Genomic DNA, 72,089 nt, shown 5'->3' with positions numbered 1-72,089 from the left:
CTTAACTATAACCACTGAACTGTAACACACCTAGGGTTGATATAACACTGTTTAACTCATTCAGGAGGAGTGGAATAATCTTTTAACTCAATGCCAGTGTGAAGAAACAGATTCGTAATAAACGTAACAATAAAATTTATTTCAGCAGTATTTTTGACTTGTTATTTCAATAACAACAAATACACATTCAGCATTCAACAGACAAAAACAATGCACCGGGTGGTCACTATAACTTAAGACTAATTATAACCTATGAACATTTGAGAAACACACTGGAAAATCACCTAAGTAAGGGTCTCTTTATCAATGGACAATAGAAATGACTTGTAAATCCCGTTCGGTAAAGAATGGCGGTTTAGCGCCAAAAATTTAATTTCGCTAAAAAGATTAATATTTAAATATAGATAAAAGTATTTAAATTATTGTTTGTACCTTTCTTATTTAACTTTGATTATTCGATATTCTATTTGGGTATTTTAAAATGTAGTTGATGGTTCAAAGGATTGATTCCGACTGCCATGTTATTCTGCAGGCTTCTATTTATGTATTGTTGCACTAACGATGACGTAAGAGTAAACGTCAAATCATCCAATCAAAAGCAACGTTTCTTACGTCTTTTGGCTAGTAACGTTTAGAAAGACAAACATATTTCGTTATTCATAAATAAAGAAACGTTATTAAGTAGTCCTTACTTTGTCCTTCTTGTCCGATTTATATTTAAAAGCGAATAAAACTAAAAGGACATTTCTATATAATGCTATTTTTAAACGGACAGTAAATTCCTTTCTCAATACGGCGTAGGAACTTAGGTGTAATTTCTAAAACCTTACGCATTAGATATAATGCTTAAATGAGATCAATGAAAACCCTATCCTATCATAAATATAGACAATGTTAATGAAAAGGGAGGCACAAACATAATAAATACGCAATTTATCTGCATTGCTAAGATGTTAACTTAAACAAAAAATGATATGAGATCACAAAGTGAAAGTACAGAACGGTGTCATGGCGGATGTAAACAAGTTGAATCTCACGACAAGATTTGTCAAGATAAATCACTATTTGACATGATAATCAAAGTATTTCATAAGTAACCATTACAAAGATATACATATAAAACTGGCCCTTATCACTTGTAAAGTATAAATGGTTTAAATCATGAGTATGAAAGTCAATGCATTTATCAGTGTTTGTGCACACCCGAGAAGTTGACCACCCAGCAATATTCAAATAAATATATGTTTAAATACAATTAATAACACATTAAATAATAACAAATATCAGTCCAGAATTGTCACAATTTCCCCCACCCAAGTCTAAAATACTCCTGTATTTTCTGGAGGTAACAGTATACCAGTACTTTTATTCTTTATTCTTTACTCAGATTCTGTGTTCTTCAGTCTTAACGGAATATGTTTACACTGCTTAATTATGTCATCCACACTTCTGTCTCTTTGTGGAAAACATCTTTCCATCATCTGGAGAAACTTATCATCATCCATTTCCCCATGAGCAATCTGTTTTAACACTTCATGATTGTAGTATCTGGATTTTGTGATATGTTGGTCTTTCCTGTGAGGGGGATGCATTTTGGTACCTGGTAGAATGAGAAAATTATATTTCTCTAATAAAAATGATCTGTGTGGTATGGTGTTTGGATTTTTCTTCAGTTCTAGTTGCATAGCAGTATGTTCTGTTACTAACAGTTTCTGATCTGGAGTTAATGCTTTATGGTTTTCTGGTGGCCAAGTTATGTGTTCATTTAATTTAACAAAATTTCCACTCCAGTCTCTCCTGGAAGGAGGAAATACTGGCATACAGCCCATAGTTAAGAGCAATTTTGCTCTAGATTTCATACTCGTAGAGAACTCATCTTCATCGCTGATATCTTCCACCATGGAACTAAGGGACGTAGAATTTAAAGCTGAGATGGCGACAATTGATGGAAATGAAGAAGAAGATGATGATGGAATGGAAACTGAAGTAGAAGCTGAAGTTGAAGTTGAAGAAGACGCTATATTCAAAACAGAAGCTGAAGTCAAAGCAGGAACTGATGTAAGCACTGGAATTGGTGTCAAAGAAGAAGTTGGTTGCAATGTAGGAACTGATGTCAAAGAAGAAGTTGGAGTTGTTGATATGGTCATAGGATGTCTTAATCTGAAGATTTTCTGGAAATAACAACTTAATATACTTGTTCCTTTGGAAAATAGTTGAACCTTCATTAGTTCTTCTGATGGGTGTAGAGCTTCTTCCTTGAAGTCTTGAACCATACTCGACTTGTCATTTCTTAATGTGCCCATCTTTCTGCAGAGACTTTCTCGAACCTTCGGATCTTTTAAGGTGTTATGGGTGAGTTTAACTCGGTAAAAGTCTGTTCCATACTGGATATCTATGTGTATATTTCCTAATGCTAGATTGATATTGATGACTTCTACCTGCAATGGTCTCTCTGGAGAATAAGATGGAATAAATTCGGATTCTATCTCTGTTTTCTTTGATTTGTTTTCTTCTTTATGTTTTCTCCATCCTTCATACCATTCGTCTTTCCTTTTACAGTCTTGTTAATTGTGAGCAGTTGTAGTATTTCCAGGCGGGCTTCTTTTGCCTCTGTGTTTTCTCTTCTGGAGGGATTTATGATTTTTCTGTAATCATCTGGCTTATTGGCTAGCCAAAACCCATTGTTCTCCGAAAAGAAATACTGGGACAATTTTCTTAGTCTGTCTGGATGGTTTCGCTCCACATGCTTCTTTAGGTCTACAACTCTTCGACACGTAGTCTCTTCCTCGTAACAAAAGGGGCATGTCACCCTCAAAACATCATGGAAGGATGTAAAATGATTCTTTAGTTCTCTTCTTGATGTGAATTTCTCTGGACAAAGCCAACACAGTTCTAACTTATATTTCTCTGTCATTCTGTTAAAAAGATAAAGATAAAAACTCATAAGCATGATGTTAATGTCACACATTCCATTTATTTCTATTAATTTCCATTTGTAGTTATCAAACCTAGCTGCTGCATAATAACTGTTTGTCGTATAATGTAAGCTGTCTTATAATAGAATCTTCTGTTATTCCAGAAAACGTTGTTATCATGTGTAATTATGTGCATTTTATTTCAGGTTCTCAGTATTAATTCATCATTTTTTTTTCTACTGAATTGTTTAGTTTTACACAAAATGTTAGTGAACAATTTTACAAAGCAATACACAAATTTTCAGGTAAATCACAAGTCATCTCTATTTCACTCATGGCAATTTCTGATAAGACAGAGGACACATTTCAAAACCATAGAGAAACACCAGAGCCATTTTTGAATTTCTTCCACTTATTTAAAAAAACACACAGTATCACATCCACAATATACAATGACTATGTCACATCAAATAATAACTTCTGTTGACTCTGCAACTTTATTAACTACCTTGGAAATATCACAATAAAGTACCAATTTCCACCAAATTTTCTAGTAACTCCCTCTTTTCAACCAACTCTGGGGTGATCAATCCCATTAGGCAAATCTGGGCTAAGTCTCTAGAATTATCACATAATAAGGAATGCATTCACAACACTTTACCAATAATTCTTCATATACGCTATAGCTCAACACATAAATAATTTTATTCATAAAATAAAAATAACAAGTGATACACATTTAAACACATAAGCACAATAAATTTCGAATGACGTCTGTCCTCTTCTTTGTTTTTAATTTTTACTACTTGCTAGAATTTGAGACACATTCTTGTGTCACTTTAAACCATTTTGGAATATTGTTTCCTTTATATTCTATGAGTCTGTCTACGTGGAACACTTTTCCTGGTTTCTTTGGGTATTTCTTTACAACATAGTTCACATCATCAATTTTCTTTGTCACTATGTATGGTCCTTTCCATTTGCTGGTTAGTTTATGACATATTCCAACTTTTCTGGTTGGTTCATAAACCCATACTGCTTGACCATCATGTAAGAATCGTTTCTTTGCTCTGAGGTCATAATGTCTCTTTTGGTATGAATTACTTTTCTTTAAACTTTTCCTGGCTTCTTCGTGTGCGATTTGAAATCTTTTCTGCAAAATTTCAACATACTCATTTATGTCCTGTAGGTCAGTTTCTCTGCATGGTGTTGGAATAACTGCTTGTAAAGGCAATGTTACTTCTCGGCCAAATACCATTTTGTTTGGTGTTTTTCCAGTACTAGAGTGTATTGATGAACGGTATGCCATTAAAATTTGTGGAACAAAAGCGTCCCACAGTTTTTGCTTCTTTTCACAGAAAATTGTTAACATGGTACCAATCGTACGGTTTATTCTTTCCACATTTCCGTTTGATGAAGGTCTTAAACCGCTTGTTCGGACTTTATCAATACCCAACATTTTACAAGTGTCTTGAAAGATATTACTTTCAAAATTTTGACCCTGATCTGTCAATATCTGAATTGGAGTTCCATATCTACAAATGAATTCATTCACCAATGTTGTAGTTACTGTCACCGCTTCTTGGTTTGGCATTGGGTATGCCTCAACCCACTTAGTAAAGCAATCATGGACTACTAACAAATATTTATTATGTCTATCTGTAAGCGGAAGAGGACCCAGAATATCTATAGCTATTTTCTCCATAGGTTCACCGACAATGTAGGTTCCCATGGGAGCTGGGTTTTCTTTCGAATGTTTACGAGATGTGCATAGATCACAATCAGTACAATATTTTTGTACAGATTCTTTCATATTGGGCCAGTAAAAAGTTTGCCGTACTTTATCCAAAGTTTTCTCGACACCTAAATGTCCACCTGTGGGAGTATCATGCAAATATCTCAATACTTCCATATGCTTGGTAGCAGGTAAAAGGAGTTGCAACACATTCACTTCATTTTGTTCATCCGTCCAGTTTCTGTAAAGCATTCCAATGTGAATTACTAATCGGTCCCACTGTCTCCATAAAGTTTTCACTAATGATGAAAGGTGAGATATCTCATTCCACCGTGGTCGACTTGAATCTGCTTCTTTTGCTGCTAAAATGTAGCCTATGACTGGATCTTCTAATTGTAGCTGTCTTATCTCTGTAGTATCCCACCCATCTAAAATACAATCACTAATCTTAACTTGATCATTTCTTTTAGCAGACTGACTTCTTGTTATAACTCTAATTGGTTGAGCTTCATCTTCTTCAATTGGAGTTTGAACAATATTGATTTCATCATGTTTTTCATCTTGAAACTTAATTTCATATTTGGGTTCTTCACATTCATCATCAGAACAATCATCTATAGCTTCCTGTCTCATGCATACTTTACAAGGTTTTCTTGAAAGCGCATCTGCGTTTCGATGTTTCGTTCCTGCACGATGTGTGACTGTCAAGTTATATAAACAGAGTTCTTGTAGCCAACGCGCCATTTGTCCTGTTGGTTGTTTTAAATTAGACATCCAACTAACAGCAGCATTATCAGTCCTTAATAATACTTGTTGTCCATATAAATAGACATGAAAATGACGGAGAGCTGTAACCACCGCTAACAATTCTTTCCGAGTTACACAATATAATTGTTCATGTTTATTTAGTGATTTACTCATATAAGCTATTACCTTTTCAGCACCATCCTGTTCTTGAGACAGGACACCGCCTAGAGCTTTATTACTAGCATCTGTGTCTAATATGAAGGGTTTATTGGGCATTGGATATGACAGAATTGGAGAGGATGTTAAAGCTTCTTTCAGAGTTTTGAAAGCTTCATCACAAGGTTCATCCCAGATGAATTTGACACCTTTTTCACATACTTTATGTAGGGGGCGTGCTATCTGAGCAAATCCCTTTACATATTTGCGATAGTAAGAACAGAGCCCTAAGAAACTTCTCATTTGCTTGGGATTTGTTGGGGTAGGCCAATCTTTAACGGCTGATATTTTAGCAGGATCAGTTGATGTCCCTTCACTAGATACTATGTGACCTAGAAACTTAACACTCTTTTGAAAGAAGGAGCATTTGGCTGGTTTTAATTCAAGGTTTGCCTTTATTAATCTGTCAAAAACATGCTCAAGCCTTTCTATACACATGTTAATAGTTTTACCAGGTACAACTATGTCGTCCATATATAACAGACATTCAACCCACTGAATTCCTCGTAAAATATCCTCCAGTACTCTTTCCAAGGTACTTAGGGAATTAACACGACCAAACGGCATTACTAAAAATTGATATAGGCCAACCCCCGTGGTAAAAGCTGTCTTATGTTTGTCTTCAGGGGCCATTGGAATCTGCCAAAATCCGGCAGAAAGGTCCATGGTATTAAACCATCTATTTCCATTTAAGGAGTCTAAACATTCATCCACTCTTGGTAGCGGATAGTCGTCCTTGACTGTGCACTGGTTAATTTTTCTATAATCAACACAGAATCGCACAGAATTGTCACTCTTCTTTGTCACAAGGACTATGGGTGAGCTCCAACAGCTTTGAGAAGGTTCAATTATTCCTCTTTCTAGCATTTTATGAACTTCTTGTCTCTCAATTTCTCGCTTCCCCAATGGTAGTCACCTTGGCATCTGCTTGATTGGTTGTGCATTTCCTGTGTCTATTCTGTGTTGCACATTTTCTGTCCGGCCTATATCTTCAGAAGTTTTAGAAAACACATTTTGAAATTTTACAAATAAGGCTGCCACTTTTTCTGATTCATCAGTTGTAAGATGCTTTGAACTCCGTTCCCACATATCTTTTAAATATTCTGGAAGTTGAGAAGGTGAACTCTCATGATCATTAACAGCTACTCTAGCACATCTTGCATCTGTACCAGAAAAACGTTTTGAACATGACTCACATGTTCCTAGTTGAGTATTTGGGTACAAATCTATATCTTCATTGTTATAATTTGCAACCAACACAGAAAGCTTGTCTGATTGTGGTTGAACTATCCCAGATAATACACATATGTTCTTTTCAATGACTGTTTCATATAGACTCTCAATATAAACAGGTTCATCATGCACTTTAGCGGAGGGGAACTGAATATCAACCCATTTATAACAATTTGCTGGTAGACTAATACCCTCACTAGCAAAAACTCTACAAATCATATTACTTTTCCCCCCTATCCAACATTGAATTACATCTTCATCTGTATGTAAGGTCATTTTCTTATAATCAATTTTATTTACAAATTTCAATAAGAAATCTTGTCCTAAAATTGCATCTAGGGCAATATCACAAATAAGCACATTATTTTCATAACTAGTTTTGCCAACTCTTATGCTTATTTTTGTTACACCGTAAGTATTTATGTTCTTGCCATTAACATCATTTAATACTATATTATTTTCTTGTAATGAAGGACACATAGTTTTATCTATTTTCCCAAACAAGTTCTGAGACAACAAAGTTACTGTAGATCCATTGTCTACTAAGAAAGTAGATGTTTGTCCATAAACGGAACCTTGCATATAAAATCCATTATCTGTTATATTTCCTGGCCCCCCTATTTGACCTATTCTGCTATTAACAATTTGAGTCTGAATTTCTTTTCCAACATCTTTAAAATTATTTAACATGTCCCGAGGCCCTTCTGTAACCGTCAACTCCCGACCTATTGAATCAACGGATGGTCGTTTCCCTGAACTGTTTCCATAGTTGTATTTGGTCTGAAATTTCTGAAATTCTGTGAATTTGGGGGTTTATTTCCCCTAAATTTTGGACCAGAGTACATGGAACACTGTCTATAAAAATGATCAGGCGAGTCACAAATGAAGCAGGTCCTTTGATTCTGTTTATTGCCCCCGTTTTGGTAATTTTTCTGGCCAAATCTAAAGTTAGATCGGCTGTCCTTATTTTGAGTCTGATTTTCTAACTTATCAATTCTACTTAGAAGCATTTGAATGGTTCTGTCATTATTTGGCTGTTGGGAAATTAATCTGACATTTGGGTCATCATTATTTTGCCATTCCATATCTACTTTATTTTCAATACAATTTTCATAAGAAACTGAGCGGACACTAGTTTTCTTTTTATCACTTGACTCCCCTAACAGAGCCTCATATCTTTCAATTATATCTACAGCGTCAGCGACCGTTTTACATTCTCGATCTACGCATCGACATTTCATTTCTAAAGGAATCGACTTGTATAACTGATTGAGCGCCAAAACTTCTTGTGCTATTGAATCTAAATTACAATAAGCTTTTTGTACCATCTGACGGAGGTCATCACCGAGAGCAGCAACTGTTTCACCGGAATTTCGCTTTCTCATTTCAAAACGCGATAACCATCTGTTTTGTTGACGGGCACTTCCGAATCTTTCTTCTAAGCGTCGGACAAGGATACTATATGTTCGGCGTTCGTGTGTAGGAAGGCTCATATAAAAAGTTCGCGCAGGGCCCTTTAAACTTGCAGCAAGGGTCAATACCCTATCTTCCATACTCCATCTGCCTAGTTCTGCACAATCTTGAAAATGCGAAAAATACTCTTCCTAATCGTCTGATCCACTATAAGCATCTGGGCGAATTGTAGCAGTATGACCAGCAATTGGCAACTGTTCACGGCAAAATCGTGGTGCACTTCCCCATTTTCGTTCATGACCGGTATTATTTTCAAAATACGAAACACGTGGATCACCTTCAAAATTCCGTTCCATCTCGACTGTATTTCTCTGTCTAGCTATGTCGTCTTGCACGTTGTTATGAAATTCACTTTCAATATCACCTTGGCCCTGTTTTGCTGTATTTAATGCAGAGTCTTCAATATTTTTCTCGACCGTTTCATGCTTGTCCATATTAAACTCAATTTCCGAATCAGATTCGTCAGACATATTACCAGTTTACTCAAAGCGTTAAAAAAATAAAGATTTTTACTAAAACTTGAAAATCACAGGAGAGGTATTCGATCACTGGATGACAATTATTTTTGTCATCCCACTTCTGACACCAAACTGTAACAAACCTAGGGTTGATATAACACTGTTTAACTCATTCAGGAGGAGTGGAATAATCTTTCAACACAATGCCAGTGTGAAGAAACAGATTCGTAATAAACGTAACAATAAAATTTATTTCAGCAGTATTTTTGACTTGTTATTTCAATAACAACAAATACACATTCAGCATTCAACAGACAAAAACAATGCACCGGGTGGTCACTATAACTTAAGACTAATTATAACCTATGAACATTTGAGAAACACACTGGAAAATCACCTAAGTAAGGGTCTCTTTATCAATGGACAATAGAAATGACTTATAAATCCCGTTCGGTAAAGAATGGCGGTTTAGCGCCAAAAATTTAATTTCGCTAAAAAGATTAATATCTAAATATAGATAAAAGTATTTAAATTATTGTTTGTACCTTTCTTATTTAACTTTGATTATTCGATATTCTATTTGGGTATTTTAAAATGTAGTTGATGGTTCAAAGGATTGATTCCGACTGCCATGTTATTCTGCAGGCTTCTATTTATGTATTTTTGCACTAACGATGACGTAAGAGTAAACGTCAAATCATCCAATCAAAAGCAACGTTTCTTACGTCTTTTGGCTAGTAACATTTAGAAAGACAAACATATTTCGTTATTCATAAATAAAGAAACGTTATTAAGTAGTCCTTACTTTGTCCTTCTTGTCCGATTTATATTTAAAAGCGAATAAAACTAAAAGGACATTTCTATATAATGCTATTTTTAAACGGACAGTAAATTCCTTTCTCAATACGGCGTAGGAACTTAGGTGTAATTTCTAAAACCTTACGCATTAGATATAATGCTTAAATGAGATCAATGAAAACCCTATCCTATCATAAATATAGACAATGTTAATGAAAAGGGAGGCACAAACATAATAAATACGCAATTTATCTGCATTGCTAAGATGTTAACTTAAACAAAAAATGATATGAGATCGCAAAGTGAAAGTACAGAACGGTGTCATGGCGGATGTAAACAAGTTGAATCTCACGACAAGATTTGTCAAGATAAATCACTATTTGACATGATAATCAAAGTATTTCATAGGTAACCATTACAAAGATATACATATAAAACTGGCCCTTATCACTTGTAAAGTATAAATGGTTTAAATCATGAGTATGAAAGTCAATGCATTTATCAGTGTTTGTGCACACCCGAGAAGTTGACCACCCGGCAATATTCAAATAAATATATGTTTAAATACAATTAATAACACATTAAATAATAACAAATATCAGTCCAGAATTGTCACAGAACCATGAAATTGAGGTCAAGGTCAGATGACACCTGCCAGTTGGACATGTACACCTTACAGTCCTTCCATACACCGAATATGCTAGACCTATTGCTTCTAGTATCTGAGATATGGACTTGACCACCAAAACTTAACCTTTTTCACTGATCTATGAAACCAGGTCGAGGTCAAGTGAAAACTGTCTGACGGGCATGACGACCTTGCAAGGTACGCACATACCAAATATAGTTATCCTATTACTCATAATAAGAGAGAAATTAACATTACAAAAAATCTGAACTTTTTTTCAAGTAGTCACTGAACCATGAAAATGAGGTCAAGGACAATGGACATGTGACAGATGGAAACTTAGTAACATAAGGCATCTATATACAAAGTATGAAGCATCCAGGTCTTCCGCCTTCTATAATATAAAGCTTTTAAGAAGTTAGCTAACGCCACCACCACAGCCGCCGGATCACTATCCCTTTATCGAGCTTTCTGCGACAAAAGTTGCAGGCTCAACAAAAACTAGAGTAAGTTAATTAAGTGATGAAACTAAGCTAGGCCATCACAATTTAGTCTTTAATTAAAACTGTCCTTTGATTAAAAGTTTTTTTTTTTAAATGGAACTTAACTTGCATTGTATTCCAAATTTCTAAGGATAAGCATGATAAGTATTGAGCATGACATTTGCTAAAAAATAATATCAAAAGCAATCTGCATGAAAGATTAACTGACTCTGACACTCACATTTCACGTTTCCAATATTAACAATTTTGAAGAAGATGAAAAAGACCCTACTTGTAAAAGTATACCCAGCAATCTCTGTTTTACTTTTCCTTTCCAGTTTTGATATAATCTAATCTTACCCTATCTTCTTTCTCTTTTTGAATTCTTCTTTTCTTGTGAGCTTCCTCCAAATTGACATGAACTTCAGCAGTTACTTTCCTGTAAAATCAATGGCATTATATGATTAATTTTCTGAAAACGTTCCATTACATTAAGATAAGTTATCATTTCTTACGATGGTTTGTTGGAAACAGAGGATCAGATGAAATGACTAATGAACAAAAGCACAAGCTTACCCATCACTATATACACATCAATTCTTGTTCCTTTTATATTTTATATTTCAAGCTAGCTGGGGTCTTCATCTTGGATTTAGAGGTAGTAGATAACAATTGGTCAGATCTTTAAAAAATGCTTAAATTTGAGAGTAGTATGTAATTCATGTGTAAGACTTTTCATCTTTATATAGATAATTATGTGTTTAATCAGATTTAAGATTGTTTTTTTCTGTAAAATAATTTTGCTGGGTTCATTTTTTTCAACTATGCCTCATACAGGGGGGATAACTCAGATAAAGTAATTTACAAAATAGAAAGTGTTGTGACTTTACCTTTTGTATTATGTAGCAAGAAAAAAAGTTTTCATTTTCTTAACTGAAAGCCTGTTATGAGAACTATCTTCTCACATTTTATTTTTAAATTCTATGGTGTAGTTTTCTTTTTGTCACACAAAATTAGATTTTTCATGCATAATTTAGACAAAATCAGACAATTTTGCACAACTTGTAGTGTGAAAAAAAAGTCTGGTGACCCATACTTTTTATTATCTTTTGGAAAAAAGCCTGATAAAAAATACATTTTGACAAATTATCAATAAAATTCTATGGACTCCCTATCCACCTTAAACATACCTTTGATAGGTCTTTCTGACTGTTGGTTCAGTTGGTTCTATATCTTCTAGATCTTCTACATATTCAAATACATCCTGCAAAAGTAAATGAAAAACTTAAAAAAAACAAAGCCTAAAAAATATGTTTTTTGAGAAAGCAACATTTTTTTAAAGCAAGTGTTATTGAAGAGGTAATCTAAGCTGCTTTTTTTTTCTTTTAAAAAGATCAAAGAACTTAAAAAAAAAATATCAATACACAGCCATATAGAAGAGGTCATTAAACGTAACAGCTTTAACAAGTACGGATTCACAAAAAGATTTTAAAAGGCCCATAATTGAGTAGGCTAAATTATTTCCAACAACCAGCAATCCCATATGTGATGTGGATTAGTATTTCTCTCCTGTCTACCTAAATTTAATAGATATCTTAAAATAAAATAAATGGGGAATGTGTCCATGGGACTCAGATGATGTCCCCGCTTGCATATCATATAAAGTTATAAAAGGACATAACTGAAGAACAGTAAAAGTGACGCTACCCAAATTTGATCTGAGTATTTTGATTACAAGTATTGTGTATAAGTTTCATAATAGTAAAAGTGACACCACCAAAATTCAAACTTGTTCTGTATTTTGTGGTAATAAGTAGTGTGTTTAAGTTTCATAACATTTGGTGTATGCAAACTAATATAGAGAATGGAAACCAACTTCGGGACATACCAACGTAAGTATGGACAGACAAGGATAAAAATACTACAAAAAATAAGTTTCAAACTACTGACTGAAAATTGTCCTCAGATTTGCCTTTTCTTTTCAGATCCCTGTGGTTTCATGCTCTTGTTCATATTCTTGAATATTATTTTTTAATTTAAAAATGTATTATATTAAAGTACCTGATGTCTTTTCTGCCTTTGAAGTCTTGCATTTTCTTTTTTCAATTGGTCATTTTCAGCTCTCAGTCTTCTGTTTTCTGTCTGTAAAATTTTAAAAAGTTAACTGATTGTTTATGTTAATATCTTTTTGAGTGTTTGAGTTTACAGATAAAATTTTGCAATTTTCTACCTTTCCAGAATCAATTAGCCAATTTTCACAAAAAATATAAATCTCAAGAAACCAATAAATGTATACTTTTAGATTATTATGCATAACAACTTAGCAATATTTCTTTGATGTTTAACCATATATTTTGGATTTTGAATTATTTACAATATTTTTTACTCATTGATAAGACAGCTTATTTCAAATGGAGTCTTTCCTTTAAATCTTCATCCTTCTGTTGATTTTCCTAAAACAGAAAGATTCATTGTAGCTATGTCTTAATTTCAAATCATGCTGTGTTAGAATAAACAGCTGCGCCATGAGCGCATGATACGCCCTTCGCGTTTTCAAAGAATAAAGTTCAATCACTTCTCAATGTCAACTCAGAAATTCATGAAAATTGAAAGGGAGCTTATGTCAATAGAGATAAACAAATCACCAAAGTTTTATTCAAATTGATAAGCGTTTTTTAATGTCTGACATGTTGACGACGGACAGACGGATGGACAACAGTATACAATAATAAGTCCCACAAACGGGCTCGCATATTTTCTTATGATAATCATGATATTTATCTTTGAAGTCTTTTTTTAATCAATCAAAATACATGCCACCTGTGCATAAACAAATATTTTTCTATATCATTGTAATTAATCTAATATACATATACAATATTATACATTAAAAGTTTAGTGTTCTTCATATTGACGACTTTTTGCAGGTCACTTTTAAATCATTCTCTTCTAGAAGCACACAAGTTTTAAGCTCTACATTTATTAATATAAATAGTACTGTAATTCTTTGTTGAGGACTATAATGATTTTTGTATGTTTTTATGTTTTGGTATTATTGGCTTTCTTACTCATTGCAGTATACAACACACAATACTTTATATTGAAAAAATTATTCCTACAGTCTGATGTATGTTGAATCCACCTAATGCTTATCAAAACAAATAACATACATGACATACCACTTCTTTCAATATATTAAGTAGTAATACAATATCTGATTTCTTTTTAATTTGTAAAAATCCTAAGTTTGTTAAAGCTTTAACCCTGAAATTAATTTAAAAAGAATAAAATGCCTATTCTATTAAGGTATAATTTGAAAGCTATAATTCCTAAATGAATCTTTTGACAACAAGAAAGGGGGTAAAAGTAAGACAAGAGTGCACACGCTGAAATGTCTCGCCTTCTTTACTAATCATCGATATTATGTTGATAGTCCTAAATATAAAGCTTTATTACAACTGTCACATAAACTTAACATTAACCAAGTAAACTAAACATTGACCAATGAACCATGAAAATGAGGTCAAGGTCAGATGAACCATGATAGGCAGGCATGTACAGCTAACAATTCTTCCATACAACAAATAGAGTTGACCTATTGCTTATAGTTTAAGAAAAACAGACCAAAACACAAAAACTTAACACTGAGCAATGAACCTTGAAAATGAGGTCAAGGTCAAATAAAACCTGTGTGACTGCCAAATAGATCATAAAATATTTCCATACACCAAATATAGTTGAACTATTGCATATAGTATAAGAAAAACAGACCAAAACACAAAAACTTAACTATAACCACTGAACCATGAAAATGAGGTCAAGGTCAGATGACACCTGCCAGTTGGACATGTACACCTTACAGTCCTTCCATACACCGAATATACTAGACCTATTGCTTATAGTATCTGAGATATGGACTTGACCACCAAAACTTAACCTTGTTCACTGATCCATGAAATGAGGTCGAGGTCAAGTGAAAACTGTCTGACGGGCATGAGGACCTTGCAAGGTACGCACATACCAAATATAGTTATCCTATTACTTATAATAAGAGAGAATCTAACATTACAAAAAATCTTAACTTTTTTTTCAAGTAGTCACTGAACCATGAAAATGAGGTCAAGGATATTGGACATGTGACTGACGGAAACTTCGTAACATGAGGCATCCATATACAAAGTATGAAGCATCCAGACCTTCCACCTTCTAAAATATAAAGCTTTTAAGAAGTTAGCTAACGCCGCCGCCGCCGCCGCCGGATCACTATCCCTATGTCGAGCTTTCTGCGACAAAAGTCGCAGGCTCGACAAAAACAAATTACCTTAAATTCCTTTGAAGCAAATCTAAATTGCTCCATAGTAATTACACCTGTCGAAAGTCTTCCAAGGAGACGATGGACTCTTGGTTCATCTCTGCAACCAACAAAGAACCTGAATAGACCAGCTGGTATCTCTTTGTACTGTTTGGTGGAAAGTATCAAGCCATCTCTGAAATTCTGAAAGATGTTGATGAGCTCCTCATAGCAACAACCTGGTAAACAGGCACAGTATATTTGTTCTCTGTATCTTCCACCAAATGTTGCCTGTAAAGAAATAAAAGATGATTATAAGCCACTGGTTATAATACCTCACAACCTCTGTTAATTGAATGAATCTTTATAGACATGCTATGGCAAAATTAACAACATATATTACATAATATAAAACATGAATAGACAGCAGAGAACAATAGTATAATACAATGACATATAAAGTTATGAGACTATATTAGATCGTATATTCCATGCAGCTTTAACAAATAACATAATCAAGTTTATTTTGTGAAAGAATCATTCTGGTCACCGTTTATATTTATGGTCTTAAAGTGGACGGTGAAGAAAACGACAAACAAATGCTTAAAAAGGGTTGTGATAAGAATTCTCAGTAATTTTTCATAGGCCAGAGTTTCAAGCAAGTCCTACAAACTCATTATTTAAATATTTAAGTTAAATGCCCAATTCTAGAATATGCAACGCCTCAGGGGCATTTACTACCGGTAGGTTGAATACAGTATGCTTATTTCAATTTTGTTTTGACTTGGTCTAAAAAATCTATGAATTGACAACCTATTACTTTTATGAATTGAAAATGAGAATGAGTAAGAATAGTTTTGTAAAACACATCAGTTTGAAACTTCACTACAAGCCTTTTTCTTAGAACTTACAAAAGCCCTATTTGAACTTAAGTGGTGAAAATTAGAGAAATAAATTATATGCCTATGTCATTTGTTTATCTCACTATAAAATTGAAACTAAATTTGGTCAAGTGGTCAAGTGGTCTAGCGCGTCGGGCACAGTGCAAACCGATTTGTAGCCATGAGTTCTAATCCTGGCGAGGGATGAACAAAAAAATTAACAAAAGCAAATTTACAGTTCTAACATTGTTGGGCTGATGTTTAGACGAAAATGTCTAAAAATAGCAACAATCAAAATCCAATCTATTTGCGCATGGATCAGTTGGTGAAAATATATATGTATGTGAATGTACCAAATCAGGAGTTTGTTATTACCGGTAATTGGTTGTTTAGGTTACTGTTTTTTCATATTTGTTTAAGATTAAGAGGTTGTATATGTATATTATGCTCATAGTCCATTGTAGGTTTCCTACTTGTGAATGGTCATTGTGGACCTCTTCTGCATTAAAAGTATTACAATAACCTATAGTTTCTTACATAAAATACATTTGGCTTGTTAGGTATGGAGTAGTCTTATTGGCAATCATGCCACATCATCTTTTTTCATATTGTCTCATTTATTTTAAGCTTTTTTTCCATATTTTCACATTTTTGTAAAGCTTTCCCTACATGTATGAAATGATCAATCATAAAATCATTTATATTTATACATACCCTGTCAATACATCCAAATAAAGTCACACATGCTTGGCGCCACACTCTGTTTGATGAATCTAAGAATTCACCCAACTTGTCAGGGTCATTATTATCAGGATGGAGGTTGCGCATCATCTACAAAGAGTAAAAATTATATTTATCCTGCCTATCAGTAATCAGAATAAAGATATTTTAATACAATGATCATTATGCCGCTTACATTTTAATTGATGTGACTTAGCTATTTCACTTTATTTTTTTATTTCAAGTCAAATTACTGTTTTATTTCATTTGTTCTTCTGATAAGATAAATGGTTATTGACCATTGCTTAGCACATAACTTTAAGCTTTAAACAACTCCACAACAGATCACCAATGAAGGTGATACAAGGCTGAAAACATATATAGTAAATACCTGCACTTCTTCTTGAAAACATCTTTGTTTTGATGCAACACTCAAAGATAATTGGTCGGCTGTAGTATCTGAAAGAAAAAATGTTACAGAAATTTGTCAAAACTATTCACATATATGTTTACATAGCTTTGGATCCATCTAATCATTTTATAATAGACAACTGTTATATAATTACTGTTCTACCAGTGGCGGTTACAGAGAGGGCGTAGAGGGTGTATGTCCCCTTTACTTGCACTTTTTTTTTATTAAGATGGTAAAATGATTAATCAGACCACATTTAGTTGACTTTGCCATTTCCCGTGTAGACAATTCGTTACTTATAAAGATATTATTCGCTCTTATAAGTGTTAAATATTATTGATTATGTCAAAGTCAACGATATTCGCTACCAGAACGTCAAAAAACGTCTCTCAGTCATTTTAAAATTCAAATTACAGTAACCACATTGCTAAGGCTGAGGATGACAAGCATGACGCATTCAAAGCGACAAAGGATGGTGCAAGGACTCATTGCCTCCTATTTCACAATTCCATCCAACAGATGGCAATACTCTATTACACTCACATGACAAAAAAAGTTCCACAGCTATAATATTTACCTACAACAACATGTTTAACCCCACACGCCCCAGCCCATTAATAACAGAGAAAAAAATGCTGGCCCTGATTTTTTCCTTCAAAACATTCTGGCCGTACCGGGGTTGAAGACAATAATCTTCCTAACTTTTTTGCTATTAGAAAAACAAAATTTCCAACAAAATAATTAGCATTAAATGTATAAAAAAAAGGCATAATTTTTTAAATGCTTAGATGCCATATTACTTTTGTATGTCCATAAAATCATTGAACTTGACTATGACAGAACCAGGCAGTGATGATTTTTCTCAATAAAATCAGAGGAAGATGCTTCTGGTGAACCATATGGCTTTGACGAAAGATTTGTACAAAAGTCATCACTAGAAAATTCTCAATAAATGTTTTTGTAGATTCATTTTTTATTGATATCTGAATTAAGTAAAACATCAATTATATTAGTATGTATGATCAGATACATCTGGGGTGCAAATCACAAATTCGTAATGCATTCTTTAGATGCTAGTTGTAACCTCTATTTCCGTGACTGACTTTGCGAGGTAGAATTTTTCCATTTCCAATTTTTACTGACAAATCCCACATCAAATATATATTTCCACATTGCTTTGGATCCATCTAATCATTTTATAATAGACAATTAATGGGGAGAATATGGCATCAAAAATGTCCAACCCTTACACTTTAAGGTGGAACCAAACACTACAGGGAGATAACTCTGTAAAATCAGCTTAACGATTTAATCACATTGTATTGTTAAGGAAATATCAAGCTTCTTAATGATCAAAATTAGTGTTTGTCAAACTTGACCATATCATTTGGTCTTAAATTTTATATACTTTTCTCATCAGTTATTATACCACATCATATTACATTAAATGTATATACATACAGTGTAGGAAGCATGACATCATTCAACCAATATGGTAACTGTTAACTAATAATTATTTGTATGATGTGGCAATGACCATAAAATATTAAATTATTGACTAATACATACATTTTACTTGTAGCACTAAATAGAATGTACTACATAAAATTTTGGCATTTGACTTAAGACAAGTCAGTGAGTATCCCTTTGCGCTTTGTTTTACTGAGTTTTCATGTATTTTTCAATGATTTTTTCTTGCACATTAATGTCAGAGGCAGATTTAGGGCCCCCCCCCCCCCCTCTCCTTTTCTAGGAAAAACTTGGTTGATTATATAGGGAATCACTGAAGCATGAGCGGAGCAGGCCCCCTCTTAGGCAGTCAGTGGGCCCCCACTTATGAAAATTTCTGGATCCGCCACTGAATGTTCTACCTGTGATCTCTATATTTAAAACAAAAATAATTGGTTCAATAATTTAACAACTAAACATAAAGAGCAGTACCTGAATTTAAACTTTCACTCAAGGAACACAGCTGGGGAAGCAGTTTTTCCAATCTGTCACAAAATTTCCGTCTTGATGATACATCTTGTAGATGCTTGAATCTTATGTCTTTGACTTGGAACTTGGATATGTGTACCTTAAACTAAAATAAAATCAAAATTAGAATAAAATTCTTCTCTAAAAAGTTTTAGTATAATTTTACATAAAACAAAAATGATGAAAAAACAACAGCATTAACATTGATGTTTTTTTTATATCTATACTATTAAACATGTTAAATGAGAAGACCTCATTTTTTGTGTCGCTTCTCTACCTTCCATAATAAATTAATCATCATGCCTTTGTGCCTTTGAGTCCTATAGGTACCATGCATAGTGGCATTTGTCATCCTCGCTTATGATTATTCTGTTTGGGTTATTATTAACAAAAATAAGGGCATCCTAATATTGTTTGGACATCAGACGGACATTTAAGTCAAAGACAATACTTCCAATTAGGACTTTTTACATATAATTTTCATAGGACAATTATTTTTGTAATTTGAAGAATGTAAAATTTTTTACTCCAAAGACATGGTTAATAAATTAACATAGTTACTAAACTGTGAACAGGGTTTAAGCTAGGATTTTGAGGGCTTTAGTCACTTTTGCGCGAGATGAAAATTAACATTAGTTTGGGCAACAGCAAGGGACCAATTAAGGATGTATGTATATTACTAGCTATACATCTTTGTCAGTCTTTGAAAGACAGTCCGAGTCTAACAGTCTAATACTATTTTGAAACAACTTGCCGTTTCTGAAGTTTTTCTTAGAAAAACAATAGCTACAGAACTGTAGCTCTTAGTATAGGTCCTAATGATATTTTTTGACTATTTGGGGACCATCGCAAATAGTCTAAAAATACCATAAGGACCCAAGAGCTATGGTTTGGAGCTTATTAAAACACTAGTCCAAATAATTATGACGTCTGGCAAGGCTATTTTAATTCGCCTTCCGACGACCAGAAAAAATTTAAAATAGCCTTGCCAGACGTCATAATTATTTGGACTAATTGAGACACCTGCATTGATTTAACATGTAGCACTGTGGCACTTTAGCAATACACAATGTTTATCTTTAGCATACTATTTTGAATTTTTTCTTTGTTGTATTTTTTATTGTAGTTTCATAGTCATATATGTTCATCGACTTTGCCCCTTGACTGTACCTCTTATCTATCTATGTCTATGGAAATAAAAGATATTATATTCTACTCTACATAACAGTCTAACTTTTATAGCAAATGAAAGTCATAGCCAAATAAAGTGCATCACTCCCTGTGCATCAATCATAGAAAACGACTTAGGGTACTGTTCGTGTTGCTTAGTCTTTCGTTTTCTATGTTGTAACTTGCGTTGTGACTTGTTTCTACTTCTACTTCTACCGGTTAGTGACCACCGTTGACTTGTGTATTGTTTGTCTTTTTCTTTTTCGGCCGTGGCGTTGTCAGTTAATTTTAGATATATGAGTTTGAATGTCCCCTGGTATCTTTCGCCCCTCTTTTATGTCAGTATGATAGTATTGCTTAGTCAATTCTTATTACCAATTTTAAAATTGTAATATTAGATTGCTCTGACAACTTTACGGAAATGGTCAAATCCAACGAGAACAAAAACTATGACAGTAAACATGGAAAATCCGGTTTATTTTTAATAGATGACACAAAAATGTATTTAGTATGTACTAGGTATAACACTAGAAGAATCTATTAAACAAATTGAATGGATTGAACAATAATCAAATTCACAGGCATGTGTAGAGAAAAAAAAACTTTTATTGTGTATAATTTTTATATTGCCGAAAATAGGGGTTTTTCATATTTTTATTGTCCTCGATATAACCAGTGTCCTCTATAATCGACCATTCGAGGAATGCTTGACTTAACAACAGGTCTTATACTAAATTGTCTTGTAATGTGTTAAGTCGGTCTATTTTAGGCAGTGGCTATTTTGCCCGCAAAAAAAAAACATATATTCTATTTTGCCTTTATAAATAGCGTATCTTACGATATTGGTTTTATTCATTGTACAAAAAGCCGTACCGTCGGGCGGGCGGGTGACCTACACATGTAGTATCTTATATTTTAATGAAACTGGATGATCTATTTACAGTACTATTATTCATCTTGGTGATTTGTACAAAAGTATGCATTATTTCAATTTGAAATTGATTGTTTTTTGCTGGGTTTTTTTTTATGAAGACATCCCATTTTCCTGCCAATTCATTGGAAGCCATATGTTTTAATTGAAGTTTAAGGGATAGATGATCCGGCTTTGTTTATTTATTAATAAAGCTTAACATGTAATTCGTTTCCTATTGTTGTTTAATGAGCAATGACCATCAACCCTTCCTGTGAAGCCATTTAACTCATTCTAACAAAACAAAGCTAGCCTACTGTCATATTTCTTTGTTTTTGCAAAATGATTATGCAAATTAGAGATCGATATCTTATTAACTAATTTATTTTCCAATTTTTAATAGATAGCATTCTTTTTATGCTACAATTATTAAATCATTAAAAATAATTAAACATTAATTGCAACATAATATAATGTTTGAAATTCACTTTTTGTTTTTTTTTTGTGAATCTGTTCAAAAATAGTTCTATTATCCTTTAGTTTATTTCATATTACAAATGATCAATATTTTATTTTGGGTATAAGTCAAATCGGCCTCTGGTGACATTTGGTGAAATAGACACCAATTTAAAATCAATTCTGCATCTAATAATATTTGAAATAATATATATAAATAATTCTAAAAATGTAAAAATTAATCACCACTGTACGTCCCAGTTTAGGGGAGGGTTGGGATCCCGCTAACATGTTTAACCCCGCCACATTCTGTTTGTATGTGCCTGTCCCAAGTCAGGAGCCTGTAATTCAGTGGTTGTCGTTTGTTGACGTGTTACATATTTGTTTTTCGTTGATTTTTTGTACATAAATTAGGTCGTTAGTTTTCACGTTTGAATTGTTTTACATTTGTCATTTCGGGGCCTTTTATAGCTGACTATGCGGTATGGGCTTTGCCGCTCATTGTTGAAGACTGTACGGTGACCTATAGTTATTAATTTCTGTGTCATTTGGTCTCTTGTGGAGAGTTGTCGTATTGGCAATTATACCACATCTAATTTTTTATATTTCTATTTTTAATTATTTAAAAAAAAATGGTTGGATTTTATCATTCATACATCATAAAAATCATCAAGCAGTAAGAATACGTAAGTTTTTTTTTTGAAAGTTTTCTCAACATTCTATAACTGATGTTTTGATTATTTTTCTTTTCATTAATTACTCAATAACTTTTATCAATTAAATAATCAACAAGTTTGTTGTTTTACGCTATACAGTTAGCTATTATAGATGTTTTTTTCGTCAAAAACTTTAGAAAAAAAAACAACGAAGCCATTACAAAAGCTACTGTGTAATGATGAGAAAAATAGAAACAATAGAAGGGAAAACTATCACTAATCAAACTCGAATGAAAAAATAAGCAATTAAGGTCATTAAAGTTCAAACAACAGTAACCAAAAATCATGCAAATAAAACATGCATTACAAATAACCAAAACCTATATACATAAAGTTGAACGAAACAGAATATATACAGAAACCACCATTTTTTTTAAATATTCATGGACATCCCTTCTTTACTTTAATCTTTTTGCTTAATAAAATACTGAAAAAAGATATATACATGTCTCTTCAGTGATGTTAGGAATCGAAACGGTATTTGGAAGGCCATTATAATTTACCTCAATTAAGAATAGACTCTTGAATTTTGAAGAGTCGAAATAGGATGAACGGATCATATAAACCCCAAGGGAAATATAATACAAGCCCAAACGAAAAAATATAAACAAGTCTAAATTGAAAACAACGTTCAAACCTATGATTGCGTAGGATAAAAACCGCAATTTTTATACGTGTGCATGGAAAACAAATTTCTTGGTAGTGGGGTCTAAATACAACACAAACAACATTTTCCAAAAGACCAAAAAAGTGAAAAAGTATATTTTAACAAAACGCATTTGACTAACAGGTCGAACAATTAACTTATGTTCTTAAACCCTGCTGACTGCCATTGGCGATTGCAAAATAAACGTATCACCAGATGTAAAAATGGATCTTAATTATTAATTAAATACCAAACAGAAAACAATAAACTTGCGGAAAAGATGGTATACCGCAAATATGAGGTGCAAACATTTGTACACCATATCCGGATTTCGACAATTAATGTCTCTTCAGTGATGTTAGGAATCGAAACGGTAAATCCATTTATATATATATAAATAATGATTGTAAACTGTGACTTTCTGTCCTAGCAGTGTCTACACTTGTCATAAAATTATTAAAAAAAATACTCACTGTTTCATCTTCAGTTATGATGTTTACATGGTTGTCATCTTTACTCTTCTCAACGGATTGCACTGGAATGTACACGCCCGGTAAATCGGAACCACTGAAATGCAGAACGCCATCAACAACCGATAACCATCAAGATGACGGAGGAATATCCATTCTGACTGTTTTCGAAATATTAATTGTAACGTTTGCAGCTTTTTAAAAATTTAATGATTGACTCAATACGTTAATTAATAAAGGTAAAACTTTTGAAAAATAGGCCCCTCCCATCTAAGATTTGATTGGTTTAAATTGGATTATTCCTTTATCCTTATTGGCTCACTCAATTTGTTCCCTTATCAAATTAAACGATTGGACTGATTTTATGCCAATCACAAAATCATTATTTTAAAAAATTGTAGTATCCCCCCCCCCCCCCCCCCCCCCGAATATTCTTAATTTTTCTCTAAATTTTTCCACCCCGCCTTTTAATAATAATAATTCTGTTTAATTCAACTCATATTAATCGTTTTTCTGCATATAAACTATAAAATGCAATCTGCCAGTAATGAGTTTGTGACGCCTTGATTCAGGAATATAAACCATTGTCAAGAATCAGTCCGGTCAATATTGCGCATGCGTGAATTCAGATACCCTTCATGGATAAAATCGTTATATAGAAGTTATATGGAAAAAAATCTTTACAAGACGATATTCAAGTTTCTTCTCGGTGGGTTTCTTAGCTGCTGCGATCCCCAGAATCCTTAATGTGTCTTCTTTTTAATGATATAGATTATTTTAAAATAAAGTTTGAACTTCTTGCAACAAATTTGGATTTTTTACAGTGATGTCAAATGGCTTACTTTTGTCGTTATTATTACAGGAAAATGTCATTATTCGGAAGAGTGGTCAGCTTTGAAAAAATAAATAAAATACTTTTACTTATGATATACCTTAGCTGCTGCGACCAAGAAAAAGATGAAAAGTTAAAGCTTAACGTGGTGTAGTTTATTTTCAAATTGGTTATTTTCTTCTTGCTCCAAATTTGATTTAAAAGTAGGCGATTTTTTTTTTTCTATCAATTTCTATTTGACAACAGGACACATCGTGTGTGTAAACAGATAACAAATTGTTATACAATCGTGTTTATACAGTCATGCTGAGATATAATATATTCCCAGAGTCATGTAATATAGTGTAAACGACATTTTGTATAAACTTGATTTAGGGTTGAAGGAATAGCAAAACACCATATAATTATAATTAACGTTTTTTTATAATTAAAGACAAGGATTTGTATAACTCACTATCCAAATTCTTGTTGAAGATGATTAGATTTTAAGTTATTTTTTGTTTCTGTTTTCACGTGGTTATAACCGAAAATTAATAAATATATCATTAGAATGCAATCAAAATCTAAACCGCATTATTTTAAATAAATGCTTGTTCATCTGGATGTTTTATCAATACACAATCATATTTTTTTTCAATGGCATTAAATGGTTTCTATTCACATTTATTTTTTTTAAAAAAAGAAGAAGATGTTGTATGATTGTCAATCAGACAACTGGCTCGTTTTCTTGACAATCCCTAGATAATCATTGTTTGAGGCAATTTTAACACGATTTGAATACACAATCATATAGGAGATCAATTCCATTTCGTCGCACTTTAAAGAGTGCATAAAAAAAACACATTTGGAATATTTCACGAATTCGACCACTTGATACGGCAAGATGAAATCTAATAATATATTTTACATCAAACCGAGTTTCTGTTATTTAATTTCTTGAAATAAAATACACGAATAATAATATGTGCGCACAATAAATTGGAAAGTTTGCACCTTTCAAGACCCGTTATATAGTTTTGAAATTCATTCATTACTTTAATTGTATATTCGCCGTCAAAAAGAAACTTGTTGATGACAAAAATAATCAAAACGAAAAGTGTATAAAATAAAAAAAAAAAACAACTAAAAACTGCTTTTTATTAAATTCCCTTTGTCAATTTTTTATCACTAGCTTTTCATCTCAATCAAAATTCATTGAATCGAAACAATATTAAATAAAAAATCAATAATTTCTTCACAAAACGGTAAAGATTGTTAGCTTTGAATAGGTACTTGTACATGTATGACAATTAACATGTCAGCTTCAGGGTATATACCTGTGGATATATGGTGGAAACGATGCTGGAAGCTTGTGTGTTTTCTGTTTCTTGTTTAACCTCTATTGTTTGCGTCGTAGATGTTTATATAATGTGATATATTAGGTAAATATCCACGAGATGACCTACCCTCCACCCTCAAAATTCACAAGATAATAGAGGGTTCTGTAAGCTTTAACTGAATAAATTGGCTATCATAATGTATGAAAAGCTTTAAACCCCCCGTTCCTTCATAAATAATGGTTTAACCAGAGCCATATATATATGCTCTGGTTTAACTTTGAAGTAAATACAATAATTTACAAAATAAGACCATGTGGTAAAATTGGCAATGAGACAACTTGTCACCATAGACCAAAGGACGTGGTTGAAAGCAACTATAAGTTACTATACGGCCTCTATCAATGAGCTAAACCCATATCGTATAGTAAGCTTTGTAGGATAGAATTGAGAATGGAAACGGGAAATGTGTTAAAAGAGACAACAACCCGACCAAAGAGCAGAAAACAGCCTAAAGCCACCAATGGGTCCTCAACGCAGCGCGAGAATATCCCGCACCCGCAGGCGGGCTTCGGCTGTCCCCTACACAATAATGTATACTAGTTCGGCGAAAAGAACGCCACACCAAACTCCGAAACATATAAATAAACCAAAATTAAAAAAAAACACGCACAAAGGCTAGAGGTTCCTGACTTGGGACAGGCGCAAAAATGCGGCGGGGTTAACATGTTTTGACAGATCTCATGTTAATTGTCGAAACAATTAAAACGGGGAAAAAAAACCCAACAAACTAGTTTATGCAAAACAATAACAACAAGAAAATAAATATTTCCGACAGCAAGAAACGACAACCACATAATCACAAGTAATTTGTTCCTGACTTAAAACAGAACTATAAACCGTGGCATGCGGCTGGGCTAAACATGCTTGTGAGTGCTCAAATCTATCTCAATCCCACTGAACATGGGGCAGTGGTATAAAAGCACAACACAAGACCAAACTGTTGAAATTAGTATTAAAATGTTTCCTTGTCAGATGGGCACGAAACTTAAAAAAAAAAATATCTACAGAAGACAAAAGATCTAAAGTACCGATCTGAAGATAAATTATCTACCAGTACACATCCAACATACATATAAAAATAAAGAGATGTGGTATGATTGCCAATAAGACAACTATCCACCAAAGTTCAAATGAAGAGGACGTAATCAATTTTAGGCAACCGTACGGCCTTCAACAATGAGAAAAATGCATACCGTATAGTCGGCTATAAAAGGCCCCAACATGAAAAATATGAAACTATTCAATTGAGAAAACTAACGACCCAATTTATAACAAAACAATTTATGAAAAACAAATATGACAGACATTAACCAACAACAGTTCATTTAACTCGAGGAATTGTGCTGTTATCCTCACTCAATGTATACTGTTAAATTCAATAATTATGAACTGTCAATGGATGTTTAAAATTAAATAAAATGACAGACATTTCGAATTCTCGAGGTACCCGTTCTATATATATATATAAAAAAAACCCGTAAGACAACGGCTTTTCGGCCAATTATATGTGAAATAGTTGAACTAAAATTTCAATTACATTTCAGTCAGTTTGATGCTCAATTCATTTTGAATAAGAATATCTATTTTTATTTATATGCATTTTTCATTTACCAATTTGGGTAAAACATCTCATGCCGTTTCAATGTTTTAACTGGGACTAATACACTAATTCAGTAGTCCCAGGTTTCAACAAAGATCGAATAGGAACTCCGGCCTTCGATTAATTTTACAAACTACACCAAAATACAGAAAACATGATTCAAAATTATTTTATCGATAACATCTGGTATTGGTTTTCACTGAAGTTATCTTTACAGACCAGCGGGTGTTTAACCCCTTAATTGTGCGTCTTATCGCAAATGTCAAATTGGCAAGTGACCCCATATGGAGCGAGAACGGGTTATCGTCCTTGTCGATACAAATAATTGTTTTCAAATTGGGTTATCTCCCTTAAACCGGACAGATTCTTGGCAATGGTTGTTTTCAATTTAGACTTGTATATTGACAGTTAGATATACTTGAATAAAAGAAATAAGTTTACTATATAAATTGACAATTCACTTTCACAACCATTTCATTTCAATCCTTGATCTCAATTCTTATGACTTTTTAATGTTACTTGTGCATGACTTTTGAGGGCCTGAATGCGCATAGAACATATTTCATTTAATGCATACTCACTCTCAATGAAAGTTTGAACGTCTTTCTTTCTTTTTTTTTATAGTTATGATTATGGTTACTGTATCTTAGTTTTGTTATAATTCATTTATGTTCAGAGCGGTGTAAATATAAAAGATTACTTGATCATTATGTTTGCATCTTTGAAGTATTTTAGATCATTTATTTTTTTTCAGGTCAGACCCATATGCATGCTTCTTTTCCCCGCCATACAAATCCTTTTATAAGTTATATACTTATTATTTTATCATATATTCTCTAAATAAGCGTAGTCCGTTTTTGGTTAGAGCTTAAAATCATATATATCTTAAATTTCTTGTGAGGTAATTCAAAGCTTGAAACGAGACATGCAATTGTACCAAGAAAAATGATCTTTTTCAGCTCGAAACGCCGAGTATAGAAATGCACAAAGTACCTGCCCTTTCATTATCTTAGGTATTGGAAGCTACAAAGAAAGGGTAGACAAACATCGCATCGTGGATATAGTACTATTCAAATCCCCGAGTATAATATATTTTTTTAAGATTTAAGAAATTGTAGAAAATCGTTTGCAAGTGCTCAGGAAAATACTGTAGAAATTAAAACATGCCGATTGATTTCTAAAAACGTACATTGTCATTGAATTAATACTATAGACTAGTCGGGGGACTAGTACACTATTTTGTAGAAAATTTGCCAGTCTACTTGAGAATGATGAATAAAATAAAAACGATTAGGTAATTGTTCAAATAAAATTAATGTACGGAATGCGCCTATTCCGCATTTAATTTGTTATAAGTGTGTATGAAGACTGGTACTCTGCTTAGGCAGAGTCCTCAGTACGAGTGCTTAACGAGCGGGTTTCGGAATTTGTTTTAGCTCGTGCTAGAAATCCTGTAGGGAAAGGTTTTTTAAACTTCTAGATTGGCGGTGAAAGTGATGCGCTGTTTGATCATGTTGAATAATCATGTAACAATGTAAGTAAAAATGATAAAATTCCATATTATACTACAGTAATACTAATAGTTTCTTAATTTTAATAGTCAAAAGAAGTCGACCTTGAAACAGAAAGGGTAATTTGTTAATGCTTCTGAATTGTCTCCCTTTTTAGTAAGTGATCTGGGGAAATCCTAGTCCAAATAATTATGACGTCTTCCTAGGCTAATTTATTTTTTTCGTTTTGATGCCTTCGCTGTAGCCTTTTTTACATTTTTTTTAAATGTAAACTTTTAGTTCTTTATGGGAAAGTCATGAAAGTACTGTAGAATACTGTTCCATAAATACGTGAAATATGGGCTGTTTCTGACAATAATTGCACATGCATTATGAAATGGTTAACAGAAAAAAAAGTCACAAAATCCCTAGGAAAAAAGTCACAATATATGTTTGAGTAAAATTATTTATCAGAAATATGTTGGAATGCACATGAAAAAGTCACTATTTACATGTATGCAATAAATAAATGAACTTCAGTTTTTGAATGCATAGAAAAAAGTCATAATTTAACTCATTGCATGTGACATAATATATAAACTAATGAAAGTGTAAAAGAATATGTTCTTTTTATTTTCAAAACAGACTGTTAACAAACAGGGTAAGCTTAATTGTTTCCTTAAACCTTTTATTTAAAAAAAGAGACCAGTTGTATTTCATTGGTATGGCTTCCTACCAATACAGTAAGTGAAAGGTCTACAAAAAGGGAAATGTGCCACAAGAAGCCGCTAATCAATATCAACAGTCCTTATCAATAATTGTTTTAAATACTAAACTATTATTAGTGGCAATGAGTTGTTTGTTTAACACTAAATTGAAGGATTCTTATCTTCTAAAATCAAAATAACATGTGGTCGAGCCATATACTGAATTTCTAACTTTGACACAAATTAAATAAAATCTTTGCTGTTTAACTCGCATCTCCTTCATAAGAGATATAAAACAAAAATAATTACAACAAAACATGTATCAGTACTAGTACATCAGCATGTACACGTTTCATTTAAATGCTTTGTGATTTTTATCTAAATTTCCTAAGCTACAGACTATAAAACTGAATTAAAATATGTTAATTCCATACAAAATATATATTAAGAATTTTTTTCCAAAAATATATTTATTTATATAATATATAAGCGGCCATATGACCGGGTGCGTCTAAACACTGCTAAGGAGTCCTTAGTGCACTAAGGACTTATAATATGCCACTAAGGACTAGATGGGGTGCTGTTACATGTAATTTCTTTTCATGTTATGGTAGATATTGATATTTAATGCATAAATTTCAAATTTTATAGACAAATATTCACAAATAAATGAGTTATTTAACATTGTTTGGACACGTGCCTGTTTTTCTTTGATATGCCGAAATTCAATGAACCGTTAAACACGTGTCAAATTACATAACCATGATAACTGATTACACGGGAATCCTGCTATCTGTTGTTTTAATCGACAAGATTGATAAAGTTGGATACTAATAAATGAATTGTTGAAATTTTATTCATGTTTTTTTTTTCAGAATGAAGAAGTATTTTCTCAAGTGTATTTTGTAATTATTTCTTGTAAATAATAAATTTGTCACCAAAGCAATATATCTAATGCCGGGTTTTAATTTGATGTTCATATTAATTAATGACTGAAATATATATTTTAATTAATTCACATTCCCATTTATATTATATATATTATACAGTTTTTATACGCCCGTCAAATTTTTGACGGGACGTATTATGTTATACAAATGTCCGGCGTCCGTCCGTCCGTCTGTCTGTCCGTCTGTCCGTCTGTCTGTCCGTCTGTCTGTCCGGCGTAAACATGTCGCACCGTAACTCTAGAATGACTTATCCAAATTTCATGAAACTTAACATAGTTGTTTCTTATGATGGTCAAACGATCTGTATACTTTTTGGTGAAAATAAGATTAAAACTTTTTGAGTTACGGGACTTAGTAACTAAAACAGGTGTGTGTTTTTTTTCACATGTCAAAAACAATTTATGATTATTGCTTAAAACTTTACACACTTCTTAGTTATATTAATCTTAAGATCTGTATACTTTTTATTGATGATTCAAAATTTTATTTTTGAGTTATTGAGTATTTTGTTAAAAAGGGGGAGGGGTTTTTCACATGTCGCGCCGTATCTCAAAAACAGTTAATGATTATTGCTTAAAACTTTACACACTTCTTAGTTATATTAACCTTAAGATCTGTATACTTTTTGGTGATGATTCAAAATTTTATTTTTGAGTTATTGAGTATTTTGTAAAAAAAGGGGGAGGGATTTTTCACATGTCGCGCCATATCTCAAAAATGATTTATGATTATTGCTTAAAATTTTACACACTTCTTAGTTATATTAATCTAAAGATCTGTATACTTTTTGGTTTTGATTCAAAATTTTATTTTTGAGATATTGATTTTTTTTTTTTAAAAGGGGTGTTTTCACATGTCGCGCCGTATCTCAAAAACGATTTATGATTATTGCTTAAAATTTTACACACTTCTTAGTTATATTAATCTAAAGATCTGTATACTTTTTGGTTTTGATTCAAAATTTTATTTTATAGATATTGAGTTTTTTGTAAAAAAAAAAGGGGGGGTTTTCGCATGTCACGCCGTATGTCAGAAACTATTTATGCTTATTGCATAAAAATTCACACACAAGGCGATGGGCGTATCATGCGCTCATGGCGCAGCTGTTTATTATTTACATTCATAGCAACATCAGACATACAAATATTCAAAATCGAGACTGTGTTCGGGCAACCATAAGCTTGGTCTTTTTGTTTGACATGGTTTCTTGGCAAGTCTCTGAGGCAATGGTATGGTAAAGTCACACAGGGCACTTGTCACTGTTTTTGCTTTTACAGAAGTCAAATTAGACTTGTCACTGTCTTTCATAAGTTTTGAAAAAGGCAATCTTTTTGATCAGATGTTTTTGTAAGCCAGCATTGATATAATAATTGGTGGCGCTTGAAATATCCAAACAGCAGATAATTTCCTTGGCTGTACGAAGCTCGTCTCAAGTCGACAAACTCCAGCTTGACTAGTTCGTGGAGCGTTTTAACTAGTTCTGGTAAAGCTACATGTAAACAGACGTATTTAAAACATGAACAGTTTGGACATAGTTTATATCTCTTGCGTTTGCTATGATTCATTTTCAAAATTTATTATTATATAATACTTCCATGGTATGAAGCAGTAATAAAAAGTTGAAAAGCAAACACCAGATTTTATAGTTTTTTTTCAGAATTTACTCATATTTTTTTAGCGAAACCATTTGTAATTACACGCATCTTTGTCGGAATTAAGATAAAAACAAAACACTTATAAATATATCTATTCCTTTTGTCTTAGTATCTCTTACATAAACATTTAACAAGCTGACCACACTCCAACTTATTAGTTGGCGCACATCAAAGTCGTGCACCTATGGCAAATAACTTTGTCGGGAAAGAAATAAAACAAAAGCAAAATTACGTGTCCTTTTAATCATTGTAAATAAGAACAACATATTTAATTATAAAATATCAAGTATTAATGCTTTTCGATACAATTGTTAATTACTTAGAATAAAAAGATTATGATTGTTTAATCAGTTGTTATGTTATATGGCACGTGTCAATCGGTTCACTGATTTTCGGCATATCAAAGAAAAACAGGCACGTGTCTGAACAAAGCTTAATTACTCGTTTATTTGTTATTATTTTTCTGTTAAATTTTAAATATATGTATTAAATATCAATATCTACCATAATATGAAAGAAATTACATGTAACAGCACCCCTTCTAGTCCTTAGTGGCATAATATACGTCCTTAGTGCACTAAGGACTCCTTAGCAGTGTTTAGACGTACCGCATATGACCATTTTCTTAAAAAAATATATATTGGGAATTTTTCTCCTATAAATACATGTATGTGTAGACCATAATAACTATTTCATACAAAATATATATTGTGTCTTATTTTCCTGTGACTTTTTTCCCTACATTCTATGTAATAGCCTCATAAATTCAGGCAATATTACTGAAATCTTCACAATTTGAGCAATTTTGCTAATTTTAAAACAGTTTTTGGCTAAAATGGAAGTGACCGCATTCGTGTTCATTCTTAATATTTAAATATATGTTGTATTTTGTGATTATATACCCATAGTGCAAGGGCTGTATAGCCAGTCAAGGTCATTAAAAACTTCCATCGTCGTGATTATATATACATAACATAAATAAAGGTTTGGACTGTACAGTTAAAAAACCCTTGCAACAACTCTTTGAGGGGTCCATAGGTGGTCTGTTGCAAGGCAAAATTTGTGTCCCTATCCAATATACCCTTATTTCCTAGTGGCAGTCCAAATTTCCCCGACCATCATCCCCAATGGCCTAGATCTATTATTACAAGACCTACCTATTGTATTTATTGTTAACTTGTTCTCGTCCTGAACATGCATGAAATATTTGCCACTGGACATTAGGCAACCAACAATCAATCAATCATGATTGGCAAACTAAGAACTGTTATATCTTTCAGTTTAATAGTATAAATAAGCCATTTAAAATCATACCATATCTTCTTCTATTTACATAATTGAGCTTATACAGGTTAATTTATTCAGTTTAATAGGTAGAAATCTTCTAGTTTTATAAGGTAAGGAAATGACATCCCCAAAAAGGAGTGCTATTTTTTTCTTTGTTTCTTTAAATGATACAAATGATAAGTGAAATATCATTTCTAAATAAAAAAAAATATGAATTGCTACATCTCTTTAAAGGATATATAATGTATCAATTTTTCAACAAAAAAAACTTGGAAAAATATAAGATATTAAAAATGCCTTTCAATTTTATAATTGTGTTTAGGAATTTAAAAATATCAAACAGAATTTCAACAGATTATAATATGATCTATTACAGGTAAGAGTTATGAAAAATTGTCTGAAGGTATTTCCTTCAGGTAATACACGGTCAGTTATGGCATTAGGAAGTGTGGGAAAATTTTTAGGGAGCTGCCTCTTTCTTATTTTTTATGACCTGATTTACCTGGTCCACTAATTAAGTAAACATCAATGAGCATTTTATGACCCTGTCAACCCCCTCCCAATTAAAAATATCAGCATCAAAGAAAAATATTGTCTTACTGTAATTAAGGCTTAAATTTATTTAAGGTAGAAATAACATTATTGACCGATAAGCAAACAGAAAATATTACTGTTACATCAGTAGAAAAAATAAATGCAGATTGATGCATTCTTTTTATTGTATCCTAAATATTTTTTATTTTTGTGCTGTCCTTACTTTATGCATTTACTGAAAACATGGTATTACCACAGACATTTTTGGTACTTTATGTTATTATAGATCATTGTTTTGATTATGTAAAATACAATATTAAATGGGACCATAATTTTGATTGATGCAATACTGTTAATTTCCTATTATAATTGTTATTTGATGACCAGTTACCTGGCACCATGACTTTGTTGGTAGCAGGAACATTTATTATATGTCTCTGATGTCAGCTACTCTCAAATTTAGAAAAATTAAGAATTTTTATATTTTCTGATATATCCTTATTCATTTTTTAAACATTTAATGAAATAACATATTCATGTATAATATAATGTTTCAAATTTATATTTTTCCGGTTTAACTGAACAAAAAATATAGATTTAAAAAGAAAATGGTTTTGTTTTCCTTTATTTATCTTTTCTTATTGCAAATGATAAATATTTCATTTGAAGGACTCCACCGCTATTAATTTATAAAAAAAAAGGTTAAGTGGGACTTTTTGTCCTATGGCATTCAGTTCTACATTCCCTTAAAATCCCAAAATTGTGCTTTTATTTAATAAATTGTGCTTAGTAACACATTTCAAAAATGACAAAGGCAATGATTTCTTTCATTGAACATGAATTGCAAAAGTGGTTTAATAAGTTAACAATTAAATAAGATATATGTCACTAAACCTATAGGTTAACAGATTTAAACAGATATGTATAACTTCTCAGCATTGAAGATTTACAAATAAAAAAGATTGCATATACTTATATAGTTATGTATATTTATAAATCATAAGTTAGTTCCTTTCTATTGTGTCTCTATAGCTCTTTATAGCTTCTGTTTGGTGTGAGCCAAGGCTACGTGTTGAAGACTTATAATCATGTATTATAATGGTTTTCTTTTTGCAAATTTTGGCTTGGATAGAGAGTTGTCTCATTAGCACTCATACCTCATCTTCTTATATCTATTTTGAGCATAGATTATCAAATTTTATTATTGTCAACATTTTTGTCGAGCCTCCGACTTTTGTCGAAAAAGCGAGACATAGCGGACTACATTCCGTTGTCGTTGGTGTCCACAAATATTCACTCTGTGGTTAAAGTTTTTGAAATTTTTTATAACTTTCTTTAACTATCCTGGATTTCTACCAAACTTGGACAGAAGCTTGTTTATGATCATAAGTTGGTAGTCATTTGGTATTCATAAGTCATGTAAGTAAATTTGAAAAAAAAAAATTCCTGTTTTTTCGTATTTTACTTATAAATGGACTTAGTTTTTCTGCCAGTAAACATAACATTCACTCTGTCATGTCTGTGGTTAAATTTTTAAAAATTTTAATAACTTTCTTAAAATATCCTGCATTTGTACTTAACTTGCACAGAAGCTTGTTTATGATCAAAAGCTAGTATCTAGAAGGAAATTTTGTTAAAATTTTGGACCTGTTTTTCTGTATTTTACTTATAAATGGACTTAGTTTTTCTTCCAGTTAACATTACATTCACTCTGCATGCTCTGTGGTTAAAGTTTGTTTTTGCGTATATTACTTATAAATGCGCGGTCTTTGTTTTTCTTCCAGTTAACATTACATACAGTCTGCAGTTAAAGTTTTTATTTACATTTATTAGATTCATAAACTATCCTAAATTTGTACCAAACTTGGACAGAAGCTTCTTACAATCAAAAGATAGTATCGAGAGGAATATTTTTATTATTTTTTCAGTTTCCCCAGAGTGCATCAACTTGTTCGTATTAGTTTTTCGTCTGTTATATTGTTTATAAATCTTGCCGTTATCTTTCTATTTTGAATGGTTTTACACCAGTTATTTCATGGTCCTGTACAGCTTCTATATAGCTTGCTATGCGACGCAAGCTAAGGCTGCACATTGAAAGTCATGATGTTATTAGGTGTATACATCAACGACATTTGGTCTTTGGTGGATAGTTGTTTCGCTGACACCACATCTTCTTTGTTGTCCTCTGTTTATTGTTTTGTATTTAAATAGTCTGTTATTTTTCTAGTTTGATTTGTTTTACTCTAGTCGTTTTGATACTTTTGGTCGTTATTATAAAAAACTGTCTGTGGGGGGTTAGTCATCATGGTCATATGGTAACATATTGTTAATTACATTAATGACATTAAGCCTTGGATTGAGATTTGTCACAGTGGCAAATTTTATTTTGATACTACACCTCTGGTTGTTATGGTTACAAGAGCGCAATTATTCGTACTGCATTTTCCATAGGGTACCAGTGGTAGCAGTTCCTATTACTAGAAATGCCAGTGTTGCATTACAACCAAAAAAATATATATGGTCATGCGGCAAAAATTGACTTAAAATGCAGTTGAAAAAGTCTATTTTTTTCGCTTAATGAAAAAGGCATATTTTTAATGGCCCCGACGTGCAGAAATGGAAGATATTTTCTATACTTTGCAAAATGTGAATTTGTGAATTTTTTAAACCTAATTGGATAAGCTTTCGATTAAAAGTAATTCCAATTCTGTATCATCCAATCAGAAGCCGTACAGGATTCTATTCTGAGTACCATCTTGCCGGTAAAATGTAAACAAATAATTGCGCTCTTGTAACCTATACGGTAATGCAAATTTTTTTCTATTTTTAAGCGCCATATGGTACTGTTCAAAAAGACATGAAGATAATGTTTATTTACTGCCCTAATTTTTCAAAGGTCATCCAGCACTGATCATATTGCCGACAAAACCATTCTGATATGGAAAAGCTACATAGAATTTTGAAGAATGGCTTTAAACATGTTTAATGAAATCATTTCTTGAAAAAATACGTTTTTGAAACAGACTATAGTTTTTCCAAATTTCAAATATATGATAATATTACTACTTTGGCAAGCAAAACTTTTCTTGAACTACAATATTCAATGCCAAGATTAATTTTTCTACTTTGCAATTTAACTAAATTGTTGGTGTTTGCTTAGGGGCCCTTTTTTGCCAATTTTCACCAAATTTGCTTTTTGCTAGAATAGCAACTGAGTCACGATCATTATGTTTAAAAACCAAAATGTATCTCCAAATTCAAGATGTATACATGTTTTTCCCAATAAAAACAGTATATATCACAAAAACGTTCTATTTTCTTTATACTGTGTCGACATTCGAGCCCACCCTAGTTTCAAATATGGAAATCTATACAAATAGGAAACAGACTATATAGCTTGAATGCACGATGATGAAAAGTCCATTTGACCCCATTAATCACCGTTTCGCATTTTTTCCAAGCAAAATGACTATTTTTAACATTTTTCAAAGCCTTATTAAAAAAAAAAGTCATTTTCCTATAGGTTACCAGTGTTGCATTACAACCAAAAAAATTGAAAAAGATCGTCTATGATAAAACAATGAACTTGCGGCAAGATGTTAGACCCCTCTACAAAGAAATTTGTTTTACATGCACACGTATAAAAATTGCGGTTTTTATCCAACGCAATCATAGGATAGAACGTTGTTTTCAATTTAGACTTGTATATATATATATATATTAAATATTCAGCTATTGTTTAGAGTTCCAAGTTTCTATTTCAAAATTGGCAATGGGACCAACAAAGGTTGATACATTTTGTTTCATTCTTTTTCAATTTTCTTTGTTTCAGAATCTACTGTGAAATTGAATAAAGAATCATACAGCTCATATGAAAATGTTTACAGTTCAGAAGAAGAAACTTACAGCTCTGAGGAACCAGTATACAGTTCAGATGGTAAACATTTTAAGTTTTCAGAATTTTTATAAACACAGAATAATCTAGTACAAAACATGAAAAAATTAAGGGTTCATTTATTTAGCAAAACTCCTGCCATTGCAGTTTAAAAAAAACCTAATTGAATTGAAAAAGCTTGTATTCTGAGTTTACCTGTAAAACCCTATGGAAAATAACATTTTGTATTGCGCCACTGCTGCTTGGCCAAGGGGCATTAAGTTTTACCCTTGTAAATCTGTCTGACTGTCTATATATCCTAAAATTGTTTTCCATTTTCTAACTTTAGTTTGCCTCAACAAAATCTTATGAAACTTGCATACAATGCTTATAACCAGACAGATCAAATTCGATTTTATGTGGCGTCAGTTTTACCTTTCATGAGTTATGCCCCTTTATAATGTTATATACAAGCAGGGGCATCTGTGTTGCAAGGAAACGTTCTCCATTTATTATCTTCGCTAAAGCTGAGTGATGTAAGGTGTCTACAATATGCAGAAATTTTCATATAAATGTGATAATGTGTCAGTGTTTTTTGTCTTGTAAGCAGGTCCTATGAGGCCTCAAAGGAGCCCAATTGGGTCAAATTTTCAATGATAAATGGCCACAGGCAAGTTCTGAGTTTACATAGAAACCATATCAAATATGTAATAATAGTTTGCTTGTCTTATACATGTTATATGTGATAAATATGCAATAAAAGTATAGTCAGCAAATTCAGGCTAGTAGGTTTTATCAGATTTTAAAGAGGCTTAGCTTATACCTTTTTCTTACCTAATGCATGACTTAAAGGTAACAACTATTGTAAAAGTATCACTCTCAATCTCCCAATATCAATCAGAGTGATAATTTTCACCCGTTTAATGATTTACTGTTTGTTTTTTAGATGCATATAGTCATAACAATGGTTCAGATGGAGAAATCCCAAAGAAAAGATTGAGAATTGAACATCGTGCAGGTAAGCATTTTAAACTATTGGTTATTATAACATCTATCCAAAATGAAATATTAAATAAGAAATTACTAAAATCACCTCATATGTACATGATATATGTCCTTTACAAGTTTGTACATGTTATAACTTATTTGTTTGGATTGTACAACATATAACATATATATATATATATGTTATATTATCACTGAACTAGTATACTTATTTGTTTAGGGGCCAGCTGAAGGACGCCTCCGGGTGCGGGAGTTTCTCGCTGCATTGAAGACCCATTGGTGGCCTTCGGCTGTTGTCTGCTCTATGGTCGGGTTGTTGTCTCTTTGACACATTCCCCATTTCCATTCTCAATTTTATACAATATTTCTGTACATGCTATAACATGTACAAAATTGCAATTTGTACATGACATATATATATATAGGAATACTTTATTGATTGATTTAAATTTATGACAAATTAATGAAAAAAGTATATGTACATAAGTTTTATAAAAAAACATTTGCCTCATTTTTGTCGAGCTAGCGACTTTTGTCGCAGACAGCTCGACATAGGGATAGTGATCATGTGGCGGCGGCGTTAGCTAACTTCTTAAAAGCTTTATATTTTAGAAGCTAGAAGACCTGGATGCTTCATACTTTGTATATAGATGCCTTATGTTACGAAGTTTCCGTCTGTCATACGTCCATTGTCCTTGACCTCATTTTCATGGTTCAGTGACTACTTGAAAAAAAAGTCAACTTTTTTTGTAATGTTAATTTCTTTCTTATTATGAGTAATAGAATAACTATATTTAGTATGTGCGTACCTTGCAAGGTCCACATGCCCGTCAGACAATTTTTTGATTTGACCTCGACCTCATTTCATGGATCGGTGAACAAGGTTAAGTTTTCGTGGTCAAGTCCATATATCAGATACTATAAGCAGTAGGTCTACTATATTTGGTATATGGAATGATTGTAAGGTGTACATGTCCAACTGGTAGGTGTCATCTGACCTTGACCTCATTTTCATGGTTCAGTGGTCAAAGTTAAGTTTTTGAGTTTTGGTCTTTTTTTCTAATACTATATGCAATAGGTCAACTATATTTGGTGTATGGAAATATTTTATGATGTACATTTTCATTTGACCTTAACCTCATTTTCACAATTCATTTCTCAGTGTTAAGTTTTTGTGTTTTGGTCTGTTTTTCTTCAACTATAAGCAATAGATCAACTATATTTGTTGTATGGAAGGATTGTAAGGTGTATATGTCTGTCTGGCAAGTATCATCTGACCTTGACCTCATTTTCATGGTTCATTGGTCAATGTTAAGTTTTCATGGTTAAGTTTGTTTCTTAGATACTATAAGCAATAGGTCAACTATATTTAATGCATAAATTGATTGTAAGGTGTACATGTCTGTCTGGCAAGGTTCATCTGACCTTGACCTCATTTTCATGGTTCATTGGTCAATGTTAAGTTTTCTTGTTTAAGACTGTTTCTTAGAAACTATAAGCAATAGGTCAACTATGTTTGGTTTATTGAATGATTGTAAGGTGTACATGTATTTCTCGTTTGGTTTATCTAACCTTTTCTTGGATCATGTTAAGTTTATGTGTTACTTGTAGTAAAGCTTTATATTTAGGACTATCAACATAAAATCAATGGTTAGTAAAGAAGGTGAGACATTTCAGCGTGTGCACTCTTGTTTTTTATGGGCATTATGCTTTCTGGTCTGTTTGTCTGTTTGTCTGTCCGTCTGTCCCTCTTCAGCATGTTCAGGTTAAAGCTTTTGGTCAAGGTAGTTTTTGATGAAGTTGAAGTCCTATCAACTTGAAACTTAGTACACATGTTCCTTATGATATGATCTTTCTAATTGTAATGCCAAATAAGAGTTTTGACCACAATTTCACTGTCCACTGAACATAGAAAGTGATAGTGCGATTGGGGCATCCGTGTACTATGGACACATTCTTGTTAATTTGAAGTTTCATATGACTTTAACTTATTTTGAAGCATGATCACAAAAACAGATACTCAGTTAAAACACTGTCAAGAGTAATTCAGTATAGGCACAAGTTTTGTAGAAATTATATTTAGACTTTTAAACTTTTAAACAATACATTTTTTAAGCTTTTTTTGTTCTATATAAAAATAAGAACATGAAGAAGATGTAGTATTAGTACCAATGAAACAACTCTCCATCCCAGGGCCCGACAATAAGGCTTGTACGATTGTCCGGTATCAAATGAAAAAAGAACGGACAATTAAAAGCCATATCAAGCTTGTCTTGAAGGAGAAGTTAAATAATTTTGTAGAAAATGAATTAAATCCAATTTTTACGACCAAAGTCATAAACAAAAAACAATAAAAGAAGATAAAAACAAATATTAATTTGACATGTTTACTTGCAATCGATAATTTAAAACTGGTACTTTGTCAGATAATTTTTAATAGATAAAATGCATACTGTTCTCGGAATCCAGTCTTACCACTTTTAGATAAGGTAACTTAAAAATATAGATTATAAAAAAATAACTGAAGAAGGCTTAACTCATCAGATAGACACAACAACAATAAAAAACATTAGACAGTTTACAATGAGCAAACAAGTCAGATCCATGACACAATAAACTTCTTAGATTAAAACGCAAGTGCCCATAATATATTAGCTATAAGTTGTATTTGAGGTTGTAACTTTTTATTTTTATTTTAGATAGAGTTGAAAAGCCAAAGCGCAGAACAAGTGTTTTAAAAGAAACTGAGACTAATCTGCAAACTATAATTAACCTTCCCAAATTATGCTGTTCATCAGAATGCCTTGAAGAAACAAATGTAAAAGTTATACAGAAATGCAGAATAGACTTTTATTCAAAGACACAAACAGAGCAAACTTCCTTTATAGCTGCAAGTTTAATGTAAGTACTCAGATATACATTTATGTAACCCATTGTATTTCAAATTAGGGTTTTCACCACAATTTCCTGGTTCACTAAACATGGAAAATAAGAGTGCTAGTCAGGGGCATCTGTGTACTGTATATATAAAAAAGAAGATGTGGTATGATTGCCAATGAGACAACTCTTCACAAGAGACCAAATGAAAAAGAAATTAACAACTATAGGTCACTGTATGGCCTTTAACAATAAGCAAAGCCCATATTGCATAGTCGGCTATAAAAGGCCCCGAAATCACAAATGTAAAACAATTTAAACATGAAAACTAACAGCCTAATTTATGTATAAGAAAAGGAACGGAAAAACAAATATGTAACGCATCAACAAACGACAATCACTGATTTACAGGCTATGACTTTGGACAGGCACATTCATACAGAATGTGGCGGGGTTAAACATGTTAGCTGGATCCCAACCCTTCCCCTAACCTGGGACAGTGGTGTAACAGTACAACATAAGAACGAACTTTAAAAATTGGTTGAAAAAGGCTTAACTCATCGGATGGATACAAATAGAAATACATCTAACAAAAACCTAGAGTGGACGTGGCCGGGTACTGGTATATCCAAACAACAAAAAGACACTAAGTACTGATCTGAGAGTACTCGCAGTTACTGACAGCTAGTTCAAAGCCACTAACCAATAAAAAAAAAAAAATCATGCATCTAAGGCTAAATTATCAATCAGTACACATCCAACATCCAATGGATTTAGTGTAAAGACATCATAAACAGTCTGAGAAAAACATGACCTTGTATATGTATATAACAATGATATTTAGTTTGCTTTTAATTTACTGATAACAAAATCAACATTAATACCGTATTGCGGGTTATTTTCACAGGTGTAAAATTTCACGATTTTCATTGAATAAGGTATACCAAATATTTTGGTGGGTTTTATTTTGGCGGATTCAAAACTTATATCAATACCTTTGCATGTGCACTTTTAAATTGGCGGAATTTATTTTGGCGATTTTGTTCTATTCGCGAAAATAAGCGAAAATTTACACCCTGCGAAAATTACCCGCTATACGGTACCAATAAAACAATATTCAATGAATTAATTAGTGTTGAATTGGTAACCTTTAAGAATAAGTTTATTTAAAGGATCGATACGTTTAACAGGATCTTTTCTAAATTTCCTGGCACAGTAAACAACATTTCCGTAAAAATGAGGATGTGTTGTGTACACTTTCTTGTTTAAATATATGACATGCAATCAAACAGACCTAAACATAGGGTTATATACACGATGATGACGATTGTACATATTCTTATATCTATTTTTCATTTATTTTGATGTTTAAATTGGGCTATATGACCATGGGAATTCTTCAAAGTGACAACCCTGATGGTTAAATAGATGGCGTCTATAGTTTAAAAAAAACATGAAATTGTACATTTTAAAGAAACGTTATGCATTGTTAATAATGTCATTAGGACTTTTTGTAATTTAGATAGACATTTTAGAATGTTATAAATAAACATGAATTTGATTTGAACCAGTAAACAATAAATTGACAGCTAGTGCCCCTATAGGATTTGCTCAGCAGCTTGTTACATGTAAGCATTTTTGGGTCTGTCTGTGACACCTTATCATTGTTTGATACTTAGAATTAATCATGCATAGCATGCATAGTGTATACTTATCATGACATCACATACATTATTTAAGCCACAGTAATTATTATGTAATTCAAAGTAGAGCAAAATGTGATTGCCCTTTTGACACAAGATCTGGTTTCATATCTTGACGAAATCTGTATTGGATTATGTAAAGTATCAAAAGAATTTAATGCAGTTTTATTTTAATGTTGATTTTGATTTCAATGATAATAGATTTCTGAATTGTTGAAATGATTTTCTTACTTTAAAATTAAAAAGGGTTAACAATATTTTCTTCTTTTATAACTTGATAAATAAATTTATAACACGACGTACCCTTTCTTCTTTTTAGGCATAGAGATGCACATAAAGAGACAATTCAGAGACCAACATTTATCCTACATGGCAGTACAATCTGTGATTCAGCTTGGAGGCTTATTCATGGAGTCAAATATAGAAGGTACATGTTAATCAGTTAGACAGGTCAATTTGTAAATCGTATTTAAAAAAATATCAAAACTTTGTTTAATAGAAAGGACCATGGTTCTCAAGTTTAGGTTATAACAAACCAACATAGGTTTTGAATTCTCTGCCCTGAAATTTTCAGACAACCTGTTCTTGGGTTGCTGCCCCTAAATTAGTAATTTTTAGGAAATTTTGCAGTTTTTGGTTATTATCTTGAATTTGATCATAGTATCTAATAATCTATAGTATCTAATACGATTAATTATGATATTAACCTTATTATCATGATTCCAAAAACAACAGTAATTACAGGTGAGCGACACAGGCTCTTGAGAGCCTCTTGTTTTCTTCTTGCTTAAAGATTTGATATTTGGTATATTGTTTTATCAGGACGAGTTATAGATCAAATTTGAATTTTGTTCCCATCTGATGATTTTTTGCAGAGTTATGGTCCATTAAAAAATTCACTTAAATAATCAGTTTTCCACACTTTTTTTTGGCCTCTTGAAGATATTAACTTGATATTTGTTATATAGCTTACACCATGACATGTTATAGATCAAGCTAGCAGTTTGTTCCAGTATAATTAATTTTTAACCAGTAGGGGACTATGTATTGCCATGCAATACTCTCAGAATGCTTGTTAATCATAAGTTTCTGATTAACGACGAGATTTGGTATGATTATGAGTTGTTATGGACCTTGGACCAAGTAAATCAGTTGAAATTATTGTTTTCCACACTTTTTCTTGAATGTTAAATGCAGTTAATTAAATTTGGAATGTAAAGGCATATTAAAAGAAGTAACATGTTCAACAAAATGATCCAAGTTTGAGAATTAGAAAATGATGACAACTCGACCTATAATTTTGAGAAAATTTTGACAAAATAATCTCTTTTGTAGATATCAGTACATCCGCAAGAAACTAAACACTGGTGTGAAAAAAGTATCATTGCCTGATGGAAGGAGCGGAATGAAGTATACGACTGAAGCCCACCTCATAGCAAAACAGTACTTTGACAGTATGCTAAGCATTTTGGTGATGACCAGCCAGATGTTCCAGAGATTCATCTGCCTTCATGTTTAACAAAGAAATTGGTGTATAAAGACTACAGCCTGCACTGTATTACAAATAAACTTAAAGCAGTAAAGAGGACAAGGTTCCTACAGATATGGAGAATGGAGTTCCCAAATGTCAAAGTTAGGAAGGTATATCAGTTGTGATATTATAAGATATCTTGGGGTGATCAGAGGTGTACAGAATTTTATACCCACAGAGAAATCCATACACCCTCAGGAGCAGCAGGAGTGTGCACCGATTAACAACACCTGTGTAAAATTCCATACACCCCTGATCTCACCAAGATAACAAATCTATTTCTTAAATGTCATAGCAAATTTAAATACAGTAATAACCTCCCTTTTACTGGACTCGTTCTTTACCAAAACAAAGCATTGAAACAAAATAATCTGCTTATGTTTTGTTTAACAAAAATGATCATTATTTATAATTGTAGAAATCCATTTAAATGTATTAATCTAATGTCTGCACACAATTAATAAAATTGAGAATGGAAATGGGGAATGTGCTACAGACCACAACCCCACCAAAGAGCAGACAACAGCCGAAGGCCACCAATGGGTCTTAAATTAAGTATTTATTATAATATTTATCCCTGCCTCAATTAGGGCAGAATGTTATAATACATCCTCACAATCAACCAATCAGATAGCAGGATTCCTGCCTCATAAGAAATAAGAAATCTTATACTCTAAAATCAAATACATTCTTAATTGGTTCTGATTAATAACATGTGTTTCAATAATCAAATTTATTATTTTAGCATCAGAAGATGACACAGTGCACAGAATGTGCTGTTTTCAAAGAGGCTTTTCTAAAGAAGCTTAGTCAAGATGAGTTCAAGAAGCTTGAGGTCAGGAGAAAAGCACACCTGACGTTACAGAGGTAATATTATTTAAAAGAAATAAAGACTTCCAATTATCCCAAAGGGTCCAGGACTAAATTAAACTTTGTTGAAACTCTGTTCAAATTTATTCTTTGTCAGAAATCTATGATGTGGGAAATATTTAATCACTTTCGGAATTCAAAGCTGTATCAAGCTTGAATATTGTGTCCATACTTGCCCCTACTATTCAGAGTCTTTTTTTTAATAGTGATAGGATGAGAAAATATATATTATGATATTTTGGAATCTGAAGAAATATTTCTGGATAAACCTTTATTTAAATGATTAAACCAAAAGATATCTCATTTAACTGACCCCTGGTCTTACAACTGAAAAAATCTTCATAGTAGCTGTAATAATTCTGAGACAAATGATATTTTGAAATAATGAATAAGAACAAATTTTCCTTTCGCTCGGATCAGAATTTGATTTCCAATGACTATTCATGTATAAAAAGTAACAATAAAACAGAAATCTGAAGAAAATTCAAAACGGAAAGTCCATTATCAAAAGGCAAATCAAAAGCTCAAACACATCAAACAAATGGATAACAACTGTCACATTCCTGACTTGGTACAAACATGTGGGTTTTATAGCTAGCTTAACCTCTCACTTGTACAACATTCACACAGAAATTCCCTTATATTGACAACGATTTGTGCAGAAAACATAGACACAATTGGAAAAATGACAAAAATAGTGGTGCAGCAGCAAACATTGTGCTCCTATAGTCAAAATCACTTTATAATCAAACAAATACACCAACAAAGAAAAACAAAAAGGCATAAAGACAAAGCACATTAGCAAAAACAAAAGACAAGAATATAAAAATTTACCGTAGCACAATAATACAATGCTGGGATGTATAGAATACAGAGGCCAGGTAAAATGGATACTACTAAAAATAGACTAAACAGTAAAGGTGATAATTTACTAAGGCAAATAAAAGAACACTATAACACGTTATTAAGATGATAAACGTCAGTACCTAGAATCTATACTCCAATACTGTCGTGTATTTTTTGTGAATTTGATACAGAATATTTATCAACAAGGTCTTAGTATCTGCAGATGAACTTTTTTAGAAAGGACAAGATGGTCCTTGACATACCCTTGAAAATAAAACATATTTATAAATTTTCAGAATTGCTAGAGAGAAGTATTATAAGCACAGAACAAAGGCCCAAGAAAATCCCCAGCAATATCTATCACTCATTATAGATAACATGGACCAGTCTAAGACCAATTTGCCTAGGTTTCCATTTGTTTCGAAGGTAAGTTATTTTGTTTGAAATTGTGAAAAACATCAATATTATTAATATTAAGTCAGTTGTTGAAAGATATTTCTTTTTTTACATTTCTTAGTTAAAATGTTTGTGAAAGGAATTGTCATTCCTCGCAACCCTGTCATTTGAGGACCAGTTCAATTTTTACTTTTAGAAAATTGATTAAAAAAAAGGGACGGATCCAGCTATTTTTAAAAGATTCCAACCATATATCCCCATTCAAAAGCATTGATTTAAAAAAAAAGGGGGGGGGGTCCACTCATAGGACCTCCCCTTGATTGGCCATTGAATAAGAAGATTTGAAACACAATTTCCAACTTAAAAATTCCAGTTAATGATTTGGGGTTGTCTGTAGTGCAGGACAGGCTGGCATCTCAAGCTTTTGAAATTTTAATTATTAGTTTCTGATGTAAAAAATTAAAGGACAATTTTGATATTGGAGATTTTCTTTTTTACTGATCATGAGTTGTGGTCTTTGAAAGATTAATAAAGGTGGCTCCAGTCAATTACCTACAATAACTAATGAAACATTTAGATATAGCTTTTCCGATTTATTATGTTGTTACTGTGACAAAACAGAGGTCAAGTTTGAAAATGATAATTTTAACTTTCAAGGGGATTATGGTCCTTTAAAGATTGGAAAAATTGTGTTACACAAAAGAAATCTGGTTAAGTGTCATTCTGACAGTTCTTGTTATATATTTAATCTGCTGGTACCAGGAGATTAATATATTAAAAGCACACAGAAGTACTGTAAATTCAGAAATTATTGCGTGCATTTATTATTGCGATTTTGTCATTTTAGACTAAAATGCGATTTAAATTTTTGCGATATTGAGAAAAATCCTGTTTAATTCATATAAAAAATTTCAAAATGCGATTTTAAATTATTGCGATTATAACCCTGTCGCATTTTTCGCAATAATAAAAACATCGCAATAATTTCAGAATTTACAGTATAACAGATACTTATGAGTAAATTATAAAAAGACCACCAACTTGTTAGATTGTAATGAAAGTGCCAATGAGAAAAACCAAGTGTGAAAATAATCTAAATGTTTATTTCTTTTTGCAGGCAGACAACAGTCTGACTAAGTTGCACCATCATGTAACTGGTGTTTTATGTCACGGTCTACAGAAGTCTTATGCATTTACATGGACAGACCAATTTGCTTCCAATTGCAATATTACTCTTAATTGTTTGATGACTGTTCTTGATGATGTGGCAAAGGTAATATTTACATCTTTTTGATTGTCTGTTTTGTTCATCAGCCAAAAACTAGGAGTTAATAGGACTGCTTGAATATCTATCTTTACTCTTTTCAAAGAAAAGTGAACCGTTTTAAACAAAACCTGGTATGATATTCTATTTCAATATTCCATACATGTGATTCTTGAGGCGGGAATCAAAATCTTCCAATTTTTGAAGCCCTCTTCTGTCCCTCCCTTTAAACATTCAAATCTTCCGTTTTTTTTTTCAAAAATTTAACTTCTAAAAAAGTGTCAGTCTCTTTCTATAATTACCATACCATCAATGTCAACCTTAATTAAGTTTTTGTGTTACAGAAGAAGGTAAATGTTACCTGTAAATCAAAGAACTTGTACTGTTATATGACTTCACTTGACAGCTTTGGTGTCAAACATACTAGTAATCAACGATTTTTACCTTGGGCTAAATGCTGTTGTGTCATAAAAACCTTTGTGTATTTAAAAACTTTTAAAATAAATTTTGGGTTACTTCCCTTGTTTTATCCTGTTTCTTTTTGATAGGAAAAAACACTGTTTGCATATATGTGTTTTATATTTTCCTTTGTGTTGCTGTCTTTATCTGGATTATTTTTCAAATTTAAGAATATGATAACTATTTTTTTTATCTTGCAGAACAATGGAGGTAGCTTGCCACCAACATTATATCTTCAAGCTGACAATGCTGCGAAAGACAACAAAAATAACTATGTATTGATGTTCTTAGCCATGCTAGTGAAAGCTGAAATAGTTAAAAAGGTATTGGATAATGTTTGCATAATTTTTTTTTTTACAGTATTCTGTTTAAGTAAATGTATATTTCCAAAGGAAACGTGAGCTTTTGCCATCACTTGGCGTCCATTGCCGTCTGCCTGGTTATCTAGAATAAAGTTTGTGTTTAATTTTCTGTGTCCTCAGAAAACATAGCCGTAATGGCTAAAAATAAAACATTGGCATTTAGAACAATCAGACAAGAAGTTTTAGTATTTATTATGTCAAGGTCTACCTGCCCTGAAAATATCAGCCAAATTAGGTTGACGGAGTCAAAGAGCGAGACATAGGTATGCTGTTTCCGGCGGCGGCGGCGACGGCGTCAACAATGTATTAGTTTGTGATTAGGTCTAGTTCATGGTGAACCACTAGTGGTAGGTCAATGATAATTCGTATGCAGTTGTATTAGCATTGGCACATCTCATTACCATGGAGATTATTTGGCCCCGCCCCCTCAGTCAAGGTCTATTGACTTTGAAACTTTGCTTAGTTTACATGTATTAGTTTGTGATTAGGTCAGTTTATGGAAAACCACTAGTGGAAGGTCAATGATATTTGGTATGCAGTTGTATTAACATTAGCACATCTCATTACCATGGAGATTATTTAGCCCTGCCCCCTCAGTCAAGGTCTATTGACTTTGAAACGTTGCTTAGTTTACATGTATTAGTTTGTGATTAGGTCAGTTTATGGGGAACCACTAGTGGTAGGTCAATGATATTTGGTATGCAGTTGTATAAGCATTGGCATATCTCATTTCCATGGAGATTATTTGGCCCCGCCCCCTCATTTATGGTCTATTGACTTTGAAACTTTTGATTAGTTTTCATGTATTAGTTTGTGATTAGGTCAGTTTAAGGGTAACTGTTAGTGGTAGGTCAAAGATAATTGGTATGCAGTTGTATAAGCATTAGCACATCTCATTTCCATGGAGAATATTTGGTCGTTACCCCTCAGTCATGTTCTATTGACTTTGAAACTTTTGCTTAGTTTACATGTATTGGTTTGTGATTAGGTCAGTTTAAGATGAACCACTAATGTTTAGTCAATGATATTCGGTATGCAAATGTATTGGCATTTTCAAGTTTCATTTCCATGGAGATTAAATAACCCCACCCCCTAATTATGGTTCATTGACTTTGAAACTTTTACATAGTTTACAAGTTAATGTTTGTGTTTAGGTTTGTTTAAAGGGAACGACTTATGAAAAGTCAATGGTATTTGGTTTGCAGTTGTATTAGCATTGGCACATCTCATTTCCATGGAGATTGTTTAGCCCTGTACCTTCAGTCATGGTTCATTGACTTTGAATATTTTCATAACTTACATGTAAAAGTATTGCTATTTTAATTTCAACATTTGCATTATCAAAATAACAAATAGGCGAGACATATCTCTGTGTTAACAGTTTATTCACAGTTTGTTCATCTAGTTTGCTTACTTTAAAAAATCTTCTCCTTTGAAACTGCTGAATCAATTTCAGCCAAACTTGTGCTGAATGAGTTTGAGAGTATCCAGCATAAATTTTGTATTTTATTTCCTTGTACATAAAGAAACATAGCCACTATGGCTAAAATGGAACATAGATGAAAAATGCATTTTTTTAATGAAAAAAATATGACATTCAAAGAACATTTACATATACATATACATATATATATATATATATATATATATATATATATATATAATATGAATAATACAGTAATTAAACTCCCGTTTACGGGACGTATTATGGTAAACTGTTGTCCATCTGTCCGTCTGTCGTCAACATGTTGGACATTAACTAAAAAAACGCTTCAACCAATTTGCATAAAACTTTGGTGAATTGTTCATATCTATTGACGTGAGCTTCCTTTCATTTTTTATAAATTTTAGATTTTATGTTTCTGAGTTATATGGTTTTATTCATTAAAAAAAGAGGGATTCTCTAGTTTTCGGACCATTACTCAAAAATACTTCAGCAGTTCTCATGAAACTTTGGAGAATTTTTTATATCTATTGATGTAAGCTCCCTTTCAATTTTTATAAATTTTAGATTTGACACTTCCGAGTTCTTGGATTTTATTCATAAAAAAGGGGCATTTTTCCAGTTTTCAGACAATACCTTTAAAATGCATTGATCAGTTTTCATTTAAACTTTGGTGACTGTTTTTTTTCAATTAAGAAAACCTCCCTTTAGTTTTTCACAAATTTCTGATATGACATTGAGAAGTTATTGAACTTTATTCTTAAAATATGTGACCCGCGTATCATGTGCTCATGGCACAGCTGTTTATTTTTAAGATATATAACATTAGAAATAAACGATTACTTATGTAGACTCCATACCGGATGGTGTTTGAAAATAAATAAAATACAATATTAACCCTCTCTAATAAAGAAGAAATAAACTACATTATTACTGCATGTCTATTTAGTTTCTGGAATGCACTATTTCGTTTATTTCTAAACAAGTACTAGTAAATCTTGACATTGACATATTAACATTTTCAAACTCACAGGACATTGAAACTACAGTGTGAAACCAGTATATTTATATGTTTATAAGTTATTTTGTTAAGGTAGCTTACCCTGAACTTGTATTATGATCAACATAAATTTTGTACCGATGTTTATATTGATGCTATATTTAGAAATTGTTTGCCAAAATACTGAGTTTCGTCCCAGATTTATGATAAATGAACAATCACTATGAAAAAGCAAGCTGCCCTGTGTAAATGTATTCTTGATTTTATTCTTTGGTTTATTTTTTAGATCAAACTCAGTTTCCTGATGGTAGGTCACACCCATGAGGATGTCGACCAGTTTTTCTCCAGGATTTCAGTTAAATGCCACCAGCAAGCAGCTGTCACACTTCCTGACCTACACCAGCTCATATCAACGTCGATCAAACCTATGCCATATATTGAACATATCACCAGCCTTTGGGACTTTAGAAAATTGTCAACATCTGATTACTCACTTTGTGACTTTAAAGATATTCATCATTTTGTATTTAGCAAGGCCGATGACAAAGTGAGTTTGAAATTTAAGAACTGGCCACTGCACTCTGAGCCATACAGAGAACTGGATGTGACAGGTGCCATACCCGACCTGGAAGTCCCATCAATAGTGGAAGGCATACCCTCAAAGTTTAGCTCAGTCGTGACAAACATGAGTGAAGATCTTGAGAAGTGGATGTCGACTGGAAGGTATGTAACATTAAATTTTCAGTATAGTTCCATGTTCTGTTGATATTTTATAAATTAAGGGAATATTGAATATTACTTGATATCAGCAACTTGTTTAATTTCAATAGAATAAGAAACAAGCCTTTGACGAGTATGATTATCATTTTAATTAAATAAGATATTCACAAGTTTATTAATACACTCGGGCACCATTGTGTGCAACAAGAGCAACATAATATAGTATACAAAATAATAAATTGGTCAATAAATATTACAAAATAAAAAATAACGCAACCCTTTTATCACTACAGGTGAAAAAGAGGTTTTCAGTATTTGTGAAATAAATTCAGGATAGTACTAGCGTAGAATAAAATTTTAAAGATAGATTATTAATAGAGTTCATGCACTTCGCATTGGTTTTATATTGTCCAGGCTTTACGAATCAGAATACGAATAAGAAGTGTTGATATGCGATCCAATTTCCCACACTACAAAATAATTGGGGGTTTATAGTATTTGACCCATCTGTTTGTCAGTCACTTTCGATTCTGGATACTTGCTTCAAATACTCTCTATCTGATAACAGCCATACTTGGTTATATGCTCACACCTGATATAATAGAGGAATTCTATGTATTTTGAGGTTAACACTTCAAATGTTTTAATCTTAGAATTTCATGATTTGACCTAATTAATAATCACTTGAATATTAAACAACAATCAAATTTACAGATTGTTTGAAACACTTTCTCATATCACATTCTGTGCAGTATGATATGAGAAATAAATATCTCTTCAAATACTTCTTCAGGTCAACCATAAGAGAATTAAGTTTATTAATGTTTATGTGCACAGTTTACTTTTATTGTCTATTGTTAGGTGTACTAAATCATTTATTATCACTTTTATTGCTGTGCTTTGCCAAAGAAGTATAAGTATCACTTGTTGAATATTTATCTAATTTAAGGAAAGATGCAATGATGTCATATATCTCCAGTGAAATTAAAATATTAATTTAGGTCTTAGTTAATTGTGTTTGATCTGTCTGACATTGACAATATTATTCAGTATTTCAGAAATTGTTTATGTTTTCGATGATAAACTCACTTGAAAATATTTATTTACCAAATACCAGTTCTTAACTCCTTGTTTCTCATTTAAGGTTTATGCAGCAACATCTTGATTGGTGGAAAGAATATCTCGAAACATTCAGCCAAAGAAAAGCCCGACCTAATGTGCCTCTTCCAACCAATTTCCAAAAGTATAAAAATCCAAGGAAGCAGACACCAACTTTGGAATCCAATATAACAGATGTCATTGACAAACATTTAAAAAAATGCCAGAAGAAATCAGTGATTCACCTCGTAAAGAAAAGACGTTGAGTAATGTCACCCATGACTGAATATAATTTCTATTATTATAACTGATATATTCTATGTTTCTTAGAGATGTACTTAGGTGAAATTAAAAAAATCCAGAGTTTAAAATTGATACTATAAGTCGAGAGAGCATTGGTTAGCAAAATAAGCTAAAAATATTGATAGGTTATTGAGGTCCTTTTCGAGATATTTCATTTTTAAGAAATGGAGGGAAAATGCTGACTCTGACTTTTACCTTATATTTGCATATATACATATACTATTTGGGTCTCAAATTGAAAGAAAAAATAAAGAATCTTCTTAAATGTTGGTACATGACATTTTATGAGCTATTTAAGTCTTATATGAAAAGAAAATGGGTGTTATGGGGCAAATTATTTTACCATGTATCCTAGGGGAAAAAACAAAGGAGTCCGAACATCCTACACAAATTCATAAACTGGACCTAAGTACATCCTTAAGTTCATTTTCTTTAATATAATGTAAAGAATTAAGATTTATAATATATGGATAAGGGTTACAGTATATATTCATACTCGTACTATTTCATTTGTTTCGTTAAACTTTCAGGATTGTTCTTGTTATATTGTATTATTCATATACTTACCTTTTCATTATCATATGTGTTTTTGTATATATAACAAATTCATATATTATTAGTCCTGTGTAAATACTATCAGTAAAGAAAAACATGTGAATAACAATAATAAATGATAAAATGCAAGCTATTTGTATAATATATTTTTAATTATGAAACTAAATTAAAAGTGTAATGGTCATGATTAAATTAAATGGTTGTGATTGTGTAATATACTTGTGTTTCTATTACAACCAACTGAATGTGTATCAATGGATATTTGTGTCTTTATAGATAGTTTATTCAAAGTAATTATTTTAGGTTAAAACTTGTTTTTTCAGCAATAGTTAATACATGCAGTTTGATGCAAACTGACTGGCTTCAAAAGTATATAATTTTATAAAATCCACAAAATGGGTTTATTTTAAGCTTATCAATTCCTTCTTTTTGATTGGTACCTTGAATTTTTTAAAATCAATATGAAGAAACAAAATATCTATTTATATTAGAGTTTAAGACTGTTGATCATATTTATAGATATTTTTATTGATTTTAAATGTTGTAAAGAATTGTGTTTTAAAAAAGTATTAATAAATTCCAGAATAAACATATATTGATACATATATCATCTGCTTTGTTATTTAAATATTTAGTTTGAAACAGTTATAGAACAATATATTGCATTACAATACCCAAGGAAAAAAATATATCCAGCTACGAAGAATCATCAACCATAGAATCAATACTAAGAGATTGATAACTGAAACACACAAAAAAACACTGTACTTAATTTCATTGATGTTTAAAGGAAATCAATCATCCCATGGGATTTTAAACTTTATAAAAAGAACCATATTTATCCCATGGGATTTTAAAAATCCCATGGGATAAATATGGTCCCATGGGATTTTTTTTGTCCCATGGGACTACAATTATCCCATGGGACCCAAAAAAATCCTATGGGATTTAACCAAAATCCCATGGGATAATGGCAAATCCCATGGGATTTTGCATATCCCATGGGATATTGAAAATCCCATGTTTTTCTTTATCAAATTGCAAGATATATTTAATGATAACATAAAAAAAGTTATGCATTTATTGAATCCCATGTAATTCCGCACATTTTGGTTCTATACATGACACTGTAGCTCTAAGGAGAGGCGGCGGCGGATTTGCAAATGAGTGTTTTGCAAATTAAAAGTGTCCAGTGTTCTAGTTTAAGGACAAATCAGGTAAAAATTTGATAGGTAATGGATCTCCTTTCGCGACAATATTTTTAAAGCGGGAATAGGCTGGCTTGGACTTTTATCTTATTTAGCATAGGCAATATTTTGGCTCTCAAATCGTATAGAATCGGCTTGACTTTGGTTAATGACCTTTTATGAGATATTGATTGATTGATAGTTGGTTGCTTAGCGTCCAGTAGCAAATATTTCATGCATATTCAGGACGAGAACTAAAAAAAATAGGTAGGTTCTGTAATAGAGGCGTCCAGGATTTAGGTCAGAGAAATTTAGACAACCACGGGAAATGAGGGTATATTGGATAGGAATAGAAATTTAGTCTTGCAACAGGTCACCTGCGGACTCATAAAATAGTTGCTGCAAGGGTTCTTAACGTTTAAAGAGCCTGGCACTCTCTTTACATGAGGCATCGGATTTAATGTTCCCATTCTGACCGGACGTGGCTGCAAATTTAATACTTTGCGAGAAGTGTGATAATTTTGCTGCATTCTAACCTTTTGTCAAAATAAAACCTTAAAAATCCTCTATAATTATGACTGATGAATCTCTCTGAACTGTAGACATGAGACAGCACTACCACATGAAAACTAAATATGAATTTGTGCGTAAAATATATTCATATTTAGCGCACAAAATATTAATTGATACCACAAATATTTTATATCGCGCAATCAAAATATTTATTTGTGCGCACTATAAATTTATATTAAACGCACAAAATATATAATGAGCGCACAAAATATTGTGTATTGTCGAACGATTTATATATTGTGTCTGCATAGATCCCTACCGAGCTTCGTAAAAATCAGTCTACCTGTATAACAGATCTGTATTTTCAACTTTCATTAATATCAATGAGAAATAGCCTCGGTTTCGTTTGATACAACACAAATATTTACAAATCTTCCTAAAATTGTTCTATTAGTTGCAGTTAAAGGAGCCTATGCCACTGAAAAGTATAACAAACAAGACTCCAAGGTTTTTTCAAAAAGGAGGGGCATGGGATTGGGGATGGGATGGGGTGGGGTCCATATAAAATTACAAAATCAAACATTATCAATAAACGGAACGAGTGAAAAACAACCGTCATATCTCTATTTTGGTAAAAGCATTTTCGGAGGAAAATAGTGAGGTAAACCTGATTTTGTAGCTAGCTAAACCTCAAACTTGTATGACAGTTGTTTATAGAGCAATCCAAACTGACATATTCAAAGTCGATGTCCCAACGGTCAATGTAATAGAATACTTCTGTTGACTGATACTCATTATAGATTACTTTTTATTTTAATTTGATTGGAAAATATAAAAAAAATACTAGGTACGATAATTGGCGGCAGTTTTTTAACCGGAAATCTGTGGCATACTTATGTTTGAAATAATGAATAAGATAGTTTCTGCATTTCGACATAAAAAACATGGAAAATATAGGGTGATGGATTTATAATATATACTAGTTATGGAGCATCAGATGAAGTTAAAGATTTTTTTCGTCTGGACAATCCTTTACTAAAGTCTAACCATGAAATCTCAAACTACTCAGTCAAAGATTTACAACATATGGCATTCTTGACCTTGAAATACATTTAATAGAAACAAATGTTATCAATCTGAATCGAATAGCTGTCTATCACAGCATGTATTCCAATGATGTATTAAAGATGAAGCGGCCGATACAGAAACAATAAGTGACCATAACAAATTAATACAAATCTAACAAATTTTAGAGGTTATGATAACGTCAAAAACGACAAAACTAGTATAATAACATATGCTCTATTTATTGATTCTACTGAAATATTGCAGCACAAAAACTTAGATAAAAAAGAATATATTCATTATTTGTAATAACAAAATATAACCCATGTATTCGTAAAAATAGTATCATAAAATATTAGCATTTATTGCAGTCTGACGAAGATTGTGGGCAAGTGTTTAATGTTGAACCAACAGTTATGTAGAGCAATCACAAAAGTCTAGGGGACATGCTTACTAGATCAAGACTTAAAAACAAACAATTGACAGTTGGACCCCTGATGATGGCAGATCTGTCATGATATGTATTGATGAATCATTTAAATATTTACAATTTAACATGTACTAGTATATGAATAATTTTTATATTTGATCGTATTCAAATCTAAGAGGACCAACCCAAGCTTTATAACTGCCGAAATACTAAAACAGTGTTGGGTCCTATCAGACGACATTGGATGCATGGTTGCATCGTTTTATGATTATAATAAATGTACACAAAAATCTTTTCATTTTACAATCGGTGGAAATACTCGAATAGCCAATTATAAATCATCGAGCCTGACTCTCACGAACATATACAGTTATTTTGATGTTGTTGCTTAAGCTAGGTTCACACTGCCGATCAGATCAACTCGATGATCCCGATTGTCCAAATTTGCAAGCGTAACCAAATTCTCGATCGGGCCTGACCGCTATCCGACTGTACACGACTTGAACTCGACAATTCACAACTCCTTTTAAATGACTTCATCACGACTCCAACCCGACCATTAATTGTATACATATTCGATTATTCCGACCAGTTCACGATCGCTATACACGGTCTTTACTCGACTAGCTAGACCAAATCAATTATACTCGATCTCAGCCCGATCTCGATCAGACCAGATAGACCTGAGTGTTACCCTTGTCTGTCCGTACATACGTACGTCCCAACAAATAGTTTCCGTTCTCTAACTTAATTGTATACAATATGCTTATTACCATAAAAAAAAAAAACAGTTCAAGTGCGAATTTGGGTGCATGGCGTCACTTTTACCGTTCTGGAGTAATGACCTTTTATAACGTTATATGCAAGCCGGGGCATTATATATGTCCCACGAACACATTCTCCATTTAGTTGGTTAGATTCAGTAGTTCACAGAATGTAAAGTAACACAATTAATATATCTACATGGAAATAAAGCAGTTGGGTTTGTGGGCAAGGTAGTAAGAGCTCAAGAGAGACAGGTTAATAGCTGTTACGGAGCTTGAAGAGATCGTAGAAGACGAACAAGAAGGCATAGACAGCAAGCGGTGCCGAGAAATCTAGGTGAGGTAGAAGCTGACACGGCGAAAACACCGTGCATGTATTTGATAAAGCATATTGCAAAAAGTGGGGAAAGATGTCACGTATATATTTCCCAAAAATTTGGTCAAAAGTAAAATTTCAATGCCTTGAAGTGATACATTTTGAACCTTGTCTGAAACTGTATACATATATCTATCAAGAGATCAAATAAAAATCATTTGTAAAATTGAGTCAAAAAGTTCTTATGAAAAAAGTGTTTGTAAACAATTGGCCGTACGGTGACTTATAGTTGTTAATTTCTGTGTCATTTGGTGTTTTGTGGAGAGTTGGCAATTATACCACATCTTCTTATTTTTATACTACAAAAATGTCTGGCCAAAATGAAAGATCTACTTCCGTTCCAGAGCACCTGAGATCATCCCAGTTTTTTGTTGGGTTTCGTGTTCTAAGTTTTTAGTTTTCTATGTTGTGTTATGTTGACTGCTTCTTGTCTCCTCGTCGGTTTTCCTTTGTTCGCCATGGCTGTGTCGGTTTGTATTTCGACCTTTGAGTTGGATTGTTACTTTGGTATATCTTTCGCCTATCTTATAAAATTGTAACCCTCCTTTCAAAAGTACAGAAAAGTACTGTACATGGAAGAATTTTTGCGGAGTTAATCTTTTGTACAATTAAAAATAAACATGGACAATTTATTTTTGCGAAAGTTATGAGAGTTAATCAGATCTGCACTCTTTTAGAGAATCATGTAACATACATGTGTATTCGTGTATGGCCGAGTATAGAGATCGAAGAGTGGTCGAATGTGGTCACGTAGGGATCGGGTATTTGTCGAGTTGGTCTGGGATAAAAAAAAAGAAATAATAGAAGTCGCAGTGATCTGGAAGCCATCGGGCATTAGTCGAGTAAATCTATACCAAATATCAAACAGGTTAGCGTTGATCGGGAAATGATAGGATATTAGTCGAGCAAAGGTCGAGTTGATCGAGTACTGATCGGTAAAATATTTGTATTCCAAACTCGATCTTTACACAACCATTTCCAGATCAATTTGACCGCTACTCGACGAATTCCCGATCTCTTCTCGAGTGAATGAGGAATAAAAAATTAATGCAAAACAATTGTTGGATGATATAATTTTAGCCCCAAATATTTTGTCCATTAATTTGCATTAAGATTTTAGGGTAAATGTGCTATGAAGTATATTCGTAAAGGTTTTCACACTGTCAGAGGTTTTTTTCAGTCGTTAGTGATTCGGCATCTGTCTCTTAAAGATTTAAATATTGTTATGAATTGGCATACACAATTATACACGAAAAATTCGGGATATATATGGTTTCTATAATTTAAACTTTATGTAAAGCTGTTTAATTCAACTTGGCCAATTAAGTTGAATTTGGTTTTGAAATGGTGATATATGACAGCTAAACATTTTCTAGATGAAAATTTAATATTTATGCAACAAAGAAGTCTAATATTGATGAAGCTAATTTTGACTTAACTTTGCCTAAATGCATAGTGCCGATCGGAGATTTAATGCAATACATAATTAGTTGACATTGATTGTTTCGTCGTCTTACGACAGTTCTTCTGCTCATTCTTTACATTTGAAAAAAAAACTTTTCAAACGTAGCTGTCTCTATTAATTAGTAAGCATTAATTTTGTACGATTTATCTATACATATCCTTATGCAGAGATTTTTTTTATTTTTGGTTATTTGTTTGCAATACATTCTTATTTATGATGCACACTGTTTCCCAATGAAATTTTGTTTTGAAAGTAGAAATCTAATTTATAAAAAGGATGATGTGTGAAAATACGAGGAATTGTACCACTATTAATACAATTTCGCTGAGAAACTCATTCGTTTTTTAATGGTCGCCAAAAAACACCGCTAGCAAAATCGAAAAAGGAAAATTAATGTAACTGGAACAGATTACGAAAAAAATCAGGCATAAAAGCCCCGTACGAGCAGACATTCAAACTCGGATAGAAAATAGTTGTTTGGCATGGAATGAAGAAAAGAAAGTTTAATTTGGTTATTTGACCGAAAAACTTTCCCTGTGTTCCAAGTGTTAAACAGTCTCTGAAATGTATTGGACTGTTCAGAAGAAATCCTATATAGCTATGAAACTATTTGCTAGCTTTGGATTCGTATATGCGCAGTCTAAACAGGACAGCAACATCGGAATGAGGAGAAAGTTAACAAAGGCTTGAAATACATGTGCACTTGGTTAGGACGAAATGAAAGTAAATAATTCAGATCTAATTTTTTCAAATTATTTTCTCGAAATTTACAAACAAATAAATCATCAAAATAAATGCGTGGCTCCGCAATAAGAGATGATCTGCGTTCTGATGAAAGTAAATCCAGAAAAGCGCTTCGAACGCAAAACAAAATTAATTATTAAGAGATATTTTCATTAACCTATATTATTCAAACGAAAGAAACAAACTGAAACAAAACCAGCGATATCTTAAAATCATTTAGGTCTTATATGCATTCGCTTGGATATTAGGGGATGGGTGTGTTTTTGGTGTTTTGAGTTGGACATAATGTACAAGTATAGATTATGAAAATTGTTAACGCACCATTTCACAAAGTGGGGGGACACAACGACTGAAAGACGATTATCAAAGTTGCCTTTTTTGGGAGAGGCATATTGTTCACATAGGCGTAAGGAAAAGCCCTAGGGTATTCGCTGTCTTATAAGGAGTTTTTATAACAAGTATACAAGTATGTATGTGAAAAAGGTGTTCAAAGTGTTGGCAATTTTGTGTGTGAATGAATGGATAAATAGATTCCACAACTGCAACAAGTGTATTACGATATTTCTCCACTCGAGACAGTTACATTTTAATATTTAAAGCGCGAGGCTTGCACATGTTCACAACAATAGCCAGATTTTAATTATCACAGTAGCATATTTAGTACACATTTGTTAAAGTCTAAAATTCTTGAATTTCGGGAGAAAACTGAAACCATTATGAAATCAGGAGTTGTGGTATGATTGCCAATAAGACAAGTTCCACCAAAGACCAAATGATGTAGATGTTAGCTTGCTTACATTGCTACAAATTACCTTTCAACTATGAACTACTGCATATATTCAAAAAATTATTTTGTCACCAAATGCTTTATAAAATAGAACATCATCATATATACGCTAACATACATTTTGCTCCCACGAAAAAATGACAGTTTTTCGACCGTCCATCCATTACTTGGTATAAGGTTTATACGACTAATTTCTTAGGACTACAGTTTTTAAAAGCTTTATTTTTTAAATTAGTTTCTTAATGTTACTGCATATACTTAAGGTGTGCATTTCGTCAGGATTATTTTTCTAAATGACAGGTTGTTGAATATGGCATTTTGATAATAAATAAAGGCACGCAGAGTACAGACTCCGGTTTACTCCTCCCGAATCTATAATTTCAAGCTGGAACTTTAATGTTGCGCAGAGTGTTTTACTTATAAAGAGAGTGCATATATAGATATTCTCAGATTTATTTTTGGTCTAATTTTCCACGAATGACATGCAGAATGTTCAACTTTTTTTAAGAGAAATTTTGCATACAGTTTGGAAGGTTTGTCTGACTAACTACGCACACAGAATATATTATATTAATGCCTGTATCAATTCAGGAATATGACAGTTGTTTTCCATTCATTGTTGTGTTTGGGCTTTTTATCCTGCCAGTCGATAAGCATGAAATGGTCTTTTCGTTTTGAATTTTCCTTGGATTTGTTATTTTACATTTTCGAATGTGTATTTGATCAGGATATTTGTTTTCTGAATAATTTTTACACCAGAATGTTTAATATTTTTGACCGGTGCATACAATGTGTCCTAAAGACAAAACTGTTTCAAATTTTATTGTATCGTTCTGGGCATAAATGAAATATTTGCCAATGAACGTTAAGCAACAATCAATCAATCAGTTTAAATTGTACTTCAACATCTCTGTTTACTGAACAAATTTTTGGAGCACTTTATTCATGCATGGATGCAGCGGTGGCATCACCATCGACAAGTATGGTAAAATAAATATGATATTTTTCATAATTTTAACTAGATATGAAAATTTAGATATTATATGAATAACTGTTATTTGAATTCACGTGAATTTCACTTGTACAAAGTTCTTGTGATTTATACATGAAATTATCATAAAATTTACGTGGAAATCAGTTCACGTGAGTTTCACGTTTTAAGCTCGTTTGAGGTGAAATTCGTGTGGATTTCACACGATAGTGAAATATCCCTGTGTAGGACGAAATAAATTAAATCAGTAGAAATTTATATTTAATAACTATAAAATTTACGAAAAATAACAAGCGAAATAAAACTAAAATAAACACCTGTCAGATCCCGACACATATTTTTTTTTTCAAAACCTCAGCGACTGAGTAAAGAATAACGTTTAATTTTTTTCTATATTCAATAACGTCACTGATGTACACGTTTTCGGTCAAATTCTAAACGTATTGATTGATCAACTTTGAAGCAATTTATCTAAAAAAACAAGGGATATGGTGACATTAGTATTTTTATACATGCATGCAATTACATGTAGTATACAATCCAGGATATTATGTCAGTCTTATTTCTCCATATATAAGAAAATAGCCATACATTGAAAAATCTAAATAGATACAGTGGAGATCACTTTTAACCTCTCATCAAATCTGTCAGGAGAACTGTTCTAGGACAGTATGTAGAACTGTCACCCTGACACCTTTTAGACAGTTCTAGCTAGAACAGTTCTGATCTAGAACTGATTTGGTCAGTTCTACCTAGAACTGATTTAGACATTTCTACCTAGAACTGATCCTGACAGTTCTACCCTAGAACAGTTTTAGACAGTTCTACCTAGAACTGACCAAATCTTTGGTCAGTTCTACGACTAGAACAGTTCTACGGCTAGAACAGTTCTACGACTAGAATAGTTCTACGATTAGAACTGATTTGGTCAGTTCTACGGCTAGAATTGATTTAGTCAGTTCTATCCATAGACCAGTTTTAAGAACTCTCTGTCTGAAATATAAATAAGTCAAAAAAATATAATATATATTAAAAATTTCTCATTTTGCGTGTGTCTTTATTAACGATAATAATAACACTGAATGGTGACCAGTGAGATGCCCTAAGTGCAGTGACGTCATTTAGAACTGTTCTACAATCATGACAGGTTTGGTCATTTCTACGGCTAGAACTGATTTGTTCAGTTCTGCTGACAGTTCGGGCGCATTGCATTTGCGCCAATTTTTTTTTACAAAATCCAATCTTTCATTTGCGCCACAAGGTTATATTTCATTTGCGCCAAAAAATAAAAACTACTTTTGCGCCATTTTACAGGTAACTTTTAACGGAAAAGTAAAAAATATAAATCGTTTTATCGTGAATAAGATTTTTTTAGGGTATTCCCCCTTGATATCTAAGTAAGTTCATGCTCATTTCTTATACATTAAACTGATAGTCACTTAGATATAAAACTATAAATATAAAATAAGTCTGTAATCTTTTACTTTGACCACACATATAGTTTATCCAGTGTACATGAGTACATCCGGGCCGTTGCTTACAAATCTTGTGTCAGAACGAACTTTTGGTCTTACTCCAGTGTATAGTGCTTCCTTTTGGCTTTGATGATCTCGTTAATTTATAACAGAATTGTATTATGAAATATCTGTTATCAAGAACGTATCCGTGTATATTGCTTTCATCATGGTTACGACGACTGATTTCGGAGACATATATTTTATGATGCAATCAAAAATTGTGTTTTGAGGTTATTATGAAAAGTCTCCTTTAAATATAACTATTTGTTTTACTAATTACCTGTATTAACCTGTATCATTGGCGCAAATGAAATGTTTTATTTTGGCGCAAATGAAATATGGTTTGTGGCGCAAATGAAAGATTATTTTAGCGCAAATGAAAGATTATTTTAGCGCAAATGAAATGCCAATTGGCGCAAAAGTAAAGCTCCGGACAGTTCTATGGTTAGAACTGATTTCTTCAGTTCTGCTGACAGTTCTACGACTAGAACTGATTTAAACAGTTCTATCTAGAACAGTTTTAGACAGTTCTACCCTAGAACTGATCCTGACAGTTCTACCTAGAACTGATTTGGTAAGTTCTTCCTGGAACTGATTCTGAAAGTTCTACTTAGAACAGTTCTAGGGTAGAACTTTTCTAGGTAGAACTGTTCTAGAACAGTTTAGAACAGTTCTATAACAGATTATTCTGACAGTTCTAATGAGAGGTTAGAAGTGATCTCCACTGTAAGTCGAAAAAGGCTTTTTCCTTATTATATCCATGTAAGTTCACGAAGGTTTAACATTGGCCGTAAGATTTTGATGGGTTTTTTTTTTAAACAGGCCATAATACTACACAGATCGCATATAAATAGTCATGATATTACTTTTATTTAAGGAATGACTGTAATATTTTTTCTGTCTATGAAGAAATAACATCAAAAATGTGGTGCACACTGAATAACCCGCGTAGCGGGTGATTTTTTAAGTGTGCACCACATTTTTTATGTTATTTCGCATAGACAGAAAAAAATATTACAGTCATTTTTTATGATTTAATTATAAATTTCATTTTAAACCGGAGTAAACCATGAAAAAACGTTGATGACGTCACGGTCACTTGACAAAATTATGTCTATGAGCTGATAAACAAAACAACGTCAAAAATTAAATTATTACAAAATAACTTCAATTTGGCACATCATATTACATATGACGAAGTATTGACTCTTTAAGTATTCTTTATTTGATTTGGTCAATAATTCTTAACATGCATGTTTTTGCATAATTTACTTTTGCCACCATACAAATTCAGAAAGTTTTGTGTGTAGGGATTCAATATCATCATTGGCAACAATTGGTTACACAGAACATTTTGAATCCTAGGTTGCAGCCAAGGGTTTTCTCAAGCTTATAGGTCCGGAATTTTCCGAAATTCACAAAATCATCCTATTTTGACAAAATATAAAAAATGTGCTGATTTTGAAGCAAAGAATGCACTCTTATGAAGAGATTTCTTTTACCAAGAAAGTAAATCTTTTAAAAACAGATCCATTTAAGATTTTGAAATGTTACGATAAAGCTGAAATTCAGGGCTATATTTGGCCTAAAGTGATCATTGTCCTATGCCACCAAAATTGAAGTTTTCCTATGAAAATTACAAGAAAACAAAAATGGTGACCCCCATTTTGTATTTCATATTCCAAAATAACTCGGATCAAATTCAAAGTGTGCAAAATATTTTAGAAATAGGGAGATATGCCATTCGGTATCGTGTTACTTGTGCCATAAAATGTATTGTAAACTCCCGTGGCACATTCCATGCATCTATTTTATTGCCATCCAATGTTTTTTGGTTTATAATATATCTTAACCATTTCCAAAGAAACATTTTATCCTCATAATTCTATGAGCATTCTTTTCAGACTTTTCTGCATGTATCATTAGAAACAATGGTATATGTCATTTAGACAGCAATCCAACGACACGAATTACTACTAGACTCTTATAGGTCACAGTATATGGTTTTAGTTTTATATCATCACATGAAGGATTCTGGGTTCATGTGATAGTAAAATGTGTTTTACCTAAACAAAACACCGCTTCATAAAAACTCAAGTGATACATTTTCAAGAAAAAAGCTACCGGTATTCATAAATTTTCTGAAAAATGTATTCTAGTTTAACCCAACCACATTCTGTATCTGCCTCTCCCAAGTCAGGAGCTTGTAATTCAGTGGTTGTCTTTTGTTGCTGTTACATATTTGTTTTTCGTTCATTATTTTGTACATAAATTAGGTCGTCAGTTTTCTCGTTTGAACTTTTTTACATTTGTCATTTCGAGGCCTTTTCTAGCTGACTATGCGGTATGGGCTTTTCTCATTGTTGAAGGCCTTACGGTGACCTATTATAATACATGTAGTTGTTAATTTCTGTGTCATTTGGTATCTTGTGGAAGCGTTAAAGATGCTTAATAAGCCAAAAACAACCAGTGCATAATATTTTTTCCAATGTTTTATAAAGAGAATGAACAAAAAAAAACCCAACAAATCACGAATCGATCTAGAAATTATGATATGTAGGAATAAAGAGGTAAAATTGTAAATTCCATCACCAGGAAAGCGTCTACCGCTTTGTTTTGTCGGCGTAAATATAAAAAAGGTGAGGGCGGGAGAATTAAGATGGGAATCTGAGAGGTAAATTAATCCATTCTTTGGTGATTTATTCACGCAAAGCAATACGTTTTGTCATAAATAAAATAACTTAAAAGATTGCTGACGTGCAATATAGTGCTATGTGCTATGATATTGCCACGTGCTCAACGCTCGAAACAAGTGGGCGTTCGTCAAACAATTCTTTAAGTTGGGTGGGAATAATTGACCAACATGGGAGGAGTCAGCAATTCAAATTACTGTTGAAACAGGTTAAGCGATAAACTTCCTCCATCAATCACTTACTTATTTCTAATAATTAGTTGTTTTGTTCATAAACGATAAATTAGAAGTGACTAACAATAAAAAATAGCGGTTAACCGATAAAAATAGCGGTTAACCGATAAATTAATAGCGGTTAACCGTTTAATTAAGAGCGATTAACCGATAAAAATAGCGGTTAACCGATAAAAAAGGCGGTTAACCGATAAAATTAGCGGTTAACCGACAAATATATAGCGGTTAATCGATAAAAATAGCGATTAACCGACATTAAATAGCGGTTAACCGATAAAAATAGCGGTTAACCGATAAAAATAGCGGTTAACCGGTATATAAATAGCGGTTAACCGATAAAAATACCTTTTGAACCAAATGGTACACCATAGATCTACCTCTAAATGTTTCTGTGTCAGAGGAGACAGAAATCACCCCCCCCCCCCCCCCCCCCCCCCAAAAAAAAAAGACCACCAAACAAAATAATTGTCCAATCATCGACATCAAAATATTTCGCCCCCCCCCCTCCCCCATTCTTTCCGGTTGGGAAATAGTGACCAATCCCCAAGCCAGTCATTGTTCATGATACATTTAAAAAAAAGGGAGCAAAACTTCTATGCAATGTATTGTTTATCTGAATTGTTTATACTATACATAATTTGTTTTCACCACATTGCAAATTCGGCCAATATTTTAATGACTGGAACTATAATGGACAAACCGTGGCCAGTATGCATGCATAAAAAAGAAGATGTGGTATTATTGCTAATGAGACAACTCTCCACAAGAGATTAAATGACACAGAAATAAACAGCTATGGGTCACCATACTTTATTCACAATCACTGCCTTGCTTTGCATTGACAAATGAATTATCACGGAACCTACTTTTTCCCCTTTTTTAATTATCATAATTTTGTTTAAAGGTAGATTCACCAACATCAGTGCTAGGTGGCCAGGATCAGCACATGATTCTCATGTTTTCAGAACCTCAGCCATAGGACAACATCTTGAGAATGGATATCAAGGAATTGGACAAGGTGTATTGTTAGGAGACAGTGGCTATCCCTGCAGACAGTTTTTGCTGACACCATACAGACAACCAGCTGCTGGTAGAGGTCAAGCAAGGTTTAACAGAAGACATTGCTCAACAAGGTCAACAATAGAAAGGACATTTGGAATATGGAAGAAGCGCTTTCACATTCTAGGATCAGAGGTAAAATTAATTCTTTACAAATAATCATAGTAGTAATATGAATATTTGACATAGTGTTTGCCCTTATATTTTAAAAGTTATGTTGTTTTTTTCTTGTGAGAGCTGTCTACTTAATCTTTCATTAGTACATTTTTCTATTTCTCTAAATTTTGGTTTAGGTATTCATAATTGTCCCCTTTTATGTCAGGGCCTTTTATAGCCTACTATACGGTATTTTTTTTATTGCTGACGGCCGTACGGTTGCCTATAATTGCCAACATCCATTTAATTCATTTTAACTTTGTAGGATATATACATTTTAGTTATAAAATTGACAATCATACCAAATCTCCTTATTTTTATATGTAAAAAATAAAACGAGAAAACTGAAAAATCAGTTTTATATTAAAGGGCCGATAAAGCTGACCCCAGAAACATGTAAAATGTCAAGCCCTGACAAAAAAAATTCATCACACAGATCAATACCCTAAAATTATATGGAGAACAGGGATCCAGTTGGAAAATTGGTAATGTTGGTTCGGTAAATTCAGGTAGTCCTGTTGGGGTAGATGCTCCAAGTTAGTCATTACTGTAACTATAATAAATTGTGAATGAAACAGTACATCATCAGTTGGACTTTTTGCTCAGCTTCATACCTGAATTTGTCCTTTTTTCATTGAATCATAGTGTTTTCAAATATGCACGGCACATTGTGTTTCTGTTACTGAAAGTAATTTTTTTCGTAATAGATTTATTTAATCTCAGCCTTATTCATGAACAACGTTGCATCATGCTACTTACAAATAGTATTTCTGTCACACTTTAAAATTAGAAATAAATATTTTTAAATTGTATTCCAGATCCGAATGAAACCAGATAAAGCTTGCCGTATCATCATTGCTTGTGGTGTTCTGCACAATATTGCCATCATAAGGAATGAACCTGACGTTGCAGAAGAACAATTAATTGACAAACAACCTCAGATGCCACCCTATAATGGTCCACAGGACGGAAAAGGCATACGGGACCATTATGCTACCACTTTTTTTGCCTAATAAATTGCATGTTTTTATTTTTTCATATTTTGATACATTGTCATTCATTAAAAAAATGAGGAAATTTGAAAATAGCAACAAATCTTTATATGATCACTTTGACAATCTGTCGACAGAGGAAGTGTGCATTTTCGGCTTAAAAATTGGTTTAGTAAATGGTGAGCAGTTAGTCCCCTATGAAATCAAAAATCCAGTAGCCATGCAACTGTACTTCAGTATAAAAATAAGAATATGTGGTATGATTGCCAATTGATTATATCAATTACCATATGGTAAAAATTATATTATTTAAATGCCCAAAAAGGCGCAAGCCAGGTCCAACAGTGCAAGGGCTATATATAGCCAGTCAAGTTCATTTAAAACTTCCATCATCCTGATTGCCAATGAGACGATGGGGTATCCTGAAACAACAATTTACCCAAGACCAAATGTCCTCAATATCAGCAATTATAGGTTCCAGTGCATCAATTGTAAAACAATTCCGATAAGTTAAACCAATCGCCAGAATTATATAATAAATAAACCAAAAAAAAAAAAACAAATATGAAATACATTAACAACAGACAACCATTAATATTACAGGCTCCTGATTTTGGGAAGGTACATGTAAAATAATTGCAGCGAGGATCTAAAGACATTTCATTCCTTGCAAGAAGTCAAAAACGGAACATCGGAGCTAGCTTCCTGTTCATGCAGTTGCATTATTACATCCTTAGATCATTGAGTTTTTGGTTGAAATACTTGTCATTTGTTTATAAGTTTTTGATTCATGCATCACTTAGGGAGCTACCATTTGATTTTTATGGGAGGGGGCTAGGATGAAAAATTTTGTCTTGCATTTTTTGTTAAGTGTAATCTCTGTCCTGCCTTTTTTTTATTAGATTATCCTGACTTTTTTTACATAAATATCCTACCTTTTTATTGCCAAGTTGCTCATCCTGCCTTTTTTTTTACTCAAAACTCTTGTCCTGCATTTTTTTTCAAATTTCATCCTAGCCACCCCCCCCCCCCATAAAAATTAAATGGTACCTCCCTTATGATTCTTTGAATGATGGAGGTGCATTGGGTGTTGCTAAATTGTAATTACTATTTTCTTTTACATAGGAGTGTGTACACAAAATGAATTTGGTGGCCTCATAATAATTTCTAAAATAAAAATCAACAATATAACAATGAATTTAATACGTTCAAAACATAGAGGCAAGTGCCTAGGTGTGTGACCGGTTCTGAATTGCCACCCACTAACTTCTGCAAAAGCTCAATTTGGAGTTCCAGTTTTTTCTTTTCTAGGTCCATTTGAATGTTCTTCTTCTCTTGAATCACTAATTTACCCTGCAGTGCACGATACTGTATGTCATGTATGTCCTGCACTGTTACCTTTTTTGAGGGTGTTCTCACTATCCTACAAATAAAAAAAACATAATGATTTTTTTAAAAGATTGAATAATTTTACAACTCTGTTTTATTGATCGATACCCAGGCATAATTCCACCAAATAGCTACTTAAACTCGGGGGCCACTTTCTATATACAAAGTGATTGAACTACGTGCCGTTGGAATATGTCATGTTTTCCGGCTTGAAATATGTGAATAGGTGGGGAAAACTATCAGAAATATATGAAAAGGTAAAAAAAGTTCCAATTACTTGTATACTAAAAAGCCCTGTCTGAGACTGTCATTTTTCAAATCCTAAAAAGTCTCGCCGTAAGTTGAATTAACATTACATACAGAATCTTAGCCCTTATTTCATTGGCGGATCCAGAAATTTTCACAAGAGGGGGCCCACTCCAGTCATGCTTCAGTGATTCTCTATATAATCAACCAAATTTTTCCCACAAAAGGGGGAAGGGGTGGGGGCACAAGCCCCCTGGGCCCACCCACTAAATCTGCCTCTGAAATAACCACACGAAACACAACAAATATGAGAAAAGGTTACATTATTAACTACGCAATATAGGAAAAGGTCTATACATTTTTAATATCTTAATTATATTAATAGGGTGGGATCACACTAGAACCCCACTAGAACCCCAGCGGCACCCCTATCAATCAAGTATTGATCCTCCCCCCCCCCCCCCCCCCCCCACCACCAACACCACCACCACCACCATCCCCGATGCTTACTTAGGTGCTGAAATGACTAAAACTTGAATACATTTAAAGTTATTATAAGGAAATATATCACTATAAATCACTATACCATATAGTTCTATCCTTAGCAGAATTTGTCAATACTTTTTAGGTTCAGGTTTGAAAGATTGTCACGTTTAGTGATATAAATGACTGCATTGTCATGAAGAACCGATAGCAAAATCTCACTTTGAGGTTCATTGTTGGAAATACTGATAAACATGCATTGACAAATTTAATTTTATACATTGTATCAGAGACATATATACATGTGTATCAAGAAAAAAATGTTGACCAAATAAACTAGCGGAACCTGTTTACACAACACATTTTTAAAGAGTTCTTGTTGCAGGCAAGGATTTGTATAGTAGCATATCTTACTATACAAATCCTTGTTGAAGGCCTTACTTTTAATTTCAGTGTCATTTTGGTCTCTTGTGGAGAGTTGTCTCATTGGCAATCATAACATATCTTCTTTTTTATATTTATTTTAAACTTACTTCCGCTTTTCTGTAATACTTGTTTGTACTGGAACAACTGTTTGTGTTAGGATAGGGTCATATCCAGTCAGCAGAGATGGACTCTGTGGACTGAGAGGGGGTGGACTGTCACTGATAAGTGATGCTGCCGACTCATAGAGATCCTGGCTGGCATCTTCTTCTGGTAATGTGGCAGTGATAGTTGGTGGATCTGTAATAAATGAGAGAAAATTGACTTGTTGATACTGTGTTTGGGTATTTTATCTATCTGTTTATAGGGGGCCGGGACAATGGAAACATATCATCATACATTAAATTCAGAAACAATGTACTTTAAATTGCAAGTAAAAAAAAAATTGCACAAGACTAAATAAGACCCTATTTCAACCCTTTAAATATTATTATGGGTCTC

General features: G+C 32.6%; 2 protein-coding genes and 2 long non-coding RNA genes across 4 annotated transcripts in view; all 4 read right to left on the bottom strand.

Annotated features, from left to right (window-relative positions):
* Nucleotides 1-13,087: 13,087 nt before the first annotated feature.
* LOC127726781 (uncharacterized) lies at nucleotides 13,088-16,985 on the bottom strand. Its single transcript, XM_052234235.1, has 4 exons — nucleotides 16,969-16,985; nucleotides 16,572-16,688; nucleotides 15,007-15,267; nucleotides 13,088-13,138 (listed from the first exon to the last, which is right to left on the bottom strand). Exons 2-4 carry the CDS (start codon nucleotides 16,686-16,688, stop codon nucleotides 13,088-13,090), a joined length of 429 nt encoding a protein of 142 aa, XP_052090195.1. The 5' UTR covers nucleotides 16,969-16,985.
* A 13-nt stretch (nucleotides 16,986-16,998) lies between these two features.
* Nucleotides 16,999-20,566, bottom strand: LOC127726596 (uncharacterized). The gene is made up of 3 exons (XR_007993603.1): nucleotides 20,512-20,566; nucleotides 18,931-19,072; nucleotides 16,999-17,036 (listed from the first exon to the last, which is right to left on the bottom strand). It is a non-coding gene; the product is annotated as an uncharacterized LOC127726596 (long non-coding RNA).
* A 10,057-nt stretch (nucleotides 20,567-30,623) lies between these two features.
* LOC127726597 (uncharacterized) lies at nucleotides 30,624-31,403 on the bottom strand. The gene is made up of 2 exons (XR_007993604.1): nucleotides 30,899-31,403; nucleotides 30,624-30,737 (listed from the first exon to the last, which is right to left on the bottom strand). It is a non-coding gene; the product is annotated as an uncharacterized LOC127726597 (long non-coding RNA).
* Nucleotides 31,404-70,226: 38,823 nt separating this feature from the next.
* The window catches only part of LOC127726780 (uncharacterized), a 3,121-nt gene continuing 1,258 nt past the window's right edge, over nucleotides 70,227-72,089 (bottom strand). Inside the window, exons 2-3 of the mRNA XM_052234234.1 lie at nucleotides 71,699-71,888; nucleotides 70,227-70,470 (exon numbers count right to left, since the gene is read on the bottom strand). Of these exons, the coding sequence (XP_052090194.1) occupies nucleotides 70,227-70,470; nucleotides 71,699-71,888 (434 nt within the window). The remainder of the gene's footprint in view (nucleotides 70,471-71,698; nucleotides 71,889-72,089) is intronic.

This window comes from Mytilus californianus, unplaced genomic scaffold (assembly GCF_021869535.1).
Source record: "Mytilus californianus isolate M0D057914Y unplaced genomic scaffold, xbMytCali1.0.p SCAF_18, whole genome shotgun sequence".
Taxonomy (NCBI): Eukaryota; Metazoa; Mollusca; class Bivalvia; order Mytilida; family Mytilidae; genus Mytilus; species Mytilus californianus.
The sequence above is the reverse complement of the archived record's forward strand: the minus strand, read 5'-3'. Positions and strand labels throughout refer to the sequence as shown.

Excerpts from the sequence above, each read along its gene's own strand:
- LOC127726781 (XM_052234235.1), bottom strand. The coding sequence starts at position 16,688 with ATGATGCGCAACCTCCATCCTGATAATAATGACCCTGACAAGTTGGGT. Across the intron at positions 15,268-16,571 it reads TATTTGGATGTATTGACAGG|GCAACATTTGGTGGAAGATA; the intron begins GTATGTATAAAT and ends ATTTCTTTACAG. Across the intron at positions 13,139-15,006 it reads TTGCTTCAAAGGAATTTAAG|GAAAATCAACAGAAGGATGA; the intron begins GTAATTTGTTTT and ends TTTCTGTTTTAG.